We start from the raw sequence: 72,089 nt of genomic DNA on the forward strand, positions 1-72,089 counted from the left end.
TTGGTTTTTTGAATGCATCTCTAATTAAAAATTAATATTACTTTTGATTTACATTAATCATTGAAATTGATGTATGAATTGGAATAACCGAATATTATATTTAATTATTTGTTACAGCGCAAACAAATAAATTAAAGGAAAGGTTATAGTTCAAAAGACAAATAAATAATCTTTTGCAAGAATCGTATTGAATTTGTTTTGGTTATAGGTTTAAACAGTTTAAACTGCCATTAGAATTTGCTACGATCACACTATAAGATATCGGGCGCCATAAAACTAATGTCAAAAGATAGGGGTACCAGAAAAACTATCTACAAAAACTGTTAGGCAAAATCAGATGAAAGGTCGGTACAAAAAATATTTATGACTTTAAGCCGAAAATCGTTTGAGATCCTGGTTCGAATCGCTTAGGTTTTATTAGAAAAAAGGAATAAAGTGCCTCGCAATTTTGAGTTCAACGTGTAAAGATCCCACCTATTGTGAATTCCGTAGCTCTGATATTTATTTGACAGCACTAGTGTCTATGGATGAAAATGGCGGAGAATAAATGGTTATAACTCATGGTTTGTTTTTGGCGGGGATCCGACAAACATTATTGGTATTTAGGGGCAGTTACCTATTAAGGGCAATGGCTTTCTTTTTTATAATGATTTAGTAGACAGTAATTGTAATAAGAATGACTTGCCGACAGTGTGAATGTTAGTTACGGTGAGATTTTAATATTTTTTTATAGTAAATTTTATTAGAAATGAATTAAGTATCTTTGAAAACAGGTAAGTACAGCCTCGAAAACACTATATTCAATTATATGGATTGTAAAAAATTTTTTAGATAGTTATATTAAGTAGGTAGTATATATGATAGTAAAATTCGACTTAGAGACCTTCAAGAAAATATTGCACCAATTAGTAAAAGGCCGACAACGCCCTGCAAACCAGCGGAACTATTTGAAATACTAGGATTAGTATGCATTTTCTATGTTATTATACACCAATAACTAACACAGACACAGCGTACGCTTATAACAACTCTCAGCTACACTCTCAAATACATACGCACACACATCTATTTACATACTCATACATTCACGCATACTTAATGTCTTATACGATTTGCGTTTGATTAGTTGTAACACTAAGATTATAATACATAGGTACCACGGAATTAACGGAATAATAGTGTAGACACTAGCGATGCATAAATTTTGTCACAACCATAATATATTTCTGTCAAAAAGTTTTTATTTGTTTATGTAACACTGTTTTTTTCGGTATCTGCTCCTTATTTGACAAACCACTCTAACTAGGGACATTTCTCGATGCATTGTGCTACTTGTTTTATAGAATCAGTTACTTAAAGTGTATTACATAAAATAGTGCTCATGTTTTACACGTGGTTTATTGTGTCTCAGGCACATTTCTATGTAAATATTGCAGGAGATAATTTTTACAACCATAAAAAGTAATAATCAAAAATAAAGTTGTTTTATCAATTTTATTTTTGAATCAAGTGACAACACTTATAATTAATATACCAATAGATATCTATACAAATATTATAAAGAGGAAAGATTTGTATTTGAATAAGTTTTTAAAGAAATGGCTCAAAAAGCACAGGACAGATTTTAAAAATTCTTTCAACATTTGAATGCTACATAATTTATATAATTTATTTTTTAATATAGGATATTTTCATTGCAAGAAAAAGATAAGGATATACATATATAGAATACTAAATATATATATATATATATATATATATATATATATATAGTATAATATATATATATATATATATAGGAATACTAAAACCACAATTATGTGTTACCCAAGGTGTAAAAACATGTCTATAAAATATCTTTTATCGCTTGCGCTGTGAAAACTATTGATAGAACAAAAAAAACACAAAAAAAATCCGCAATATTGAAGAACATATCAATATCTACAAAAAAATAGTAAAAAATAAATGTCCACTCGGGCGGGCTGCTGGTTACTATTAAAGTAAAAACAAAATCAATAAATAAATATGACTTTTGGGTTATTTAAAAGGAAATTATATTAGAATTACAATTTAAACTTCAAACTTTCCTGACATACACTATAAACGCGTTGTAATCCAATTGTTAGATACAAACAGTAAATAATGGACAAATAAATTATAATTTTAAGATTTATATACTTTGTTGAACTCATTCGTTGACACCATTAAAGTATCCTATTTTCTCCTTAATTTAGCAAGGGATGTGCACTGATGATGCAAATAAATTATTTATGACCATCGTAAAGTATATAAACAATCTATTATGAAGTCAATCAATGTGATTTATTATAGATGTAGGATGAAATTATTTTCAACTGTATTGAGATATAAATATCGCCTATAAACTATTTTCTGTACTTCCTTTTCTTTCAACATGACGCATGGAAATACCATGTTAATTAAGTTAATTCTTAATATATGTTATGTACGCCGACAAGTACATATTCTATAATTTCTGTATGCCAGTAATAAATTCAGTTATTACTCCACTTGAGTAATTTTGGTTATTAATTAAATGATCAACATTAATGAGAAAGTATCGTTAAAGCTTAATACTAATTATGATTTTATTTGTAGTATGAGGAGATAAATAAAACTTTTAAACGTCTACACGAGAGACTTGCAGATTTCTAAAAAGCACTCAAAACTTCGAGTTATGTAGAAAATTGGGTTTTATGAATTTTAATAAAACATTAAAATTTATTTTTGTGTAGATATGGATAATAGACAACGTATAAATATAACCATTGTCAAGTAGGTTATTTTTCTAATATTTAACTAATTATGTCTAACATATTTAAAAAATCTTATTCTACTGGGAAAAGGATTATAGGGACAGATAGTAAATTTATTCAATTAAAAAAATCATTTCTTTTATTAACTCTTTATTCTCTTGAACCTTCGGAAGTAATATTATAAGATTGAATGCGGGTTTCATATACAATTACCCATCTATTTTGCTTATATTAACACGACACAGTCACGTCCTGTGTGTTTGTTCATTCGCACGGCCATCATTCGATCAAGTTTGTACGATGAACAACGCACAGTACATACATAAAATACATAACATAAACAAAATATAATGCGCCACAAAACGTTCACAATTATTTACAATTAATTACTCAAAATAGGTACATACTAAAAAACTTAAACGGAAGTCGACAACTAACAAAAATATTGAAAATAAATAATTCATTAAATATTTTTAAATTTTGAAAGAAAGAAACTGAAGGTATTACAAATACCCTAGGTACTAGCTATGGTATGGCAAGATGGATGGAGGTCGTACATAATCTATTTAGCAAATTGCTCATTGTTTCACGTGAATTATCTACAGTTCTTTACGAGGCAGAAACAATAAGGAGAACCTAACATAAATCATCGGACGTACAAACGCAAATTTCATTACTCATACTCTTACCATTTAAAGGCTTTTGTTGAAAATGAAACCTTGGATACTAACGTTAGAAGTTTTCGTTTAGCTCCATTTGCACTTTCCCATAAAACAACATGAACAAGAAATTTTAATAATCGATCAAGGGCCTTTATGTATACCAAACTAGCTATATGGAACTAAAAGTTATGCTGTTCTTGAGTTAACACATAAGTATTTAGTGAAGGAAGAAGAAAAAGGTTTTTTCGTATTACTTCATCGCTAGTGTAAACAAATGATAGATTATATGAGGTTTTTAAATCCATACAGTCTGTTTATTAGACAAAAGAAACGCAAATAATGACGATTAATTGATAACAATTTGAACAAGTTCGTATACAAACATTGCATTATGGTTTGTAACTGCACGTCCAAGTCGTAAGCAATTATCCAATAATCATACTAATTAGGCGATTAAGCGTTTTCAAAATACTTCCAATGGTTTTTTTCGCTTAAAAATATCTTCAGTATCTACTATAGTTATATCTATGCAGTATAATTTATAAAGCCTACATATCGAAATTATTTAAGTACATTTTGTTCGATTTTCAAAAGATGGAAATTTTATACCTAAAGACAACCTTACGCCAAATTTGAAACATCATTATTGCACATATCAATCCTCCGCTGATATATTCAATATGACCAATATAAACTATTCCTTTGGAAAACTTAAAATAATGAACTTTCGATATATTGCGGTCTACATGTAGGTATTAAATCTAAGATGGCTTGGAATTGTAATCGTAGTTAGGAAAACTTATAACTACATTACTAATGATATCACGATACTTAAAAATGTATGTGGACAGTAAGAGATGATTATAAAAATTAAGCGATGTTCTTCGATCGATACTTATTTAATTTTTTAATTCTACCCTGACAATAATTTACGTATAATGGTGACTATCAACACTAATTTTTACTAGTTTACTACTTTTGTTCTGATTACGTTTTATAGTTTTGTGTAAGCGTTTAAGTTTATTTCATGCTGCAAGTGATTAGATAGACCGGAAAATGTGTAAACTTAAAAAAACATTTAAAAGTAAGTTGATGTATTTTGGCACAATATGCATAATGCAAATGAAGTATACTTGATGATTAATGAATTGCATCATAAAACTCGATTAAGATCAAAGCAAGCGTCTAAGATAAAGCCAGATTTTGTAAGAACATACTACCTAACCTGAAAAACAAACCAGGAGATCGTATGGTACTTAAATTATTCATAAAAGGTAGAACTTACGTCTAAGATATTTTACACTTATTCTACTCAACGTTAAAGATACACTTGTAAAATTTATTCTTAGTACACATTATTTGTTAATATGTATCAATGTTACGTATATAATTTTGAACTGCTGACTTATTTGGACAACATGTTTAATCGAAGTTATTAATTTTATGAATCCGATTTTATCTATAAATTATCGTTTCGAAAAATATTGCATTTCCAAGAACAAGATAAATAAAAACCTACACGTGGAATTGTACTTTAATACGTATTTTGCTTTAATATACGTTAGACGTTCTTATGGAATTAGTAATAAAAATATGACGAACATGTTGTAAAAAATAATATATAATCGCTCAAATAAACAATATATTTCAAAATAAAGTAAACCACAACTTGATCTCTAACCACAAAAGTACTTTTAACCAATAATTGACAAAATACAACAAAGATTACAATATAAAGGGATTATGAATAAATTTTAAACATAACCGAACCACTAATAGCGGTAAAATAAAATATACATCAAAATGTACATAATATAATAACTATAATATAAAAGAAATAACATAAAGAGTAGCTGCAGTAATAAATACTTTGAGATTCACAGATTCAAAATCTTAACTAACAATACCGAAATTCACATGAACTTGCAAACCATCCAGCGACGCTAACAGTTTTGTAAAATTTAGTAAAATATTATTGCAATACATGGTGTGGTTATGGCAACAAAATAAATGCTTAAAGCACATCACCAGCGTCCACGCGAACGACACCGAGGCAAGTCTTTCGCACTAAAGGAACATCAATACAATAAAAGTCACGAACCTCCACAACGAGAACACTCCTAAATTAGCCGCAATCATAAAACTAGTGGATACGAGACGACTAACGTAATTCGCGGGTCCTCATGGACGCAACACTTCCATTCATGTATTCACACTATGATACAGTATCAGTCAGGATTTGCTACGTGCCAAAGAGGCTTACGTCGGTACCTTATTCACTTTGAGGATATCTCCGCCCTTGTCGATGGGCATTTTCATGGGATCGTGATGGTGTGTCACGTGGTGACCGTGGTGCTGGCTTTCCAACTTCGCTTGTTTCTCTTGCTGTTGTTGTTTCATCCTATCCTGCTCCTCTCGTTCTCTACGAGCCTGCTCGTTTATTTCTTTTACCGCTCTCAATTCTTTCTTTAGTTTCATTCGTCGATTCTGAAACCATATTTTTATTTGCCTCTCTGTGAGGCAGAGGGCGTGTGCGATCTCTATCCTGCGTCTGCGCGTCAAATAATGGTTGAAATGGAATTCCTTTTCAAGTTCTAGCGTTTGGAATCTTGTGTAAGTCTGTCGACCCCTCCGCCGTGGGCATCCATTCGGTCCTGAAAATAAAGAAAGATACTTAAAGTCGGTACTAATAAATTATGAGAAAGCAAAATTATATGTAAATGTATTCATAAGTTTTTGATTGTTAAATCGATTTATTACTGTCATATATTATTGTGGAGCTTTGGCTTCGATTCGCAAAGGCTTTAAGTAAATTTAATAGAGCATTAGCATTTTATAGCCGCATGAAGATAATTTAAGAGTTATACGCTTCTTGATTTAAGCTCTTTATTCTTAGTAGATTCAATTTCAATTTTAGTCATTACATTTCAACAGAAAATCTACGCCTCAATGATTACCACTAATTTTATAAAGACATTATTATGGCCAGTTATTGTATATTATTTCTGAAACCATAGTTTTTAATAGAATCAGTACTTTATGGCATTAAAAAGGAGTCTTAAATGACGAAAAGGGTTACTGACTGTCCGTGAAGGACAAAGACGATTTCTAAACACCTATTCAATAATTGTCAAAGCGAGGAAGGGTTGCGCAACTTTCTAATGCTTTGTTTAAATAAAAAGTGTTTCTTGGAAACCGTGAAAGTTAACCCTTTACCGCTTTCTTATTTTTGTCTAATTGTGTGGTCAAAGTTTGTAGTTGTAAATTCTAAACCCGTCTCTAGCTGGCTACATTTTAAAGGTAGAGGCCGGCCCCAGACAGGTTTCGGTCAATAAATAAGGCAAGATACATAGTTTTCCCTACACGAAACGTGTATCTATAATTGAGAGCCAGCTTTGGAATGTCCGGTCATGTAGGATACCTTTTACCTGACTCGCTTAGGTATTAAGGTAAGAGAATAATGGATGATCTTCTAATATCTTGAAAATGTGATCCGCCATTTTATGTAAGGAAATATGCACTTCTAGATATATCAATCTATAGATAGAATCTATTATAATAAAATCTACGACAGTTTTTGAATAATAAAGATTAAATATATAATTAAAAAAATATATTTTAGTAGTAGTTTAAAGAATTTGTTAAATTTGTTAATATTCTTATAGAATTAAACGTATCAATGATTTCTAAAATAATGTTTTGTTGTACATTTAAAAAACAAGATATAAATTTTATTAACTGCTGGTTTTATCAGAAACAATTTGAGAACAAAGGATGTCTTTGGCAGAAACAACATCCTGGAAACAATTAAAATTACCATTTACTGGGTTACGCTAATTTAAAGTACAATTGAGTCAGCAATACTGCTTTTATGTCAAATAAATTCGCATCGAATAAATCACGTTCTTCGGAATCCCGAAAACCGCATATATATTATGAGCAATAAATTAACATAACAACGTCTTTACTGCTGCTATTTAACATTTACAGACGATTCTTTTTACAATAAAAACTTAAAAAGCCGTTTCAAATATTAAAAATAGATAATGTTAAAATCACAAGTGTGCAAGATTCCAAGTGAGATACAAGATAAATACCGACGTGTGGAAGCGAGACAGATTTATCTATTCTAATTTTAAAAAGCAAAGATGGAACCCGAAAATACAATACACCCGTCTCGATTAAACAATCGAAGTGAAAGGTCATAAATGATGCGCATTGTTATCCAAAATAGGATCTTCCTGGCCACAACATAAAGTCCACGTTTATGTGTGCGCGGTTTAGGTTTGTTTGCTTTTTCTTGGCGTTTGTAATGTGTTAGCGAGTCAGGTTGGCTACCCTTCGTATGGTTTCCATGACAACGAATCAGGCACCTCCCGTTTCGTCAGCTGAGCTCCATTATTCTCAAAAGCTTTGTTAGAGTTCACCTCGTATGACTTTTGCATCGATTATTACAGTTTAAGTTGAAAGCCTGCTAAGCATTTATCGACTACCAGCGTATCCTTGATTGTGTCTGATAACAACAATGTATTGTTCTTATCCCGCCGAGATAACACAAGCGATATCAGTTATTTATTTGAATCTTAGAATTTTAAACAAGAGAGTTCAAAGTCGCCGCACAATATATTGTGGAATGCATCGTAGCATTAATTAGAGTGTATCTTGCGCCGACACAGGACTATAAACAAACTGAGACAAGACACGGCTCTTACCTCCCTTTTTTCTTGGAAATAAATCTCACATAATGTTCTTGCTTATTTATTATTTTATTTAACTTTGTATAAACCTGCCCACCTTTTGTATGAAACCCGTTCTAGCTTTGATTAATGTAGGCCTGTCGGATCGTAATATTAAGGGTCAGATGTGAATTATACCAACGCTTGTCCAGTAAGAACGTTATTTATGGGGCGAGTAAAGCTGACCAGCTCCTGCAATAGCTAGAATGAGAAATTACGAGGCATGGTTGTTTCGACCAAACCTGAACTATATATATAAACTTTTATAATATATATAATCCTATTTTTATAAAAAAATAGGATAATCTTATTAAATGGAGGCTATGCACATTATCAACTATTCATTTTGGACCCGGATGTTTGATGTTCAATTCTCAGAAAAGTTTTTAAACCCTTGAAAAATTCATCAGTTTCTAAGACAGGATAAAATTTGAAAAAAGATTTTCCCTTGTCTAACTGAGTATCTCAGATTCATTCACGCGCTATAATATAAAAATGGAGTGCAATAAAAAATTACACTTACAAAATATCTTATACTTTAGCATTAATTTTGATTTAAAATCATATAAAGCTAATTTTAGCAGGTACTTAATTACATTAATAATTAAGTCAATTATCAAGAGCCATTGTAATTTTTGAAATGAGCAATTTAAATGATATAGAACACAGTAAAATTGTAATTTATTTAGTTCTAAATCTAGTCAATGGAATAAAAATTTAAATTGTTACATGGGTAAAATTAATGGGTTCATTTTATTTATGTTACTACCTCAAATCACGTAGCCTCATATAGCAATTATTATAACGATTCTGTTTCTGCCTAATAACATGGTGAAACGGAAATTAATTCGCAACGAACTTTTTTTACATCTATATAAGCATTTATAAATAGGGGCAGGAAAGTAAGTGGATATATGAAAATTTATTTGACTACAAAGCTGATATTTCAAGCTTGTTCCAGTCGGAAAGGACTATTTTTGCTCGTTGTGAGCGCCTGTTAAATCATCACAATGTTGTACTGTGCTCCGCTTTGAAAGGGACATTGCCATGAAGTCAGGGTTGGCAGCGTTTAGCGTTAGCTTTGTTATATTATTATATTTTGGTTGATTAGATTTCAGTTACAATCTTTGGCAAACCATTTTTTTAATCAGAATATATTGGTGATCGATCTTGCGATGTTTTAGATCATCATAGGTTAACAACAAGTATTAGTTTCACTTTTAGTATATAGTAAAATTAATCATTTTCCGTGCGTATACTTGTAAGATTGTCAGTATTAGTTTAATGTTGGAGTAAACACAGAGGGAAAGCTGTGTAATGCCTTAATATGACAATACAAAAGCAAATTGTCTTATATAGCAATGTTTTTATAATATTATGCTGTCTTAAAAAAAATATTAATGTGTTTTCAGGGTCGAATGTCAGGTCTCACAACCCTATTTCATATACTTGTATATGTACAGTAGCAGCGATCTTTGATCTGCGCCTCAATGACGTCACGTTTTCATCTCGTTGCTAATAATACTAATAGAGAATTGTGAACAAATATCCTCTTATGTGTAACGGAATGATATTCTGACGCGAATTGAGACTAAAATTGGTAATAAATTGATACAATCTTATAACTCTTGGCTAATATAAATTGGGTTACAGTAATACAATGTAATAGGGTGTCAAATAATCGAAAACGTAGTTTATTAAATTATAGTGCTGTGGTAGCATTGAGTTTGGATAGCGCGGAAATGAAATAAATAATAATTTAAATGCCTGTAAACTCAGTTGGAACATATGTTCCATTTATATTTTTAGATAAGTAGGTGATCATCTTTTTTCCTTTAATATGAGAAAATATATAATATATTTTAGCTGTATTAACATTAAACCGGTAGGTAAGGTTGAGGATTGTACATTTAAGTAATAAATATCACGTCAAAGAACAAATTGCGTTTATGTTTTATACAACATTTTTTGTAATAAAGAATTTAAATGTTAAATAGTGTTATAACATTTCTTAGAATTTTAACTTACAGTAAACAATAAGGTATAATTAATTTAAACAAACAAAATTATTTTTATTTGTTTTCATAAACGGACAAGGCGACCTTTATTCGTTGAACGAATTATACTTTATTCTCGTAGTTTCATATTACAGTGTGAACAAGGCACCGGACAAACTAACCAGTGTTGACAACCTGATTTAATGCTCACAGGGTCAATGGCTCACATATGCATATTTCTTGCATGAGAAGAATTCTTAAGACGTTATACTATATGACAAGTGCGATTCGCTACTTTGTTTTGGTGTGAGCTGAGGTCGTACTTTACTGCTTACAATGCCTTGTTTAAATTTTCCACAAAAGTTGTCGGCTTTGATTAAATTTATCTAAGCAATCTTAATTGACCAATGCGATTTTAGGGGATATATGTAACACGGGGATTCCCACAAACATTTATTACCTGGACACGTCATTAACGCGTATAGCAAATGAACTTTTATTATAATCTATGATTTTAAACAAATTGACTACATTGACTGTAACATATATTTCCAATTATATGATTTACTTGATATATTATAACATCCTAACAATTGACAGCTACTTTATAAGCGTATGAAATGATAAATCACTTAGAAAACCGTTGAAATACTTTAAAATGTCGTTCATACTAACAGTATTTGTTTGAAAATTCCACATTAGGTGTAGATTTTTCAAGTATATAAATGAAAAGTGAACTTTCATTAATTGCTTGTAATTTAAACTGTCAAAAAAATTTAATCACTATGATATGCATTGTGAAAACAAACAAAGTTTTATACAGATATAGTGACATATTGATAAGAGATTTCATAACTGAAGCCTATGTGAGAACAGTGAACAGTGAATTGCAGATTGCATATTTATGTTAAACGATATTAATTAAAATAAATACATTGTGCTGTTAAGAGGACTATTATTGAAATTGATGACATATTCGAGATAAACAGGTCATATGATATCAGAAATGACACATTATACATACTATTCGATTTAATGAGCCTCAATGTTTTCATTAGTCAACGAATCACATTTATTGCAGTTTATTTTATTTTATTGTTATAATTACGCTGTATCAACTAAAAAACTTAATTGGCTTCTTTATCGTGGCCATAGGTGTTTAATAGATACTTTGTTTGGGGTTTAGAACAAATGCCGTGTGCCATTTGAAGATTCAGTATTAATTAAGTTTTATGTATAAGTACAATTGACTAACCAATTCCTACCTTATAAGGTATATAAACACTAGGTTAACTTAAGTAGGACTATAATAATTATAAGATTAAAATTGTAACAGTTTTAATTACAGATATATAAATGTTAAGCAATTGACAGTGCTGTATATTGCTCTACATAGAAACGTTATTTTTTAATGTCATAGAATAAAAGTTTTAATTTCTTAATAATATAAAACTAGTACCATTATATACTTAGGGATACTATTTATATGTAACGCTTGAATAAATTCTTTGTCGTGGACCGGAAACCATTGTAAAAATCAATATTTATACGCTTTGTATTTCTTTAACGTATTTATAATAAACATTTGATAATTAAGTAATCAGTAAAAGGATAATTAACAGTATTTTACATATTTAACAACTGTTTCATATGCGCTGATGCAAGGTGCATTTGTGTATTTAATTAATGTTCAAGTGTCATACTGTCTTAATTGGAAATTATTTGCATCTGTCTAAACTGCCGAGTTGTTTAGCTAAGAGTAGGCTAAGTGACCGAATATTGACATAAATACATTTAATTATCTCCAAAAAAAGAACATTTGAAATTTTATCTTAATTCAAATTAAAACAAGGTTCAATTTACCATTAATCTGTCTTAGTTTACAGATCATAGGTACGTAATTAAGTCTATTTCAGTGTGCAATTATAAATACATAGTTACATTCCATTTTAATGAACGGAGTTGGCGCAGGATATGCAACACGGCGATTTACTAGAAGAGCTTAAGTCAGCTCTATAACAATTTCAACTCTATCACTATAGAAATAGGGAACAACTGAAAAATCAATAGTGCTAGCGGGATTTCTCCACCAAGCCCTATTCAGAAAGCGGTTGAAGTTATTTTCACAAATAAAACAGCACTGCTGGCTGCAGTCAGACGCCCACTGCGACGGTATAATTAATACATAGCGCTTTTCTTATTTCAAAGTTATTTTTGATTACATTTTGAGACGGACTTTTGTTTGTTTGAATATTGCGTTAAAGAGTCATATTACATACAGTAGTAGTTGTATAAGAGACATGCAATTAGTTTCAGTATGTTAATTATAATTCATTCCTTAAACATAACAGTGTCTTAGGCTTAGAGTCTGGTATCTAATTCCTTATTTTGGCTACGGAAATGAATGCTTATTGCTTACCCTCTACTTTTAAATCTTCATTGTTTACATTAACCACGTGTAAATGTTATAACAGGATGTTTAAAGCATAGAAATGCCCCTTTGATTTCCTATTACGCGTTCCATTTTTAAGATAAGCCTCTAGTCTCTAAATTTATTTCGTTAATTTATTAATGCGAGTCGGTCATATATTCTTAAGAACGGGGCCGTTTTATTTTTGAAAATGGCTCCATCATTCAGAGATAACGCGTTTCGAGAGTCACAAAAACATTTACACTCAGTGTAATGTGTCACATTCCATTTTCGAATAACTAAATATTATTTCTGAGGGTTATATTTATGTAGGTTTAATATACGTTGATTATAGATAAGTTTATAAATTATAAATACTTTTGATTATCTAGATTATTATATTTTAATGGGTGAAATATTTTTATTGTATATAATGAGTTTTATCGTAACCTGAACGTATTATTTTTATATTGAAAATTTAAATGATTATATTTGCGAACTAAATGTATGTATCTATAGTAAATAAAGTTATTTATCGTCAAGAAACCTTGAGGTAAAAACCAGTATCACAAGGATAAGTCACCTTGTGATATCCTTCAAATGACTGAACAACAACTACAACTAATTTTACCATTAGGCGTCATTAAATGGTTCCTTTATTATGAATATTATCATAGATACTACTATCATATCAGTACAATTACCGGTACCTACCTCAACATGACATATAATCTGTTATTATTTACGTTTTTTTTATATTTAGCGCTACGAGTTATCGTGCATATTTATCAAATTGCATGTAAAGTCTACTTTTTCCAAAATTTAGAAATATTTATGACAGTTATTATACCTTCTATTCGACACCATAATATAATTAAAAATTGCCGTGTTATTAATTTAATATCTATTTATTTTGTTATCACTGATCTAATCTCCCTTTCTTTTTCATCGGTTTTGTCACCATGTGTGTAAGTAAAGTTACAATCATTCTGCTTATCATAGTCTGTTTGAAAATACTTTTTAGGATTGCCTAATTATTTGAATCAAACTTTTGTCGTATAAGTACTTACAACTACGTATGGAAACGAAACAAAGTCATGGTCACTTTATTTAATTAAGAGAATATCTTTTAATCAACCTTAACACCCACATACTACACAACATATATGTTTAATTACAAAAACGACAAAGCCAATCACGAAAGTCCGTATCTTCATGAAATAATAAAACAAAAAACTAACATTGAATTCGATAAACTCTACTATGTTTCACACGTTCAAAGTTTTCGTATACAGATTGGCGAAAGTGAAAATATGCTCATCTAATCTGTATACATACAAATAAGCACTCGGATACGACACACATTCGCATACATATCGTTCGCATAATGGAGCTTCGAAAACATCGCTATCTTAGCGGCCGTTGCGGCTCGTGTTACTTCGATGTTTTGAAAGCACATAGAGCTATTACGATTACGTTTCAACGAAGTGTCGACTTCGGGTTACGTTTTATACCGTCATATGAATCTTGTGCTCGGATGTTTGGTCCGAAGTGCTCGTTCATTAGCATTTTATGACTGATACGAGCGATAAAACTGGAGTACGTTCGTGTGGCGTTAGACGTACCGACACACAGGAAGTTAGCTCTTATTGGCCCTACCGACCATTTTGGTGAAGATACTTTTCTATTGTTTGAATTTCGAATTGGTAACTCATTCAATAGCTTATATTAAGCTTGCGTAATTCGTTTAGAATTCGCATTATGATAAATCTTATTTCTCGAAGTAAAAAGCTTTTTTGCTTACGGGAATGTAAATTTTCTTGTAAATGAATACATGACGTGTTCTTCCATGAATCATACCTTGTTCGAGGTATTATAAAGCTTTGATATCACGGTCAGCGTTTCAAATATACCGACGCAAAAAAACGATAAACTTAAGAATACTCTTTGATGTAATTTAGATACCTACCAACTACATATGTATATGTATGTATTTATCGGAAACGTCAAATTTTCTATTTTGATAGTGTGGATTAATATCAGAAATTGAATTGGTTTATAGAATGCTAGGCATGCATGATATTTTAAAACTCTAGTACATTTTACTATCGGCTTCAATAGCAATAGGAGCTTATAGCCAAATCGTGTGCCATCTGCCGTTGAGTCTGATTGTCCATCGATCCAATAGATACTTCACACCCCGGTAAGTCAGAGGCCGGGGGGCGCAGATCGTAAAGTTTTTGTAGATCCTCTACCAACAAAACGCGAATCGTAAAAGTAATTGGAGCCCATTCATATTAATAGACGTTTACGAGGCCTCCTTCATAAAACAGAGATTGTCATCGCTTACGCAATACTAGAAATCGAATTAATACGTTTTGTGTTCTATCAATAGTTTTATTGCTAATAAATCATTGAGTGCTCCGGATACTTCAGCGGACGTGAAACTTATAACTCTTAAAACATACATTAATTTGGCAATACTACCGCTTGTCATGCTTGCAACACTGTTCATATTATGTTTTAATATTCCACGTTACAATCTCCCCAACTCTTGTTACAACCAAAACTCAATTTGGGCAACTAAATATTAAAAAGACAACCAAAAAATCTGAAATTGAATTTTCTACACGAAATTGTGATGGCGCTGTATAAAGCTAAAGACTTCTATTGAACAAGGAAGCAAACCTAGGTATGGACTAGAAATATCTAGAAATCTATACGATTATATTGTAAACGTGAAAACGAATGAAAATGATTTGATATATTTGTTATTACTATGAGTAATTGATGTCATCATAGGTACTTTAATGTTTTCATCAAGTGAATCCTCGCATCTGTTACAGTATAGGGAATGATATAAAATTGCCAATACATAATATACGTAATTTCATACTCCCCGATCGGAGATAAATAGAAAGGGCATTAGGCTCCACAGCTGTCGCATCGTGCCTCCTGAGGGACTCACACAATTTTCCATCCCTTAAAAGATTCTCGCAAGGTTTCCCTTATTTATTATTATATCTTTATTAACGAGTATTCTGCTACAACCTGCATATAGTACTGTGTATATTGATTATTTTTTAAGGACAGAGATAGCATCGCGGATCCTGTTAAAATATACATAGTGTGTTTAGTCACACGTCCTTTTTTATATTTCAAATATGTTTTAATCAAATATATTAGGAATTACTTGAAACACAAAATATATTAATTCATTCGATGTAACTCGTTTCTGTATTTTCCGGCAAAAAAATATATTCATTTTCATTATGAACACATTTACACCTGCTCTGTAAATTAAAAAAACATTCTGAAATAAAGTCACTGATTAGGTAACCTTATACAGGTGGTAAACTTTTTGTAAATTCGTACATAATATAAACTTAATTTTGAATTTTGCGCAAGTGGGCCCGATCAACTAAATATTACGTAAGTAGATTTACTGCAATATTCCCCCTGTCAGTACAAGTAAGCAAAGCTCTTAAAATTAGTAGGTACATTAATACAAACGTATTAATTTTTTGTACGAATCGTCAAAAATGCATTAATTCGTCTTCAAGCATAGACAATGTAATATGTGTAGAAAATTTAAAGAAAAACACTTTTTTAACGGATTATAGATATGTATTATTATATTTAAACTTATAATTATTTGTACATAATTTTAAATTTAAACCGACGTTTCGCGTGCTTTACAGCGTGCGTGGTCACGGTGACTGAAGACAAAGGTGTTAAATGTCAAAAAGTATTACAGCTGCAGAAAATGTTGTGTTATCTGTATTTATTTCCCCGGAGTTGGTATCGACTAAAAGATGTAGGGTTTTTGCAGAAATTGCTCACGGTGTCCTCCATTTTTGCAAATTGAGCAATTTCTGCAAAAACCCTACAAATAATTATAAGTTTAAATATAATAATACATATCTATAATCCGTTAAAAAAGTGTTTTTCTTTAAATGTGTAAAAGTTATGTAAATAAAAGACATTACTATGTGTAGAAAAGTAAACTACAAGTAAATTACTGTAACGTAATCACCAAATAAGAAAATCATAGACCTTTACAGGCTACGTAATAATTAAATGGCCCCGAGATACACCAATATTATACCAAGAAAAGAAGAGTACCTATATACAATATACAGTTATGGTAATTGAACAAAGAAATTTATCATTTCGTTTAAAGTATTATGATTCCAGCTAATAATAGAACAATTTATTTCACGCTTAAAGAGGCTTTGTATCACATTTGCTTAATTGGCTCATACCTTTACATAATTCCGAGGGATGAACTAATATTTTCTCCCTCTTACTATATTTCAACTCAAAATGCAATATCGTAACGTAATTTTAAACGAATTAGACTCCCCTTCAAGCTCACAAATTTGAATATTCCTCGCGCCCCATTCTCTAAGGTTTTAAAAACAAAAGGGAGAACGCCTTGTTGTTATAATAAACTATATTTATCTCCACCTCTTTAATATTCTCGAAAATACAACAAAAGTTAGCGCAAAATTTTTTGAGAAAATTCCTAATAGCTTATGTTAACATTAATGCTTCAAGTTTAAGCAAGGCACTTTTCCAAGTATAAATAACGTGAATATAAAAAATAAACCACGAATTTTCTGAGCAAGTGTCTTATTAGTAGGAAAGTGTTCCAGGATTACAGTACATAGAGCTAACAAATTGATCTATGTACAGTACATAGGAATGTTATGCACCCCATAGTAATTGCGATGCAAAATGGCAACTGGACAAGGCGTAGCAAGGGGGCATTAGGGTTGCTAACATGCAAATTTAATTTGCTTCCATACAGGCGGTCACCGCCAACCGTGCTCATTACTAACCCTATTGTGCGTTTATTAATTCAACTGCATAATATATGGTATCGGATCAGACACATAAATTCCCTTAATTGAAGCTTAATGCGGGCACAAACGGATTCGATGGGAATGAACAATTCGATTATTGGTCAGATGTAATTAAAAATTACTGCCCTTATTCAATCGCAAAAATCAATTAAGATAATTATTGTTGAATAGGTCGATATGGCAGCTGTTATGTAAAATACACTAATTTAAAGGAATGTTAATTTTATAAGCGTTTATTTTTGCAATAAAAGTTCAGTTAATTTTACCGATTTCTGTTGTACAATTTGAATCATTGAAATGATTATTTATTTGTCATATTAAATTCTTTCAAGTAATACAAAAATTGTGGATAGATAAACATAAAATATATTTATTATATAGTATGAGATATCGCAGCAATTTAAAAATATTTCAAACCTTTATATAAAGGTTTACCTTATTATTTAAACCGCCAACAGAGTTTAAAATATTCATACACTTGTAGATTCGAAGGCACCTCTCGAGTGTCGTATTCATACATAATCGTCCGTTAGAGCGTTTAATTACGAAGGCTATATTCTAAGGTTATGTGCCCTTAAGCGACGAACGACGGCGTAACGTCCCTAACGCGCTTGTAAACTACTATACAACGCATTATATTTTAACTGAGAATTCCTATTTCACTTTATAGACCCTAACTATTAAGCTAATAGATACGCTGGATGTAACACAGAGTTAGGTATTTTCAACAACAGCTAGCGATTCTAAGAAATATAAGAAAGTGTGATTTTAAATTAAGAACATCATTTCAATATCCTTTGGACGTTTCTGACTAAGCAAATGCCTTTTAAACTGTATTGGTGATTTTAAATATAGATTAAATACCAAAAAGGTGTTAATCACATAGTAAAGTAGCATGTCTTAGGAATTGGAATGTTAATAACGAATATCAATGCAATTATAGAGCTCTTATAACTCAAGAATGCGTATAAAGGCCCCCATTGAAGCCAGCGATTAAGGCTTTTACGCATTCAGACTGCGATTTAGCGGTTGCCATTTGCGACAGAGCGATTGTAATTAAAAATTAATCCACCCACGGGAATAAGACCCTCTCAATTGTTCAGTGCTAGAGTTTAAATCATTATGTAAATTTGTAATGCAAATTTGTTTTCTCCAATTTTTTGCGAGCAGTATCGGGTATCGGCCTAGTGGCTTCAGCGTGAGACTCTAATCCATAAGATCGTAGGTTCAGCCCCAGCTTTCTATGTGCACATATAACAGTCGCTCGAACGATGAAACCAGCCAGTTTAGACCCCAAAAGTCGAAGGCGTGCGTCTGGTAGGATGTTGACAAATGATTATGAAACAGAAATCTGAGACTGGAAAAGTTTCACTACTGATTAATTTCATTAATTTTTTTTTTAGTTCATATATATGAGTCTCATTTAATTATGTGTCTAACAGTACATTGGTACACGGAATATAAAAAGGAACGTCTGTGAAATGTATGCATACCGTACAAACGAAGGTTACCGTTATATTAATGCTGGGCCCCTCACCGGGATGGGATTGCAAATTTGTGGCTAAAAATTTATGATAGCCGCGTAGCCATTTAGTTCCCTAAGGGGCGTGGGGTGGAATAGGGCTATCGGCATTTCGGAGAGCTGCTTTCGCTCGTTGTCGGCCGGAATGACCCTAAACATTTTATTTGGTAGAATCGTTATTCTCGTTACACGAAAAATTGCCTCGACTAATCCTGAGTTGCCATTTAAAGGGTGTTTTGTTTAACACAATTTGTTCTGATCAATGTTATTTCATTGTGGCTAGCAATAAAAGGTAATTCTAGTTACTAACATAATTTGAATAGTGGTAAAGAAACCACCTCTTAAAAATTATCAGTTTGGATCTGCGTGCAGCGGCAGAGTATCTTATGTAAAACGTCTTATGTAAATCATCTGTATGTTTTTATACAATGAAGAATATGTAGTGTAGCCACAACCTCACGTTTTAAACTTTTAGAGTTTTATTACTATTTTATTCATTAAATATCCATTTAAATTCACAAGCGTAGTTAAAATTTATCATAAGTCATAAGTATTTGTCATATTTTTTAACATAAAAGAAGCCTTCTTTAATTTATTTAAATAAACCAGTTTTTGGTGAGATATGAAAGCGGTATTTAGAGAGTATCAATATAACATGTATTACACGCTGAGTTTCAGACAGTTGTCATCAATTTTTCTTGTACATTTATAGTGTGTTGATTCTTCTATAGCTCTGAATTAAGTGCAGAAAGATAAAATTAATATTTTTTTCCTTTACAATAAGCGTGTTATTAGGAATAAAAAAGCAAAGTTTAAGATATTTTTTTAAATATTACATTAGAAAATGTATTAAAATTAATACATCTTGGTTATGTAATATGTTCTTTAAATATGATTACTGTATTTGTAACTTAAAATTTCTATAAATATCCTAAAAATTGTGTTTAGTAAATTCTGAAATAGAAATTTGTTACGTGACACTGAAACAAAACTTTCCAGACACATTTCTGATATAAATCTTGATCTTTTACAGACCAGAAAACAAATGCTGTTTGACAATTTATCTTTCAACCAATACATGTAAGTCATATAGGTTTAATACATCACATTAATGTACATAAACCTAAAGCTTAGGCTTTGTTGTACACCTAGGGTGAATAAATTCAAACGCAATAAGGCAGATCCGTATTTATCGGCTATCGATTAGCACCCTCACACATAAACAGGCTTCGTGTAATTGAAGTGCTCCTATAATTGGATTAGCTTCTTCCTGTCCTTATATATTAATTGTTATATAAAGCCTACAAACGTACATAGAGAATTTTTCCAAATTTAACCAAATTAAGAAATTTTAACCAAAGGCTCTTTTAGCTAGTCAATTACGAAATAAATTTGTTACCCTTTTTATTCCTACTTTTGATTGGACTATATATCGGCAGTATTAACAAAAGAATATTATTCTTGTGACAGTTGACTTGGCATTGACATAACGCACATTTCATTTTATGTACTTCCTATTGTTATGTACATTTTGCTTTAACTTTTTTGAATTAAATATAAAGGAAAAAATGTGTATATATAAATATATAACTCTATTATAAATCATATTAGGTACAAGTTAATATAAGCAATTATGTAAAAATTCTTAATTACTAATGTTTCCTACAACAATAATATACCTATAACTATTATTTATTTTATACACGTTTGGGAAATGATTTATTATATGAAAAACCAAATATCGTAATAATGATAAGTAAAGATACGCTTTCAGCCGAGGCTGTGGTATTTTTGGTTTTGTTTCAGTAAAGGAATACGTGTTTTCTCAAAGAGTGGTACAAACTAACACACTAGTGTTGGTCTTCAAATATTTGCGTATTTGGTACATACAATATATTTAGTTCGTTAAATTGTTATTTAATTAGATATTAGTCGAATTGAACGTTTGAAGTCGTTTTTTTAATTCCTCTTAAATAACGAATATGTTCATCACGGAAACAAAGGGTAAGCATATTGTATTATCTAATAGGTAAGCGCCTCAGTATTCCCATGTCGATGTCCCAAATGTAAATATGACACCCCATAAACTGAATGTTTTATCGGCTACCAACACTACAATACCAATTTATTCTGGTCATTTTTCTGTAGCTTCGAGGGTGTTCGATTTTTAGGGGTGAATTTATTGCTTTTTGTGACTTTTTCTTGCTAACCACTTTAACTTATAAAACTCATCGAAATCTATAATTAACTAGGAAATTCTATACGTAAAGAATTTCATCATTTCATATGAGTGTTTAGTTTCGTAATATACCTTTTGTTATAGACTTTTAACGCATCACTGATATTTTCTTAGAGAAACCGAAACATCCTTGTCTTTCAGAATGAAACAATAATTTTACCGGCTATTTGAACCTTCGATACATTTCAAATACTTACCTACAATTTATTAACCGAAGCGAACTGAGTCAAGGGGACACAAGCGCAAGACGTAAATAAAAACTTCTTACGTAGGCGGCAGATGGTTTAAGATCGCGTTAAATACCAAAATAGCCCATTGAATGAGGACATTTAATCAACGTACAATGTAAGTAATAAATTAATAATTATATAACTTATCTGAAAGTACCATAATGTGTTTGTAAATAAATATTCATTTTCAATTTACGATCCCGCATTGTAATCCGTTATTAAAAGATAGCGCGTACCAAAATATTCCGATCCCGTACGAAAGTTACGCCCTCCGCAGAGGCCCCTTAACATTATACCTATGTTATTGCCACTACTTCAATGTCAGACGCACCCTGCGTCTCCCTATCTCCGACCCTACTAAGGGCTATACAAAATTATATCAATCGCATGTATTTTATTGTCGAATTACAATTTTAGACACCTACTGTAGGGTTGAATGCACTTTTGAGTTTCTGGTAATAAAATTGCGTTAGCAATAGCGAAAATAACAAGTGGCATTTTATGTCTGTCTATAGTAATGAGAAGCTTAAGATCTTATTTAGTTGTCGGAATAAAAATGTTAAGCATATACTCTGTAGTTTTAATTATTCAATTATTCGTTTGTCGGTAAGCGTTCGTGGGACATTCTTGCTTTCAACTGAATTGATTATACATTTAAAAGCTTATTTTGCCAACTCAAACTAAAGATAAGATTTTTCATAGTATGTATTTGAATAATACGAAACAAATAATCATTTACGCCATGGCTTTATAAATCAATGAAACATTATATTCTCCATGGGTGGTTATTTCAGAAGCCAATTAAGAATTCTCAATTATAATTCCTTACGGTTAATTCCATAAAATCTACGCGATACGAGCGAAGTCTAGATTAACATTATAATTCATGTCAGAGACGGGACCGGAATGAGATCGGACTCTTTTTGATAAAGACGTAACTTACTTTAATTATTGAGAGGGTAAATGCGAATATTTGTAAGGCTACGGATACCACATCAAAGATCTTTTACAATTAAGCCGATAATTTATGAATTTAATTACGTTATAATGGATCGAAATTACGTTAACGTGCCTTAATTGGACTAAACCACACACATATTATTGAAATTTTAACAATAAATTATTTTTATATAAAATTACCGATAGGTGTGTGTGTGACAACATGAATGAATCACAAAAAACTTGACGGAAATAAATAAAATGTTAATTTACTTTAAAAGTAAATGTCTGTGTGCAATTAACGATTATTAAAGCCTTTCTTAGATCAGCGCTCACGATAATTATAACGAACTATGAAAAATAAAAATTAAATAAAAAATTAATCAAAACCCAGATAAAAACTGACTAGTGTCCCGCGAACGAAGGTGAAAACCTCCACTATATCAAGATTGTATCAGATTTACCGCGCGATTGTATCTCAGAGATTAATGCGTAAGAGTCGCATAGAGCCAGCTTGTAATGTAATTCCATGCCTTTATCTCCTTATTTATTACCACAGAGCGCGTTGTTTTATTGCTTTGTGCTTGATTGGCGCCTTTGGGCTTATTTACTTAGTTTTTTTGCTGAATAAAGGAGCCGATGAGAATCCTTATCTCTATTTATAATGGATTTTATTTGCTTCACATACCTAATGTAGGTTTTACATTAATAACTACAGTAATTAGAAGTTATGTAACGTTGTAAATATCGTTTAGTAAAATAATATAAATATAGCATTAAATGGTGAACTTAAACGTGACTATAAAATATAATTCTATTCATTTTATAGTTCGAAACGTGAAATGCCAGTAAATCACCTTTGAGAATGTCGCAAAGTTTCCTTGTACGTGTGTAAAGCTCAGCAGCGGTCAGGCAAAAGCCAATTTGTTTTTATTGAGACTACCTACCCTCGAGTTATGCAAACTGGTAGGAAACGCTGAACGCGCTGTAAACAAACTTAAACGACCAATATATATTGATCCGTCAATGTATGTAACACCCAACGAATTTGACGGCGATCGTAAGCTTTCAAAGATCAATATTAGTTGGACATTCATAGCAGGTCTACCTTTAATCTTGACGCGAATGTTTTCACAAGCCACATTACTCGCCTTACAAGCTCAATATAAACAATGCAAATGGAGATATAAATTGTATTTGTTTCATATAAGCCCTTTGAGAACTATCGACAGCTTGAGTGCTTGCTGAAATACTCTTATCGTACCGCGTCTATATTTACTTCGGCTAAGCGACTAGTTCGCAAATCCTGAACAAAGTTATTGTACAAGCAAAAAAGCTATAATATTTAGCTGTTGAATAGCTAGAATAAATTGTCTGAAACAGTACATTAGTATAACGATATCGAAAGCAGACGAATAAAATAAATTCAAACTGGCAGACATCACAGTATCAGTATTAACATAAAGTATTTGGCATGAAAGCGAGTTAAGCTCTTTAAGTTCGATGTACTGTAAAACAATGCCAGTATATCTTTTTTACTTTCTAAAGCAAATGAGAAATCCTTAAAAACAATGTTGCATGTATTTAAAATGAATGAATATTTATATTGATAACCTGTTTCATAGTTAATGCGCATACAAACTTGTACGTATATCTTAGGCATTTGAATTGACCATTTGTAATATATTATTATAATCAAGTCACGTATTAACCGTAGGTTATTTGATAAATTCTGTTTTCATAATGTACCTCTTTCCACGAATTAAGACTATTGTTTTATGTAAATACCTTCAAACAACAGATAATGTTTACTATTTGGTGTTACTAATGTTTTTTAAACAAGTTATTTTAATAAAAGTCCTTTTTTACTACGCACTAGTTTGCACTAAGCCGTTTAATTTATAAGCCTGTTATTTTAAATATACTATCGTGAATACAAAAATTTTATATAAGATATATGAAAATAAAAATTTCAGCGACTTTTATTTTATATGCAAGTTGCCGTTATATTGCCTCAAAATTACGCATTTAATTTCTTAAGCAACTTACAAATATATACATACAAATATATATGAATGATGCTGACATATTATGTACAAAATGTCTGAATTTTGTGATTAATTTAAAGCGCCCTTCAAGCTTTAATTTAATTAACTACATGACTCAAGTAAATAAAGTAATATCATAAATATACTTCAAATAATTTAAATCCGACTTCATGTGCGCAAGCAAGTTTATTATAAAGTGCTAACTGATTGAGTAATATGTTATATGCGTATAACATTATTATTTTAAATATACTGCGTGCTTTGAGTGAAAATAGGTCTGTTCAAGCGCCCTTTGGGTAATAAAATTTCTAATAACAATAGGATACGAATTAAAATTGCTAAGATGTGGACAGTGCTGCATTTCATATTGGTACGATCAGCAAACACCGCACAGTTTCTTACCGTAATTTTTCTTTTATATTGCATAAAACAAAAATAAACAGTTTTTTAAGAAAGGAAACTTACACAAATTATTTTTCTATGCATTATACACGTATGAGAGATATAATTAAATTAGAAAGAAAACGAAAAAAATTGTAGTAAATAGTAAGTCCTTGTATTTTATTTGGCTAATTGTATAATACTTATTCATTTCAAGCAGGAATTACTAACATCACTTGAATCATATGTATAGCTGAGTTGAGAGTTGCATTTTGAGCTTACTTGTTCATGTACACTATATAGTATTTTTTACAGTAGTTTATCTACATACTGTATAGAAATTAAATTTTTATACAACGGCGAAATCGGTAATGTAAATGTCATAGGTTCAGATTTAATTTTCAATTAAAAAATTTAGGGTCTGCATATGACAAATATGTATGAAAGAATTTTGATAAATCAGATACAGTAATGTCACCTATTTGCATGGTCATTTTATGTATCCATTTTAGAAAACGTTTTAGATACATCACCCTATTGCAGTGTCAAGATCTAGCAATAATAGATGAAATGTGTATGCTTCATGTAAAGTTCCGGAAGACATATTACCTAATACAAAATATTGTTCTCAGGAATTTAAAACTTGTATAGGCTGAAGAGATCACGTAAGCTCACATAGGTGTAAACAAACTTCATAGATTCCGTTATAAATGGATACACTCAAAGTGTTTTAAATAGTTTCGGAGGAACGTGGATACGAACCAATTCATAAATAAATGATCAAACAGTCCCGTTTTATGTTTATTATCCAATTATAATGGAATGGATTCTTTTAAACAAACGGTGAATTACGAAATATTGCTGCGAACTAATTATTTTACACCATATAATCTAAGGTACATGTCCTTATCTAGTAACAGCAAGGGCTACAGAGACTGTACAGTCTTAGAGTTAGCAAGAACTATGGTTCTCGAAGGTCCAATTTTATTATATGGTTTTAACATACAGGAATCATACATCTCTAACCTCGGCTTTTGGCCTTTTTATTTATTTATTTTTTAAATAGTTCTGTAGAGAGCTATATTTAAGGTAATATTATAGACATAACAACAACAGTCCAATCTTTATACTCAAATGGCAGAGAGCGTATGTTTTAAAGTAAAGTAAATATGTTTAGTACTTGCTAGGTACTAGAACATACACAAGTTATCTGGAGTATATAGTTTTATTAAGTAATTATATAATTTTATATTGAGTTTATATACATTATATTAAAATATAATCGATGTTCTAAATAAATTGGCAATGCTTATGGGCTGTCAACTATGTATTCCGATGCTACGCGAATAAAGATGTACCGCGTGTTGTATGTATTGAGGTCGACAACCCTGCTGCATTTTTATCATAGCTAAAAATAGTCCGTTGCGTAATTCGAGTAAGTAGTCAAGGCCAAGCATGATATGAAGATCTAATGAAAACCGCGAGTGTGGCGCGTAGCACGTAACACACGGGCTGACATTGACATTTTAAATGTTGTCAGTACAAAGACCTCTGTACTGAATAAAACTATGTTTCATGGCCGGCATATCGCACTTTTATCACAGCGCCCCACTTACCCGCAGAATACACGAAATCGTGAACTAAATGTGAAAGCTAAGTAAATAATAGTAAACTCGACATTAACGCTCATTTATCCGAAAATAAAACGGAAGAACAGACCATTCAGTTAATATATTGGTCTACAATAAAAACTAATAAATCACACGCCACGATTCTTTTATAAGCCTTTAAAATTTTTACGATAAAAACGCGACAGTGCAAGCCCGCGCCAGCGCAGAGCCCAAGTTGCTGGCGGTTGGCCACATGTCGTCCCAGCTGTTTCTATGACGATCACGTTCACAAATCTGGCAGTGTTTATACTATACTACGCCACAGGCTTGCCTCGTTAAATTTTTATGACCGCAAGGTCGTCACTTTATGGTCAATTCTCAGATGTTATTGTTCACAGACACACTTTTTTCACAGTTCTAGCGGGTTATATCAGTCGAGTTACGATTGACAGTGATTAGCTCTTAATTGTTATAGCGCTATAAAACGAGTTTTATAAACTTGTAGCGTAATCCATTTTGTTTCAATATTGCAATGTAAAGGAATTGAGCATCAACAAAGCGAGGCATCTCACAACAAATAAATGTTCTGTGCGAGACAGTTTTATTATGAAACTGTACGTGGAGCACACATACTGACACTGAGTGCGTTACGAATGCGTTTATGCCCTTGCACTTGAGTCCGACCACTATATGATAACAATTGTTGTTTTGTCTGCAATTTCGGTGATATCGACTTTCGCAGAACGGCCGGCGTGTAATAAAGCAATTTGCGAGCGTGCCAACAAAACAATAGGCTGTGTCCTAAGCTTGTTTTAAAAGCTTTCGACGCCGTGATTTAAAACCCTTTGACTAACTTTATTTGTAAACACTGGAAGCACAAAGCGTAGGGTTATTTTTATACAAAAAAGAGAATTTGCGCAACCCCATTACCGTGAATCTTTTGTCATTTTTTTACTGCTTTGGTGAAAGTCAGCCTCTAGGTAGTAGATATTGTAAAAAATGTGGAATTTATTAAGGTACAAATACCTTTTAATTTAACTGATAAAAATTAAAATATAATAATTTTTAATTAATCTTTTAAATTGCTTTTGCTTTATTTTCAATCCCTTCTCTGATAGTGATATATAACCTGTTATTTTAATGCCAAGGTTGTCTAGAGGTAATCGCTTCTAATGAAAATTACTGTTCAATATACTATAGACTTTGATTACAAAAAATTTCCTACTGGCCGAATAGAATTATTGTTAAATTCGCTACCTTAATGTATTTGTCGTTGTGACAATTGCACAATCGGGTCTTTTGTCTATGGTGAAAGTTTGTGTTCATTGCAATTTTTAAACCCTTTTAAAAGAAAGAAAGCATTTTTTGCAAGTTAAAAAAGTATCTTTTCTTGAATCAAAAACAAAGTACGCCGGTACTTTCCATATCAAACTTTAAATTGACTCACTTTTTTAAATAAGGTATATAAGACGAATCGAAACCAAAGAATTTAAAGTTGTTATTATAATAAAAACAGTAGTTATTATAATTCGACAAAGCATGCCAAATTAATAATTGCAAATTAATTTTACGGAAATTCGGCGTTAGTCTCAATACACGATATCATGTTCTTCCATTCTTTATTTTATTCAAGCACGGAATTCGTCAAAAACTCCTCGATTCATTTTGAAATATTCAAAGAGTTTTGTATCCATTACAAGTAGACACTCGTGTATAGAGACTGTAGTACTTAAAATTAAAAGAAAATAAATATGAAACGATAAATACCATTAAACTCACCGCAGACCACGCGGTCGAAGGGGCTCATCCAATCTGGAAATGGAAAATCTATTATCAATCGTAAAGTAAGTTCTTTGTTTTGCAAAGTTGCATGCATAACAATTGTCAAACACGTGTCAATCAAATAGGCATTCAGCAATTGTTTATATAAAAATGATATGATGCTACAATCTATACTACAACCAATATTACAGAAAATAAAGCTCATTATCATGTGATATTTACTATGCATTTAATAAGTAAACAGAAGCAAATTATTACCATTTTTTGCCGTAAACAACGAGCGTATTCAGACCGAGATATCTCAAATTAAATGAAAATTAACAATTACGATAACGCACGCTATTATAAATTTTCTATTTTTTATATTTCTTGTATACGTTATAGATTTCAGTTTATTTACACCCCATTTAACTGTTACGCTGTGTACATACTTGCGTGTTGCATTGGAGCAGAAAATGTTTAAAGTTCAAAAAGATGCTATTCATATCAACACACTAATCTCATACTTAATATGTGGCTATGTTATATCTTTGTTTCAACGTTCGAATCCAATATGAAAATGTTGAGAGGATACATTAATATTTTATTTAATTCAGTTAACTAGACGCAAAGAAGTCTTTGCGACATGACTACATTTGTTTAATTTCCTTTCCTAACACTCCTGCATTTTTTTAATGCATTTGTTCATTCTTTTTTAAAAAAGAAATCAGATGGCGTGACTTGATTGTGAAGACTTATCAAAGTCAAGCCAAACTGTCAGTCATTTCGTTTTTCAAAGTAAATTTATAGTGTCTTGTATATATTTGTGTTTATTTATAAAATCGTAATGTGTTTGATTTTAAGGCCCTCTATGACAATTAAACTTGATTTACTACCGTGAAATTAATGAAATAACTTAAATATGTAGGTCCCGAAATAATAAAATTACAATTATCTAAAATTGTTCACAATTGAGATATTATCATAATTGTTATTTGTAAATAATGCTGAAACAGTATGTTTTTTGTTCGCTTTAACGTGTTTTCTTTAAAGTTTAATTTAATATTTTTGTTTTGTTGTTTATTGTAAGTTATTTCGCCATAAATGAGCCATAAAACAGTTTTACAGGGTAACTTTAATTGCATTTTTTAATTTGCATTTAAGTACCTAGTGCTGTTTTGTAAGGCACTAAAATTAATCGAATTGTGCCAATCGGAAACGCTAATGTTATTGATTACACAATCGCTAACGATGTACTGACATAAAACTTTGATAATACAAAAATCCCGAATAAGAATTTAAAGTAGAAACTCACAAATCACGTTAAGCTGATAAAGAATTGAAGTGCCTTCAAGATTTCTCACGTCAATAACTCATTTTAAACAAAATATTTCACTGATAATGTAGAAATATCCCAGCCTCATCCTTTTAAGAGGGATTATCAATCAATAGAAAAAAGAATTAGAAATGTCACATGGGTAGCGCAACGGAGCGATATTATTGGTCAGAACGGTCGGCCATGTTTATTTGACGCATGCGCGATACACGCCAGGCGCAGATCGCGGACCGGTTGATAATGTATGGCGGGAAAGGGAATAGTTGAGAATATAAGATGCATTGATAAACTATTTATTTATAAAATTATAAAAAAAAACTATTTATTTTTTAATACATTGGTATTATTTTATATAATCAGTCGGCGCTGGAATAAGCTACTACATTATATTGTAAAATACCTACAGCATTATTATGTTGAAAATAAGACGTTTTATATCAATATATAAACAGAAATTGAAATAAAGTAGTAGTTGGGGTAATATTTTATACAAGTTTTCTTATTATTATGACTATATTTTAAGAATTACAAATGACTAATTTACAAAAGAGCTGTTGATGGAAATTTCAACGTTCAAAAATTATCAGGTGTGGAAACAGTCGTTACATATTTTTCAAAATACATGTTATATGCCTACAATATGGTTGAGGTAAATTTAATATTTTTCCTTTGATATGACCGTCATAGTAATATTTTAATAAGCCAACATCGACTACAAATCATATGAAGAGGTCGTTTCGAAATAAATACAAGTCTCTTATAGACCGTTTGGTTTAATTTTAGTGATCTATGACTAGGAAATTTGTGTGGCATTCGTTTGATTATATTTTCTTTACATTTATAATTTATTGATCCTCGGCTTTAGATGTTAAAAGATTTCACAGTAAATTAAATTCGCTGTTAAAAATTATTATATTCGTTAGGGAATGAAGCGTTATACATATTATTATATGCTATTTTTCGTCAGTTTTAGTATTTTATCTTTACTTATGAATGTACATAGGTATGTAATGTACAAACCTACATGTTAAACTCTTACTATAACAAAACTACTGCGCATTGAAGTTACAGATGATGTCTTAAACTTCAATCAACCTTTGGAATTAAGATTTTTTATTTTTGTAATACTTTGAATGGGATGCCTAGATATAAAATACTTTTATTACAAAATCCTATGTTAGTTTGGGGAATTATTTGTATTTCAACCTCAATCGACAATATATTTCTACAAGGCGAATGCAACCCAAAAAAGCAATATTCAATCAGAAACATTAAAGATCAAAAGAATTAATGTGAAACCTATTCGAAACAGTACAAATAAGAAAAAAATCAAGTTATTTAAATGTTAATTTCATTCAAAGTCATGGGTAAACGCCCTACATTAGATAAATCTTTTTAATGTTCGCTATGTATAGGCCACACCGGTATATTTTCAAAGTGACATTAATTAGTGGATCATTAAGAGGATTAATTGTATTTTACTGAATATATACCCCAAGAAAAGTATTCTAGATTCCAAGATTTAAAAGACATTTAATAAATAAATTGATTGAAATATATTTTAAGTCTACTCGTTTCAATAAATAATATGAATAAGTAAGTTTTAAAATATCTTACGTTTAGATTCGAAGAATTTTCAGTACTGAGAATAAACATATATTTAAATAAAAGTTAATTCATATTATGTTTCTAATATACATATATTTATATGATTCCTCAACTAAATTGGTAGGTTATTAAGCCTCCAAATAAAGCCTAGATGTTAACGGAGTATCGCAATAAACCGCGAATAAAAATTAAACGTATTGTATTCAATGCGTACAAGCCGTAAAACTTTAATAGATGTACATTTTTTGAGTACAAATTGGACCTCACAAGATTATGAACTAGATATCCTAGGTTAGTTTTGTTTACATACTTGTAAAATCAAGACTTAGTTATTTCGTATGTATATAATATATGTATATATGAAATTTTATTTAAGTTTGGAATTCTAAAGATACTATTCAATACATAATTACTGGATTTTTCAAAGAATCATGGCCCCTTATTAATAAAAACTAAATCAGCTTGCAATTTTATAACTAACTTTTCGTCTTTTTCTGTAAAATTAGCTTAACGCTCTCACAAAGAATACCTACTTAATGTTGGATGGAAGGATGGAAGACTACTTAAGTCAAAACGCTGCATATAGACCCATATTTTGTATGAATAAAGAAGTTTTAAAATAACTTTTAACTTGACTATAGGAAGTAAAATGTTAAGCAGTCCTGAAGCTAAAAATTCCTTGTTTAGCTTCAGGACTGCCTTTTGCTTATAAAATTTTATTTAAATTAAAAGTTAAACAAACATAATATTATCCATATAATCATCTCATGATAAATTTAATGTTTTGAAGTACTTAAGAGTCGTAACCCCAACATACCTACAAAAAATATATTCAGGGAGTTATTTTTGTTTGATATTTTAAAATAAATAATATTAATTTAAAGTTTATATTATACTCTCAATTAATACCTTCTCTTTATATAAACTTACTCTATATACCAACTTTCACTTAATTAATATCCCTTACCTACTTAATTAAACAAAATCAATATGTAATAATTAGATAAAATCTTTTTGGAAAAAAAGCGACGGCCGACGCAAATTATTAATTTGAATTGCCTTACTATTAAATTTAGGTATTAATTATTAATTAAAATTGATTACTTAAGAGTTGTTTATATAATTTAATTACAGCAATAACGATTTACGGTATCAATAAAACAAAACAATTTCACCTATACTTAGTAACAACCTAGTGAAATCAAATAAGATAATTATCATAAACATAAATCGTGATAATACGTATTTTAATGATTTAAGATATTTAATGTATTGTTTATAATTGATAAGTGAATATAATTGCAGCTTAATTGAAAATTAAATTATACCTATTTGTTATTACCTACATCATATTATTATGCGTACCTACAGGTTGAAACAAAAGACGATTATTTTTATAAACAAATTTGTATAATTAATGGAGTAATATCAGGACTATTAAGCTTTTTAGAATTTGAGATATTATAGTATATGGTATATTTATATATTTAAGTCTATCTAAATCAATGCGGTCATTAAAGCCAAAATACGACGGCAAAATAATGTAAGTAAAATAAATGTTTTCAGAAAATTTCGTGCTACGACCGTGTAACAACAAACATGCAGCATTCTTAAAGAGTTACCAGTAATGGACATCCAAGGGTAGCGTGGTATGTCAGGCAGAGGCTGCGCTGAAGGTTGGGAACAGGCGGCACCCATTGCGTCTACTGAAGCTGCTGATGCTGCAGATGCCGCTGATGCTGCTGCTTGGTGGTAGAACTGAGCCGCTGCTGCCATACTAGCTGATGCCGCCGACACAGCCGCGCCGCCGTTGTGCTGACCCAGTGCATAATTCACCATCGGGTCTCCACCCACTGCCGTAGGGTACCGACAGCTCTTGTCATCCGCAGACAGTCCAGTCCCCGTAGGAAACGGCACCGACCCTCCGAACTGCTGATGATGCGACACGTATGGATACATCCTTGCAGGTGCTCCCGGTGACGCCGATGATGAAGACGAAGACCGTTGCGGGCTTCCGGCACCCGGCGAGCCCGCTCCCAAAGCCGCTGCTCCCAGACCGCCAGATAACGATGAAGATAACGACGTCGAGAGCGATGACGATAGGGACGATGAAAGCGACGCCTCTATAGGCGATGTCCCGGCACCCGCGAATAAGTTCTGATGATGGAACTGTTGGTGGTATTTGGGGAGCATGCTATCGATGATGAACTTGGAACTCATCGCTCGGCGGCGACGCAGCGCGCGACGATCGCCTCGCGGGAGATGCGTTTATCGCCGGCGATTCGGATCGATCCTCGCGCGTGCACCTCTACTATGGCCGCGGATCGTTTATGACCCGCGTATGAGGCTCTACGACTCTGAATTCCCCGTCGTGGCGAGCGTTACCGCTGCCGCGCGGCGCGTACGAGACAGCAAAACGTGACACGTGCGAGAGAGCGAGATGGAGTAACCTTGCGGGGGAACGCTCCGAAACCCTCTCCGTCTCATTAATTCCTACCTGCGCGGCTTATATTAGAAAGAGATAAAAGCTATTCGCTAACGACCATTCCGCCGGCCATTGTTCGTAATGGCGCCGAGCCCCGCACTTCCCCGCGCATTGCTCTTCTACGCCAATAGTAATCCGTTGCAGAACATTCACCGCCAATCACAAACCATTCCGGCACTTTAAGCTGTCAAACTGAACGGGCTTATGCAATAACGCAACACTATTTTCGTAAACACAGAGTAGTGATCTATCTGGTTAGATTTTTTTGGTTAAAATCTTTATCGATTAAATGTTTTTTTTAAAGTTATATACATGAAGGATAATACATACAAAAAGTTATTTGCTTTGATAATATTATGAAAAATACAAATGAAATAAGCAATTATGTAATCTTAGAAATGCCATAGCAATATTGAAAATAAACATTAACAATCTTTAATTTTAGATACTACATCCAATGCGCGATTTCGCCTATAAAATTAATAATTTCTATTTTTATGATTAAAAGTTTATACTTATTAGATTTTTATACACTAACAAATACAATGTGAATAAGTATTACTTACTTGTGTAAATTTGAATAATTTATTTTTTGTTTTATTTAGAAATTATACAAAGGTAATAAAGTAGTTAAGTACCTCATATTCGAATCCTTGACTACTATATATATTTTGGTCTAATTTTCAATTAAAAATATAAGTTACCAAATGCAACCTATGCAAAATAGTAAAACCGTACTTTGATAGTAGGTATTTCATATAAAGGATACTTTGAGATAACTTACAACAAGAATCCATCATACTGGAAATAAATAATTACCAATTTAATCTAGTTAACCGTTATATGTAATTATTACACAGTAAAATTACGTATAAACCTAACATTAAGATTTTTTTACTAGAATTATAGAGATAAGCAATTCAGAATACAAGTTTGTTTTATCAATTAATACATTACTGTGTGATCAATTCAACAAATGTATCTTTAACGTTATAATTTCTTGAAACATCAACGATGTTATAATGCAGTAATAAAATCCGTGTATGTCTATTTTTGTCCAATTTTATATTCATCTTCACTTTAGCTTTCGTTAAGAATAATTTATTTAAATTTTATTGTTTGCAACAAATAAATATCTTAGAGCCATATCAATAAAATTAAACAATAAAATCCTAATAAGAATGGCTCTCCGCGGTGTTACGCCGGCCACGTGGTCGAACTGGCGCTTTCTGTCTCTCTCAAGCAAGCGCTTTCTCTTTCACACAATTCATTCATGCTCACCGGTCGTAACAACAGCAGCCACGTGCGCAATAACAAACTTTACGACTATTTAAATAAAACTGTTTATTGCGTGGGAATTTTATTTATTTAGCACACTTTTGATTGTTAAAATGTGTTTAGTGCATGGTTTTTATAGGCTTAAGTTGCCTTTTCAGCTTTATCAGGTCGCTGGTACACGGTGAGGCAGTAGAACATTGCATAAGTATTGAGTTTATGTTGTTATTGTGATGTTTAGCCCATAATCGTATACGACTCCGATATGGACAATTTAGGTTATTTATTTTATGATAGGAGCATTTTTTTATTGGACTATAATTGATTTTACTGACCAATTTGAACGATGTAGTCTTGTTAGAAATTATTATCAATAAGCCCTGATGCACGAGAGAAAATAATTACTAATATAAAAAAAAGATTGATAATTATATATGTATTACTTAAATAGATAATTAAACTTGAGACACACATTATTCATGGCTTTTCTAATCAAAGTATTTACTATGAAAAATATAATCTTGTAATTTTTTCTTTGAGGATTTTGTTTTAAGGTACCTTAATAATTTAGTTATATTTTATTATATACCTCTGGTCTCTGCCAATTAGGAAGCGCTGAAATATAAATATGAGCAGTAGCAGTAACATATTTCAGGAGTTGAATGTTTGATTACCTCATTTGTTTTGAAAATAAAAATGATGTTCTTAAGAAGAAATTAAAAACGAATAAATTTTGAATTTTTTTATTACAAATTTATTTGTTAATGTACAGCAATATAGAACCTATAGTCTAACATTATTATTTAAATTACATGATCTCCTCTTATAGAACATAAGTAAGTAGTTCTTAAATAATAAAAAAAACATTATTTATGAGTGAAATCCATCGTATAATAAAAACGTTAATTACAGCAAGTAACTACCCCTATTTTACTATACATAGTAGAAATGTGGATGGAGGATTAGACTTACGGAATACAATTAGAAAAAAATTTACTGAGACTTTCACCAGTATAGGTAATACCTACCCGAAACAGAACTTATCTAAGCGTACGACCAACCAGGCTCCAGAAGATAAACCACTCCTTATATGGAAATTGTATTCGTTTTTACAACAAACTCCCAAGCGAAATTAGAGAATTATCACTGATAAAATTCAAAGCTATAATTAAACGTTAATTAATCAATAAAGCTTTTTTCAATTTGACGTTTATTTAAATCATCCTACTCCTTGGAATTGATTTGCTCCAGTTCAGACAATATAAATGACTCAAAAATTTGCCATTAAAAAGAGTGGCGGAGAGTTTACCTTGCTTGGTTACCTATATGAATAAAATATATTGAATTTGAGTAGCAAATAATTGCAGTTTTAAAAGAGCTAGTGTTGTACCAAGCGGCAAGTAAGTACCCAACGGCACATCCATCTTAAATCAACTTCAACGATAAATTTAATTACCCATACGTCCATATATCGTCCAAAAGGAATGCTTGCACATCGCACATTTTATAGGGGATCGATGTATGGATCATACAGCCACAAAGTCTCAGGTGGGTGTGGCATCGTAAAAGTTCAACTCTTGAGAAAATTTACTATCGCTTTTGAGATTTAACGAGCAGTTTATAGAACCGCTTTTAAATCCTTTATATACTTGTTTTGTCACTTTAGAGCTCATCAAAGTGATATAAGTGACGTTGATGACAATTGTCTTATAAATGGTTAATTGATTAAACGCGACTTTTACGATAGCTAGAACGACCGAAATTAAAAAATCTATTTATTGTCCCTACTTAATAGAGAAAGTTGCTTTTTTTATATTTATGTAACAGGAGGCAAACGGGCAGGAAGCTCACCGGATGTTAAGAGATACCACCGCCCATGGGCACTCACATTGCCAGGGCGCAAGTGCGTTACCAGCGTTTTTTAAAATTGGTGCGCCCTTTTCTTGAAGAAACCCTAGGTCGAATTAGTTCGGAAATATTCAGTGGGCAGCTGGTTTCAATCTGTATTAAGAAATGTTGTATTAAACATCTGTATTAAGAAATTTTTTTTATACATGTTAATTCAAGAATTTCGGAATAAATTAATAAACTACATAACACTTTGTATCATATTGATTGTACGCTCTGTTCAAAAGAGACGATCTGAAGCTGATACAGTGTATAGGTTTTATGAATACAGTTTACTTCCGTTTGCTTTCTACCTTCACCTCAAATCAAGGGTTAAGAAGCGTAAATATTTTGCCTCAAGGCGGAATGTTACTTCCAATTAGTTTGAAAGCTATTAACAATTCATAAAACTATTAAGATAATCATCACTAAATCGGCTTAGAATATAAAAATTTGTCACAAATATACAAACCGCAAAGCAATTTACAATAATTTATTTTTGCATTAAAAATTATAAACTCGTAACGCAAGTTCAAAGCTCGGTTCCTGAATTAGCATAATGTGGAAAACTTCTAGGAATTTAATGTAGTTGTCGAGACGTCGATTTCTAATAAATAATATTAATTTTATGCCATAATACAATGTAGATAACTACAACGACTACTTAAAAGATATTTATCTATGGGTTATTTTGAATATTTTTTTCTTACCTTATCTTGACTGTAACCTGCAACAAAAGAAATGTATTAGTTATGAAAACCATTATTAATATTTTTTATAAAAGAAAATATAGATATTTTGTGCTCTAAAAAGTTAAAAATTAATCCTACAATTTAGAAATTCTGTTTACTTGGCGACCTAACAGGCAAATAAAGTTTTGAGTCTTAAAAACCTAGACTAGACTATTCACTATACAAATGAAATAAAATCTTAGCATGAAATTCAGCCCTAGTTTGCACTCTATTTTCTCTTTGCGATCATAGAAAATGCTTATTCAATACGTACTATTATTGCAAAGCTAAACGTATTAAATATACAACTTACACGGTAGAAACAATAACAATAATTAATTCGAATTTTACGTACATTTTTCTAACAGGGATTATAAAACTAAACTAAAGTGCGTGTTCTATCCATAATGTTCCGGCTACTAATTTAAATTAGATATAATTTTATGTAAACAATGTTAGGCTATATTTATTAAGCAATTCACGTCGTGTACACGCCGTGGGGGGTAGGAAATTTTAATTTCTAGAGGAGGCCGGGGTCGCGGAAATTTGTGTGGCATAATAAGTGAGATTGTTGCGAAATTTGCTACAAGAAAAAGAAAGAGGGCCTTCGCTTGCCTTCGTTCGCTTGCTGTGGACATTCTTAAACGAGAACTATGTTTCTAAGAAATTAATCGTAATGCAATAAAGGCGTAGTCTATGACCCTGATACTTGTATGATATACAATATTTTCTTATTAACATTATTAATATAAATATTAAATAGGTATAATATAAGATCCTTATTGAACTGGTGCAGACAATAACTAATGTAGATTTTTGTTTAGGTCCTCATGTACTAACACAGTTCATCTAGCTCAAATATACCGTTTACTAGTAACATTACTTATAAAATAATACTCTCTATAAAATATATGTGTTAAATAATTAAAAAAACCGTAAAATATTAAGCTAAATAAATAATGTTATGAGAGTTGCATAACATGTAATATTTTATTTAGATATTAATTGTATGGTATCAGTATAGACCACATCGTGACAGTTTGATGCTTAAGTAGTTTATTTACTCTAAGCAAAAACCAGATAACGCAAGAAAAAAACAAAAAAGTAAAGACACGAGTTATACAAATTGTAATCAATGTATCTTATAGGTGCGGACGGTGTCACAATAAGACTTATAATTGGAATTGAAGTTCAGGCAAAATAATTCTCATTATTAGTAATAATGTTATTTGAATTTATGAGTTTAAATATTAAGTAGCTTCTTTATATGTCTAAAACAATGATCATGAAACAAAGAAATGGGAGAAGGGACTTAAAATTAACACGTAATATAGTAAATTATGATTAAGTTTTTTATAATATGTAAGATTTTCATAATTAAATCATTGATAGCACTACAGCGCAATACTGGTTTTAGACACTGGTCTCAGGTAAACGTGAATTTAAAAAAACATATAGTATATCCACATTAAGCTACATACAACCGCTGGGCGCACGTGTAAGTGGCGGCTTCAATATTTATGTGCAATTTTTCCGGCGTCCCACCCGCGACCCTACCATGATAAAGGACGCAGCAACCACGCCACGGAGAATTCTTAATGCCTTTATTAAATTATTACAATATTTACAATATTAATAAATATGTTTAATTAATCGACGGTTTGCATTCGTACAATATGTGTTTTTAAAATGAAATTTGAAATAGCCTTGATGCTATTTAAATTAAATTAAAACCTACAAAAAAACTCCGTGTTTGTATAAAAGGTTCAAAACAAAACACGCCACTATGTGATACCTTCTTAACTAGCTAAGTAATGTATGAAAAACAAAAGTTATCATTATTTTACAATTTTTAGTCTCTTAAGAATTGTAATCTTAATTCAAAAACTATCATCAGTCATACGATCAGTCAAGTCATTTTCCGATTAAAACTAAATTTGATCAAATTATGTAAATAATAATTACCAATAAGAATAAACATTTAAAACATCCCAAGAACATCCGCCAATACAATTATTATCATCTCTGAATACAGGCGTTGTTACAGTAATATTATTCAAATAAAAACAATTTCAATTTGTTTCTAAATTGAAACAGAGAACAGGCGGTGTTATTACATTTGGGCGGAGGTTCCGTAGAGCGTGTAAAGTGCCGATATAGCCCGGCCTTTCCTCAAAAGCCTTAGTCTCAAAATTCGCCTTTTATACATGTTTTCATAGGTGTTATATGGCTTGTCGGTAATATTTTCATTGAGTTCGCTTTTGGGATACAATGGAGCGATGGGAAGTATAGATTAAGGTTTTACTTTGGAATTTATCGAGTCGTGTCTTCCTCAATTCTTTGTAGAGGTGTTTTTTTTTTAAATTAAAACTACTGTTATTTATCTATATAAAAATAAATTGGATATTTTATAAACATGACAGAAAAATACATTTCTCACATTTTATGTTTACATTACTTAATTAATTAGATTTTATATCAGAGCCATCTCTATGACTTCTGGTGAACTAAGATGAATTATCTTCTAGCATTACCACCCCAAGAACGAGTAAACTCTTATTTTTATCCTTGATACAATTTCTTATATTTAAAAAAGTACTTATAATCATCTACATCCAGTATCGACCTATTACAATTTCAAGTCTCTTTTAAATTTGAATATTTTATGTTGTTTATCCATTTATTGCTTTTAAATATTGCAGTTTATTTTTTTTCTTTATTTAACGCCATCTTTTGAGGGGTAAGAGAACTAACTTACAAATAGGGTGCAATATTTCCACAGTTTTTTCTTCCCTATTTTTTTGAGTCTCTGAACTAACAGGTGTTCATAGTAAAAACATTATTTATATCCCAAAACATAAAAAAAACGTTGTCACGTATTAATGGATATTAAAACATCGTATTTAATTAGTTAAAATAGGAAATTTGGTCGAAGGCATCCGATCTTTTGAGTTTAATTTAGAATAAATAAAGACAACAGTAGTACTTAGCTGAAAAGAGCATAGCTTTTGCGTTCATTGTCTGAAATACGTGTCGTTATTTTGAAAACTTTACATGACAATTGATAATATTTGATTAAATTATCTAGTCTTATAAAACAAAGACATGAAAGGGTACCTAAAAGTCAAAGGTAAATAAGCCAAAGTTCAGTCGCTTAAGGTCAAAGATTAAATAAAGAATACAGACACCGTACGCGCCAGTCCCACCACCCAATGCCTATAACATAATGATTCCATTCTCACGTTCTTCGCTGATTTACAACCGCCATAAGACTCAGTAATGACACCTACCGCAGCCACTTTATTTTGGACCTTTACATATTTTTTTCACACGCAGCAATTCCGAATTTTTATCACGTAAATTTTCCGCTTGAAAGGGAAACCTCTATTGTCATTCGGTACGGATACCCCATTTCCTTATAAACACGTGTTCAGATGCGCATCATATACCTACTATATATAGTAAGTAGATATTTCAGTCACGCAATTTTTGGCGTTCAACTTTTTAATATTCGTAACACTGCTTTGCGGACTGCATCATTTCTGATAATTTTATCAGCGTGTATCACGGTTAGATGTTAGTACGAACAGTTTTTGGTTTACGCGTTGTACTATATATGCAATTAAACCTTTAATAACTGATATAATCCTGAAATTAAGAGATATTATTTACATAACTTTCGAGTGCTTTTTACCAATGATGGTGAGTAGCTGTATTAAGTGGAAAAATAACGACAATTTCATAGTTTAGAAATATGTCTGTTTATCTCTGAGTTATGTTAAATAAAAATAATAAAAAGCATTTATTAAGTACTTGTTTGACATTATCAAAGAAAACTTAAACCTATTATATTTTTTGTAGATAAAGTAAATTACGCAAAATTTCGCTCGAGCCAGCCGTTTAGATAATGTCATCCGCCAATCTAGTGAGCGGACTTTCTCTGTATCGTTTACTAATAGTGCCTTCCCACCGGGTGGCCCTTATAATCCATCGGTCGACTGATAGTCTTGCTTTGCCCATCTCTTACCGATGTCCTGAACTATGCAATTGAAGGCAGAGGCTTATGTATAATAAGTAAATTAGCGTTTTATAAGTAAGCAGCGTTATTAAGTATTTTATAGTGTTATATAATATTTTGTATTTTGTTATTATTATTTTTTATAGAACAGGGGGCAAACGGGCAGGAGGCTCACTTGATGTTAAGTGGTACCGCCGCCCATGGACACTTTCAATGCCAGAGGGCCCGCGACTTCGTTACCGGTCTTTTAAAAATTGGTACGCTCTTTTCTTGAAGGATCCTAAGTCGAATTGGTTCGGAAATACCTTAGTGGGCAGCTGGTTTCACAAAATGGTGGTGCGCGGCAAAAACTGCCTTGAAAAACGCGTAGTTGTAGAACGGCAGACGTCGAGGTGATACGATGGGTGGAATTTCGTATTCTGCCTCGACGTCCAATGATATGACTCAGCTGCAGGTGCATCCAAACAAATCCTCTGAACACTGGTAAATGCGGTAGAAGATACAGAGTGATCCCACATCTCTACGCAACGCCAAAGGATCAAGGCCCTCGGAGAGAGATTGGTCGTCGACGATTCGAACCGCTCTTATCTCTTATTTTTTGTTATTATTTGTTATCAAGTTCAAGTTGAGAATATCATTGTTAATATTTAAAATTAATTATTAAGAACCTTACCTTACTTTAAATGTAAATGTATTATTTGAATAAACCATTTACATTTTAAGTTTTAATAATAACGATAAGGAATCGTGATTGTATGCTTGAATAAATACATTATAAATATATTATTATACATTTTGAAACGTACATAATAAGAATAAATGACAAGTTCTTACATTAAAAATTCGTTTAAGTGTAACAAAAACATGATAAGCACATGCTTACAAAGAATTTCATAAATCTCGCTAATGAAGCTAAAAATATGCTAAGTAATACAGTAATATACGTCAGAATGCAAAATATAGCTTTCTAGGTCAATGGAAGTCTTGAATGCGGGAAAAATAACGCAAAGCTGCGAATGAAAAAACGTTGGAAATTTAATTAAAAATAAATCGTTATATCGTGGCTCAAGTTATATAAATGATACTGTACTTGTACATTACACACGTTAAATATATAAACGGTAGGGGTATTTAAAAATTAGTGAGAAATAGTGATCGCCTAGTGGCTTCAGCATGCGACTCGTTGAGGTCGTAGGTTCGATCCGCAGCTGTGCACCAATGGACTTTCTGTCTATGTACCCATAATATTCGCTCGAACGGTGAAGGAAGAAATAATGAGCAAACCAGCTTGCCTTACCTGCAAGAAATCGACGACGTTTGTCAAGGACAGAAGGTTGATCACGTACCTGCCTATTCAATTGACAAATTATCATGAAACAGATTTAAGGAGAAGACCCTTAAAAGGTTGGTTTTCACCAGTGGCGATGGTAAATCGAGTAAGTTATATATAACCAAACTTTTGCTGATAAAGGCTGATGAATGCGTGGTGACAGCATCTTGCAAACATTTTGTAAAAGTTTTGAATGACTCTTCTGGAGTGTGACAGAGTTATTTATCAGTTTTGTTCGTCTCTACGCCTTTGATTTGTAATTTTTAGATAAGTGTTAACGGCGTAACCCAGAAGAATTTATAATATTTAATTATATTTATATTTATAATATATATATAGTTTTGATTGGATGTTCATAGATATAAAAAAACACCATCCTAATAAATTTCTTCTTGGGTACGAGAATCGAATTCTGTGCCTGACACACGTCATCAATTTTTAGAGCTTTGAGTTTTGCTCGGTTGTTTCCTTCAACGTTTAAGTATTGATTCACATATAGAAATTGGTGTTCAGTAGACATCAGGGTTTTTGCCTGATTAGCAAAAGCATTGCATACTTAACAGTACCTAAAATGCTCTGTACTTATGTTTTTTTAGTAACCCACTATTTAAAGATTTATATTTGTAATAGATCTGGGTAAGCTAATCTTGACCAACACAAACTATTGGTTCGGTATTTAAAATAGATAAGCATAGAACGTTAATGTCGTAAGAATAACTAACAATAGATTCCTTGTTTACGTAAAACCAAGCGTAATTATAAAGGTAATGTATAGTTTAAGCTGTGAAAAATCATAAATCTCTTGATAACTATCTATGTAACTTTCTAGGTAATAAACTGCTACCTGTTCTAGAATTGATACTATCATTGATTGTATCTGAGTTATAAAATCTCTACATAATTATTTGTTTATGTAAGAATGCCTATTATAATTTAAAATTAATTTTCTTTTATAAATTTATGGGTGTGTTATACAAATTTATATTAAAATTCTATCTTTCATCAATCCTAATTATTTATGTGCGAAGGTTTTAATTTCTTCTAAATATGCACAAATGTTTTTAAGCTGTAGTTTGTATCTTTATACAAATTAAAACATATTTGACAGCGCACAGACGAGACTTGATATACGAATTCTAATATGAACCTAAAATCTAAACTATAAAAGTGGGTTATAGCAAGAATTCGATCGTCAACTACTGAGTCCCTTAAAATACCTTTAGGATTTTTACGGCACATGTTGCAATACAATATGGCGCTTAATGTCTTTATGAGCGGCGGTCAAACAATGGGATAGGCGGCTTTTACATAAGGTAAAAATCTTATTCACGCCCTTTAAAAATTATTAATATTAAGTATTCCCGGCATCTCGGATTTTCTACGTTTAAATCTCAAAGATGGTATTTTTCACAATTATTTCGACCTTAAGGGAATTGGTGATATTGTGAAGGCCTGATATGCCGGAAACGAGCTCAATTGAGAATTGTGTGGGCAACGAAGCGATGTGTGTCAAGTTGCAATATATTAATAAAGAGACTGCATTGCATTATATGCGATGCATTGTATGTTTAGGAGCAGAATATGAAGATTTTAAAAGATATAGGTCTTAAAAAGTTGTATGTTTTCTTATATAAGAGTTACCATTAATGTTGCATATATTTAAAAGACCGGTAACCCACTCGTGCCTCTTTTATTAGGTATTCCGCGTGTCCATGGGCGTCGACATCATCATTAACATTAGGTGAGCGTCATGCCCGTTTGTTCCCTGTACTTAAAAAAACAAGATATTAAGTACAAATGTTTTACAGTTTCTTTATAAAAACGGCTTTTGATGGAGTTTTCATAAATATATAAAGTGATTCAAAATATGTATACATATTTAATTATGTTTATATTTTTTTTTATTATCTGCAAGAAAACATATCTAGCTTAGAATCTGCTGTAGGTTGGTACACACATATTTTTACACACACGTGCGTGTTTGTCCTGTGCAGCAACTCTTCCGCACTCGCAATACCCGTCCACTCTCTAATTTTACGACGCCATATTTTCCTCTTACCCTGGATTTTACCCATTATAATCTATTAAAGCTTTAGCGGTCATGGCCGAACACGTGGCCCAGGCCTACGTAATTTTTCTTTGTGTAATGTGTTGCATAGTTTTTATAGACATTCTTTGGTCTAAAGAATTTAGGGAGACTATCTGGGATCCAGCCCAGACGAAGCATGCGATGATAACAACAAATCGCAAATGCTTCTAAGCGCCGTTACAAATGTAAAATGTTTACTTAGTTTAATTTATCATTAAAAGCTTAGTTTCTGACTAATCGCCTTTTCCTGCATTCGACGTCATTACTATACACACAAATATATGTGAATACACTATGAATTTGCATAACAATGCAGAAAACCAGTAAACATTGTAAAATCCTTGAACACTCAGTTATGTAGAAAAATCTATCCGACATACCTAGTATTTACTCTATGTTTATCGCATATAGACATTGCCTTAAGTGAAAATCTGCAGTACAAACAGCGTTCCCTACATGTGAACTGTCACATAAAATGTTGCTTATTAATAAATCTACGTGCCTAACTCAAATGTGTAAATAATAAATGAACATTTAAACAACAGAGTTGCACCTGTATTCTCGTGCGCATAAACGTTTTATTTTACAAGCGCTAACTAGTACATAACATTTATAAAATATAGTTCATGCAAAGTTTTGCTGGAACTCATTAAATGGATTATGTTAGGGTGTGCTCACATCGCACAGTGAGATATAATCGTGGTATTATTTTTACGTGTTTTTCGTTATCAATGACAATTCTTATTAAAGAACATGTTGATATAATATACTTACTATATAGTTAATATTTTGTAATGCACCAAGTTTTTCTGTCATTCATATGTCATACGAAGCGTGGTTGAACTTTATTGAAGATTTTTAAAGTAATGCGATTCAAAAGTTCAATTCTGTATTTCGTCTTAAAACGAGTTTCTTTCAGTGGCTGCTAGTGATTAAAAATAATGTTGGTATTGCCAATTCAGTTTTTCGTCTTAAATTAGGAATTCAGATTAAATTAAATTAGCTATTAAGATATAGGTATCCCCAAAACTACTACGGAGTTATATATATGTATTTGTAGTTCAAATTAAGTTATTAAATCTACCCAGGTCGATTCAAAAGTTATGCAAAAGAAGTAAAATAAAAGAGCTCGTTTAAGACGAAAAACTGAATTGGTATTGCTAATTCAGGTTTTTCTTCGTTGGCTGCTGCAAAATCAAGGAGATATGTATATTCCTAAAACGTACAATGCAGTTATTCTAAATTTATTTGTATTTCAAGTAATTCTACACAGGCGCTTCAAATAGCACATTTTGCTAAACCGAAACTATGCGGTAACATGTGGTCGCACCCTTACTTGTATACTCCCTATTGTAGACGGGGTGACAGGGGCTGATTACAATATTGGCAGCACCCTAGAGATGGTGCTACTGGGTACTGCAAAATAGTAACTAGTTCAGCTTTTGATGAATAGATGGAGCTAAATAAAGATTATTGGAAGCTTTTTGGAATTGCTTATCAGGACACCTTTAAATACAACAATTAGAGTACGGCTTGTATGGAAAAGGTTGCATCATTTACTTATGTTGTACATTCTTACTGAGTAGTGTTAGCCTAGTGGTTTGTTTGTGCAAACCAGCTGTGCAGATATGGACTTTTCTAAGTCCACTTGTATGTCATAAAATATTTAACCCTTGCACGTACGGCGAAGAAAAACATTGAGAGAAAACCATCATTCCGTCATGCAGTCAACGGCGTGTGGTTGATCAGAGGTATACCAAGGTTTGTAGCGCGACTGGTTTATCTGATTGCTTAGGTCTTTTAAGTGTGATACTTAGATTTTTTACAGTTTATACGAGTACATGCTAAACCGGAAGTATTTGTTCTATTGAACATTTTGATTTTGTTTCATACAATAGTAAACTGCCTTAAGAAAAAGGCTTGCCTCAATGCGGTAAAGTCAGTCAATGTATGTGCCATCGAGTTACGAGACTTATTCCAAAATCATCACACTATTTGTCGCATAATGGTTTCTAACAACGGTAATTTAAGATGAATCCCAGGTACCGTACCTGGTTAACTAATCACCATTACACAAATATCTTTCTTCGTTGTTCCTTTCAGTCTTTAAAACTAAGATTCCCCGGTTGAAGAGAAAGGGTTGCGTGACAGAACAATGGCCGTATTGTCGATGTTCTGTCCATTTTGTTTATAGTCTAGTGGTTAATTGCGGACCAAACAGCGTTGTGCTGCGCTCAACAACATTAATACTTGACCAAACCAAAGGCTAGCGAGCGGCAATTGACGAACACCAGGATTGGAAGTTGAAAGATTTGCTTTTACAGGAGTTTAATTCGTTGATACAATAAACTCGGTCATGCTCTTGCTCTCGTGAAGTGATGTTCTTTGTCCCGAGTTCCACCGTAAGAGAGTTATGAAATACAAAGCTAACTTATGTCAGTGTACAGATAGAGTACAAAGCTAGCCTCAATGGAAGAAGCGGCTGTGCTAACCAAGCTTACAGAATTGTTAAACAATAATTAAACTGAAAATTATTCAATGCTTACGCTTCCATGCTAAATATAAAGTAAATGTGCCTAAAGTAATATACGTAATATTTAGTCCCTATACATACCCATCTATAGGCAAACGGCTATTTATTTATTTACAGCTTGTCCTTCGACAAAAGCCTCATCTAATTCTTGAACATTGTAATTTGTATCAAGTCTATATATATAGTTATTACGTAGGTTTATATAGACTCAGATTAGTCCAATACAGGCACGCAGTTCATAATTACCTATTAAAAACAAAACTATTAATCCAATTGACAGGTCTATCTTATCAATATTGTGTGGTAATTTTATGTGAAATTCATTACCTGCCTAGTATTAAATTAGGTTAATCTATTCGTAAGCATGATGCACTTTTGTCGCAATAAATATCTATGTAATATAAAGTTACCCACTGCTTTATAATATGCAGTAAATTAATTTTATCTTTACATTTTAATTAGGAATAAAATTGCAAACCAGTTACACAACTTCGATTTACAAATGACCAAGACTGTCTAATCTCAGTAGGACCGCGAAGGTATACAATGCAAGAAAATTGCACAACGAAAAACCATAAAGCCATCACCCTATTACTCAACCCTTTGAGGTGCAATAAATATTTCTGTCATAGCACCGCAAAACCTTAGCATTGCAAGGTAATTTGTACCGTACACCAACGTAAAAAGATTTATATTATGTATGGTAGATTTTTGTACGCACCAGAGTTTGTAAAAACTTAACTGTTAAGGTAATTACTGAACAATGAAGAGTATTGTAGGCTATAATCACAGGTATTAAGGGGTGAAAACGCGAATTCTCTCAGTGCGTTTTGAGTTGCAAATCGGTACGGTAAATGTGATTTGTGTAAAATAAATCCGAAGTGTTTGGTTGTAAATTGTAAATTGTGTTAATTGAAATCGCTAATCAGATCTGTTTTAAATTTGGTAAGAGTTATATGTTCGTTAATAAAAGTCATTTTTACTATGTTGCGACTGAGGATCACGTCCTCGTAGAAGTGTATACTTTGGGGTAAATACGAATGAAAAGTCGGAAGAACCGAGGAACTGTTCCGTTTGATATCATTTTTATATGAAACTAAATTATTTTTAATGGTTCGTTAAGATCAGCGCAATATAGTTATATGTGGAAATTTACACTATAATGATAAATAATTATATGAATAAAGGTCAAAAGCTTTGGGGTCTTCAGTTGATCATGATTCTTTGAATATGGTAGATATAACCTTAACCAAAAGTAACAGAATCTTTTCTCTCTTAATTATTGTTGATAATTTAATCTATACATAAACGGCTATAGAACGTGTCCAATACTCTCATTTACACATTATTTTATACATAAATGATTATAGCATATATATAAACATTAAGTCAGATATCACCTTTACCAAATTGGAACTGCGCGGCGCTTAGTTATCAATAGTATTTCTGATGTTCCCTCGTAAAGTGTCCCATAAAATATTTTATAACCCATGTGTACACACATTAAACACATATAACAACAATAAATCATTATACGGTAAAAACAATACATGGCACGGGATATGTAAATAATTTTATAGCATTTATGACCTTGAATTGTCTCTCGAATTTTATTAGCAATAAAATTAAATTTAGACCAAAAATGATTTAAGTTTCCTCTTGATTTTATGGACGTCATTCTTACATTGTTACTATCAAGTTATTTATAACTGTTATGTGCAAGAATGAGTGATTTGTGTTTGCATATGCTCTAAATAGCGTCATAACGCTAAGTACCATAGTAATTTACAATATTGATAATTTTATTGTAATTAAAATAAGTTACGACTGTTTCATCAGCGTACATTGAGAGTTACCTTTCTTTTTTTATTATTATAGCACGAATAATCTTTGTTAGTTTTAGAGAAAACAAATGAACGCAACGTGAGAATGGGTAACTCTGTGCTCTTATAACTACCCATGTCAAGAATGGAGTGAGTATTTATAGGCGGCGGTATCACAATAGTATCATATGAGCCCTCTGTTATTTAAAAAAAAATGTAATGATTTTTGGTCTTTAAGGCTTATGTCAATTCTAAGTGTTATAAATAGTTCTATTATCAAGATATCCAATCGTATCGATTCTAAATATAAAACCCAAAACCTAGGTCCTGAGTACATTTACTAGACGTTTAAAATACAAAACCGTAATAATACGAAGATTTTATTCGCCCTTGTGGCACGTTAAAAATTCTAATCGTAAAGAAGCAGAAATACAGGCGGGCGCCGTAGGCAAAACACGACCGAGTGCATTTCATAAGAAAATCGATACTTTTGCATGTATTAAGCAAACAAATAATGGCTGTACATTCTGTCTGAACGAATTATTGGTGATTCAACGCTGCTGGCTACGTCTACGATCTTTTTATAGATTTGCTTTATAATCGACTATGAGTAATTTATTTGCAAATAAATTATTTAATTGGTATTTTCATATACAATGGCACTGCGGTGTTTAACTTTGACTTTTTGAGATTGTGTATAATGATTTTAAATGTGCAAAAGCTGATAGGTATTATATTGATTAATGCTCAAACGAACAATTTTTAAAACTTAAAAAAAATATAACCATTGTATTAACATTTAAATTCCGATATCTTTATAATTTGTTTTAATGATTTTATTGGGATACATGTTCATTTCACAAGAGTAACCTACAGCTTATATATCTGTACATAGGTGACTGTCTAATATACAAAGTATGTAAAGTCGTAGGTAAGGTCATTACGAAAATGGCTCTACGAGAACAAAAGTCCACGTACTAGTTTTCCCATTCAGGCAAGGGTCGCAGACGGCAGAAACCAATTTAAAGTTGGCGACTGGTTAAAAAGCAAAAGTTCCTTTTGAACTTGTTCGCATCAGCCCTTTATTTTTACTTATTTTACTCCGGTCCTTTACGACGCTCATGTGAAGGGCTGGGCTGTATAATATGTATTTGGTTTTCTTTTACATTATATTACGCGTTCTTTTATTTTATGTACGTATTGGTAAGGTATGTTGATAAGTGCAAAAATGATAAATTTTGTACCAAGAGATAACAATTCATGTTTTCTGGTAGGCCAAAGGATGTTTTTTACATGATTATAAACGATAATAGTGCTTTTATACACTCAATCATCTTCAAACATCTTAGAATAAAAGCGCCCAAAATCCGATAGACAATCGAACAAAATGATTTTCGATCGGGCTTCATAATTGGTAACTATAGAATTAAACTTTTTCAATACTTAAGCTTTCATTTGTTTATTTATTCACAAAAATACAGGTTCCTATACCTTACAATCTAATATTATGCCTGAATCTCGTGAATATTTACAAAGTGATTAAACTTAAAGCGATTGTAGAAAATAGGAAAAGTTCTCAAACTGATAATGTTGTACGTGACGGCTGCCAACGGCCTTAATTACAGCCCTTTAACTTAATTACCAATTAAGAAACGTTTGACAGTTTGACCTGTATTAGTGTCGCTTTCTTCTTCTATAAAACAACATTGAGCCTATTTCAATTGCTAACTAACACCACAGAACATGCTTCTGTTTTTAGTCGTATTAGTAGGTAATCTGTGAAACATTTTCAATTAGTAGATATTTTGTTATTCTAACCTAAATTAAAAATGATTTAATGATTGACTCATTCTAAGCGTCATTGGACAGATTATGATTTTGATAGATAGATATATAAAAGAAATAACAAAGTACATATAAGCTGTAGTATGATTTTCTGGCTAGATTTAATTTATCTGTCGAAAGGAGAAATAATATAGTTTGTCTGTCACATGGTTTTAAATTGCCTATGGTTAGAGTAGGTACTTACTGCACGTTTAAGATAATAGCTTGCTTAGATGTCAGCCAATAACAGTTACAATGAAATAGGCCGGAAATATACCCGCAGATCTACTAATAATGTTATATACCAAGAAATTTATAATATATTAGGGATTTATTTCATACTTAAAGAATACAGATTGTTTTAAGGAATTGCTGCAGTAATCAATTTTTTTGTCTATGTAAGTATGTCTTTTGTTCCAGGAGTACAGTATGTAACGATGATCCATCGATGACGATATTTTCACAGTCAAAATTAAACGGTCCATCTTTATATCTATAGTTATTCTATGACTTGAGCTCGTAGCATAACCTAATATATGTATAGGTATAGCTAGTGTATCAGACTGTACTACGTCCTTGGCAAAATATTTCAATTAAGCAAATGTAATTAAGCGTCCGTGTCGGCAAGACGGCAAACTTCACTCCTATTAAACCTTACCTTCTTTAGAGAATCGATTTAATTTTTGTAATCTGGAGACTTGTAAGTTTTCAATTCCAAGTGGAATTTTAATGGCAGTCTGGGACTGCGAAATATTTAATGTATCGTGAAAAACAATTCTCTAAGAGTTGAAATTCTGGAAGCATTCCTTAACACTGGGCGTTTAAAAGTATTTTTAATGATTTGATTACGTTAATTATGTAGCGCTTGGTTGAAACCGTTATGATCGAACACACGACAATGGCCTGCATTCTTTGAATTCTTTCATGTAGACAAGGCTTAGAGGTTTTGAATACATAGATAAAATATTAACCTTCGCATAAATACTACGTTTAAGGCATTTACAAGAAACGATCGCGAGCATATTTTAATTGAGAATAATTGCTTTATTAATTTTCATGAGCCATTTATACAATCATTATACAAATTGTTCTTTGTTCCAAAACAGCACAGTAAAAAACGTTCAAATTAACCATATGCTATTTTAATTCGCCAAACTATTGTTACCAATTATTAACGTTTTCATATAATGTATTTATTATGAATAGTCGTGAACGAAGTTTCGTTACAACCATTTCGAATTTTTATGCCTCTATACATGCAGAATATCGTTTTTCACACATAAATGATTAAGTTATTAAATCGATGGTTATTACGAACAATTGTCGATTCGTTCGGCGCCGGTTTCGGTATAAAACATTCGTTTTTAATTAGTAGTGTGGTATGGAATAGTTTGGAAGTAATTTTGACTGGTTATAGCATAAGTTTCCCCCAATTTGCCGCCTAACTTTGGAATTATAAAGTGAGTTTGTGCCTGGCGTCACGTTGCACTGACAGCCTTTAAAATATGCTCACGATATTCCTGTTTGGCGGCAATTAGTTTAGACAGAATAGATAGCTTTAATTTATCATTTGTTTTAGAAGGACGGCATAATTGGAAATAGAATATGATGAAGTAAACAAATTATAAATAAGAATAATACGTTAAAAAATTTAAGACGTAAAAAACTAAAATATAAATAAATAATTTAGGTGAATCTAAGTACACTTATAAACATCAGGCAGAAATTCTTATAAATTTACAATCTTGACCAATTCTCAAGTCTCAAGAAGAATCTCTGTGTCTCTTTTTTTAATTGGCAAAATGTTTTACACTAAGTACTTTGGAACCATTTAATCATGCTCATCACATGTGTGTGTGTGTATTTTAAACAGACACGCTTGTAGTTGATATGAAAGCAAAGATTACAGATATGGAAAAACCTTATTACATAATAACATACGGACAATGCTACTTACTTTTAGCTTAAATGACTAGGAAAGCTTTAAAAAATAGTTTTAAGTAAAACGTACTTACAGCTGAATCGACTAAAATATCACAAATTTATTGTCAATGAAGCACTTAAGTATTGGACGACATTCAAAGCATGTCTAAGAGTATCATGGAGTTTACCATGTCTACTGTCAGTTATTTTTATGACAGCAAAACAATTTAAATGGCGCTAGGATTTATGACGCAATAAGGAAGTGGACATATTTTAAGGAAAGGATTGAATAGCTATTGTGTAAACATCTTTGTTAGTTTTTTAAAACATTTCTTTTAATGTCATTGTTAGTTTGTTGTGGGTGTTTCATTGTTTTAACAATTTGAAGTGCTTTTTATGAGACATTGTCCTGTTTATTTAATTGTTACGTTTTTGTTTGATGTTATGTATATTATAATTCAATAAGAGTATAGAAAAATTTAATCGAGTTAAAATTTTCAAAAATATATATTTAGTAGTAAATTATATTACTCTACTAAAATGTAGTAGTAGATACTAAGTTTAGTTTAAATAAGAGAATTATGATCTTATATTTTTTAACTGTTTAATGATTAATTTAGATATGTAGGTAAGCCTGTATATGTACAAGTCTTTGTTCGCGCTTGTAGTTACGTGTAGCGAGTCCTACAAAACGACTGCGCAATTACGACTCGCCAACACACAACTACATGTAATAGATCATATTTAAATAAATCATTTCATCAGTTAAAATACCTATATTAAATACCATATAAATATATACGTTGTAGATGCCCACGTTCATTTGCAGGGGACAATTGCATCCGCGTCTGCATTTATATATCAGACCATTACGTTCATTGCAAATACTCGCTCGTTGCATTCAATAATGCATTCTTGATGCTTCGACGCTGTTCTGAATTCAAATTTGACGCGTGTGAATCTTCCGTGACAATTGACAATCGAATTTTGTAATTAATACTAATTTTATTTGCTTTTTTACGCAATTAAACGAAATATCCATGTTAAACATTTAAAAATTACCTTGCGCGTTTTAATATTCATTAAAGATTTTGTTCATATTTCAAAAACTATCCTTTAATATTTTGTATCTTGTAACTTTTTATATTTATCTACTGCTTATTTTACCGTTGTAAAGAAAAAAACGATTAAGGCCCTATCTATAAATGACAAACATTACAAGAGACGATTAGTATATACTGGGAAATGAAATAATTTCCAAGCTTTCCAGACAAAGCATTGCATATATCTATTACATTCTATTATGTATGCAGCTTATCCACAGCGGAAGCCCTCGCATCGAGATCCTCTCATTGTGATGCAAATTCGTTCGCTGTCTGCCTCTAAATTGTCCCTTCGGTCAAGCGGGAGCGATGACCAAACATTAAAACCATCCCTTTCAAATTCGACCCCTTCCCACCTTTATGTCTAGGAATATTTCATACATAATATGATAAAGCGTTATGAAGAGAAATGGTACAATCGTGCGGACAATTATGAAGCAACCCATTAAAGTACTGGTCCGGGATAATGTCTTGTGATTCTGTTAATGGTTGTACATACTTTAGGGATTACTCGGCATTAAGGGGTGCGAGATGAATTTGAAACCCATATCGCATATCTTTTGTTTGTAACTTGTTTTACCAGTTGCAATTGCGATTATTGCCGCAAAGGCTTAATAATCGTAAAGCTCCCATTCATAGTAGGTACGTCCGGTTTAAAGCTGTCTTGTTCTTTTATAAGCTATCTAATATATATTATAGTTTAACATACTACCTTTGTATCTATAAACTCCAATGTATATATAATAATACTTAAAGATTAATTCTAACTTTAGTTTAAACAATCAATCTTAAAGACTAATAATTAACAAAAAAACAAATATTTCTGAAATGTATATTAAATCAATTATAAAAACAACATATAATGTTTGTTTTGGAAAAATTAAATAGACAAGACTTTTCCTTTTCCAAACGTCACTTTTTACACATGACAATTAATAATCTAAACGATAAATAGCTATTTCTTTACATATTACATATACCTACTTAATCATTGATTGTTTTAACTTTTAATAGTTTTTAACATTTGTCATGAAAAAATAAATATAAAAATAATTATAAATGTAATGTAATTTGTACTCATGTGTGCAGGTAGAACAGAGTTCTAGAATAAAAACATATACATAGGAGTAGAGGTGAAAGAGGAACAATAAAAACGAGGTGTTTAGTCCAGACGCTCTCCCCTGGGCCCTGCTTCCTCGCAATTTTACAAAACACCATCTACCTAACTACGCGTACATATATGTGAGGGAACTGGGGATAAATGGATGAGTAAATTTAATACACTTTTAGAACAGTTTGCATTGCTACAAGATATTTATATGTTACCAGTCAACTAATCGACTGAATTTTAGTGACTATATATAATTACTATTAAGTATACTTATTGATTATTACTGTTATTTATTAATTTGTGATACAAACGTTTGAAGAAGGATTTTAAAGACCCTCATTTAGTTAGTTGACTTAATGTTTATTTATAATTTGTCTCGTTTTATTTGTTGGTATTTCTAATCATTTGTAGCTATTTCATTAGCGTTATATTTTTCAATCTTTAAATAAACTAAAATTTCAAGCAAACCCTACCGCCTCTAGTTATTGTGTATACATACGAAACATATTATATGACTTCAATGAGAGTGTCCAGTTTAAAAAGATCCCTAACTAAACAATTTCGTTTGAATTGCATCGTTGTATATAACAGACTCAGAGTTCTTCTTAAATTGGTCTGGCAACGCTCGCTAAGCTATCCGTAGAGTCTAGAAATTAAATAAAGTCTGTCTGTTTAAAATGTTCGCTCCAAGTGTTTTAAAACATAATCAAACGTAGATAAATCGGGAAAGTTTGAGGAATATATTATCATATCAATAGCAACATTAACACCTACTTAATAGAAAAACAAGCTATGAAATAAAATAAATAGGTAACTAGAAAGTTTCTATGCAAAATATATATAATATCTTACCAGCGAACACACTAAAACTATTAGGTAATTATATAATATAAAAAAAATATTATCATGAATCAAAAACTACAAAAAAATCAGATTTAATTTTACGAAAATTTACAATTGGGCTCTAAAAATTCACATTCTCCATTTAAATATACGTTGTATTGCGCGTTGCTAAGCGTACACAGCTCAAGTTATATTATTCAATAGATTTTCAATGCAACCTGCGGGCGGTATTATTCGACTCAAGAATCGATTTATTTTATCCAAAACTGCCGCAATTATGACATTAATTTAGATCGTAAAAGCCATAGAACATTCATATAAGATATTAGAATAACTTTATTGGATGTCGGGTGAACGAAAGAGGCCTTTTTTGTAAGATGTGGGAAGACTGGTGAACAACGTTGGGTCATAAATTGTAGGAATACTGACCATACTGGTAGCTTTGAACACGTTATGTAGATAAAGCTGTATAATATGTATCGAAGTAAATATACAATTATCGTATCAACTAGTAACAAATCGAGATTACTACTATACAGTGACATTCTCTATTGTGAAATTAATTATTTTTATCAATACTTACTGTTTTGTATACCGTATAATATGGTAGGATAATTATTTCGACAGATTTTTAGCTATTTCATGTAAGTGTGTCTTGGCGCGAATTGACGTGGGTATTTTAATAATAATTATAATTAAAGTTTGAATTATTGAAAATATAGAAGCGTCCACAGAACATTTAACATTTATTGTTATTAACGATACTACATTTTCTTTATCCGTTTTTTTTAATTCAAATTATAATTACTTTTCGTTAGTAAGTAATTTCTCAATAAAATGGTTACAATTGTTTTAAGTGTGTTTTGGAATATATTATCAACATAAATATTTTTTAATTAAATATGGGATTACCCAAATAAATAAACATGTAGGAAAGATACCGATATCTACACGAATATAAATATAGCAGTTAATGGCGTAGTTTCCGTATAGCAATATTTTGGCGTACGCCGCCCCAGAAAAACGATTCTCGGGTCATGTTTAGATAAACATATTTCACCGCTAATATACAGTTGAGATAACTTGATTATATAGGCATTGTATTCGGTTTATTGTGAAGCGTTCTTTCATACGTTATATCTAACAGACATTTTTCTAATTTTGCACATAACTGATAATAATTTCATAATAGAATTAGACAGCTCATAAATATATAGAAAATCTGTCATTTAAAGTCGGAAGAATTCAAGAATTAACATAGTATATTGAGAAAATTAATTTCTTTATCTATGCAAATAATTTGCTTCATAATTTTCACAAGTTAAGAGCTTAATTAGGATTGGCACAATTTATATTCCAATATCGCTCGGCTGGCTAAGGTGAAGATAAAGAGCCCATTAGCTTAGAAGGTGCCGAGAAAGGGCTAAATTTGTGGCCGTTGTGGGATCATTAACTGACAATCTCTTTAAATCACTTGCGTAGCCTCCCTAAGGAAGAATTTGTGTCATGGCGGGGCGAGACGCCATTAAGATACCCTATAGCGTATTATATTATTTATAAAGTTATATGTTGGCTAATCATAGAAGAATTGTTTATTCAGCAATTTTTTTAAGTCCGTCCATTAAAGTGCTATTACCCAAGTTTTTGATACCAACACATGCGATCTTCGGCAAAAATAATAATGCACAAAAATAGTCGTACAGTTTTTTAATAACATTTTAAACTCGACGATACCACTTCTATGCCACTGAAGTTTATCCAAAATGCTTGAATTAATGCTACAATAAGTACATTTTTACTAATTATTATTTAATTAAAACTAATGTTAATAAGAAAGAGAGTTCCAAATCGAAATACAATGTAATTGTTTTCTCAAAAATTTTGCTTTGACTTTTAGGTAGCAGGTAATGAACTAAACAAGTCTCTAATCTGCGGAGGGAGTAGGTATATTATTTTATAAAGTATTGTATAGTAGTAAAATATACGTTGTATACATTTTTAATAAAATATTTTATATAAGTCAAGTATAAATATATTATGTCTCATTTTAAAAACAAGCAGCTCACATAAATGAGCTTTCTTGGAAAAGCAATATAACTTTCAGGGAATCGTGCTAAGTGGTTTTAAAATTGTTTTTGTTCGAATTCTAAAAAACAAATTATCAAAATTAAAATACATACTTTATTATGTTAGTTGTCGTGATCAAACGTAAATAAATACCATAAATAAATGTATAGTTTTTGGCAAATATACTAACATGTTACTCATGTACAGTAGAATTTTCATCGCCATTTAGATAGGGTAATCGTTTTTCCACCCCATGCGCAATATTTATCTCTGCCGCGCAGTCTCACTAATTTCCACGTTATGCAAAATATACAGACCTTTTTTCAAAACACACGAATAATGCTCCAATATAAAATATTCGTGAATAATTTCCCCAAAGTTATAACTGTTGTTTTTAATGTAAATTTCTGATATAGAAAAAAAAATATATCTGATTAATGTTGTAAGTAGTGTTTGCTTAGAGGTTTCTATGTGCGGCTCTCAAGCCTAGGTTCGTTGGTTCGATTCCCACCTGTGTACCAATAGACTTTCTGTTTGAGCTCTCGTACGGTGAAGGATAATATCGCGAGGAAACCGGATTGCCTTTCAACCAAAGCACGGTGTGTGTCAGGCACAGAAGGTTGATCTTGCCTATTAAAAATGATCAGGAAACAGTTACACAAATTTTAGGCACTGACCTGAAAGGCAGGCAAATGCACTATCTGTATATTATATATTTTTTGAAAGTCTTTTTTTTTTTTTTTTATAGAACAGGGGGCAAACTACTCCAAAATGTTTTATTACAGATTTATTACTAAGTCGCTGTATTATTAATATACATTACTAAGTATGTATTTGTATTCGAACTCAGTTAACCAAGATGTAAGATTTTAAATAAGTTCTTAGGTTTTTCAACAATAAACGATGTTTGGACTTTTTTATAATAGTAGTTTAGTTAATAAACAATTGTTTTCTATGTATTACATTATTGTAGGCCATATAGAAAATTAAGTTTTCAAGAATATAAAACCACACCGACTTAAGTCGCACTGATTTTAATGTAAAATACTTACTATTAACAGGCTTCTTTAGAATTATCTACAGTTTGAGCTTTACACAAACCCGGGCATGCTAACAGCATTTTCTTATCAGCCAACGAGCTTGAATACTAAATATCTAATTTAATATTTGAACAAAGAAGATTCCCGATCGTCTCGGCCCCAAGTTCCGGTTCTATCAAATTTCCTATTCCTTTTAAAATCCCCAACCAACTACACACGACCCGCACATTCGAAGTTGTATTAAAGTTTATATTGGAAAAGTGCTGGGATCATGAAATCGGGGGTCTATTTATATTGGTATTTGCAGGTAGGAAAACTAATTGTGTATTCTTTCCTCGTTCGAGGCGTCCTTAATCCGCCCTTCTTCGCCCCACGACACAACCAACCGAAAAGTTTAAACACAATGCAAATCTTTAAGCTCGTAGATTACAACCTTAATGTTATTTACGCTGTTTAATATCGTCGAATGCCTGATTAAGTTTCGTAGCGCGTTTAAAAACAATTTCTTGTGAACATTATGTTCGTTTAAATTGCAGAAGACAGTGGAAAAAAATCTGTTTGTGATAAACACGTACAAATACAATTTATTTCTAGTACCATTAATTACATATGTATTACAATTACTTTTCTGATATGTAGTGTGTATAAGTTAATAATGGCCAGTGTACATTATGTCTGAAAACATGAAGCTATTTATTTTGGGTCATGAGAGACGGGCCCCAAGCCTAGTGCCCAATGTGCAATTTTGTGACGTCACATTAAATATTTATTAATGTCACTGTTATACTATCATATGCCTGCAGAAATTGTAATCGTAAGAAAACCTTGTCTTCCCAATCTTTGGTGTCCTTTTAAAATCGATTTATTTGAAGAAGATTAGGATTTTCATATCAATAAATTATTTCATTTTGTTGAATATTACAAATAGAGAACTTAAAAAAAATAGAATATAAACGATGCTTAGGTACAATCGATCCTTTCCATGCAACCTACATATTAACCTTTGCAATAAGAACACGAAGAACCTTCTGGATTCAGCTAAAACGGAGCTCATTACTATTCATGATCACGCTTGATTACACTTTACCAAATAAGTACCAAAATAACGCAGACAATTTCTTAACAAATACAAAGATAATCCAATTTCATAACGAAGCCTAAACATAATGCAATGGAACTCAATAACGTGGCGGTAGTGAGAGAAAATTGTTCTGGGAAAATTTGCATTTTTATTGAAAATTCCACTCTTGGTCGCGGATAAAACTTACGTATACTTCATATAAAATACATGTTCATTCAAATTGTAATTATTCATATTATCTCACATCTGTTGATTTCATCAATACTATACAATAAGAGGATAGTCATAAATTAAAATAATATCGGTCAGTTAATATTGATTTACTATTTTTTGGTTGGTTATTTTTTAGTTATTTATTTTTTGCTGCATGAAGCAAATTATCTTTATTTAAATTTGTAGTAAATCACAAAAATAAATTATATCTGATAGTTCTAACCTAAGGTATTAAAAAAATATTAATTGAAAATAATAGTTAATGTAAAAGTAAACCCAAAAATCTAAATTATTTGCCTCTTCGTATAGTTTATACGTATAATGGTTGCGTCTTCTAATACCTACTGTGTTCGGGTCGGGATCATAATGCGAAATAGTATGTGAGTTTTATTCGAAACCCTTTTGTATTGTTTTTACTTTCCGAAACTAATGAAAGTGCCTTCACTTTGTTTATACGTGTCTCGTACTTGGTTTACGGATAAACAAAAGAAACATTTTACAATAAAAAAAAGAGAATTTAGTAAATACTTTTAATTGAGGAGGTTTTTATGAGAATCAAAATAACGATTTTTCTTTACCAAATAATGAAAAAGGCATGCTTACAATAACGAATACTAAATTTATGATGTTGCCATAATTGCCCAATACTGCAAAATATAGGTACCTATCTAAGGATCGTGTTTTTCTCATACTTGTTTTTCTACAAAACGCCAGTCCAAAGTTCGGTCACTTTCAATAATTGATCTCCGAATAGTTTTGATTTAGGGAACGGCTCGCAAGGACTCATTTTGAGAAATATTACCTATCACAAAAATTAACCGGAAAATTCTGCTGTAAAAGTCCCACGAATTACTCATAAATCTACCACATTAAAATTAAGTTAACCTCTTTTGCGTCGTAAAATTGCGAATGTAGAACAAAATCCATTTCTTTCAATTTCACTGTCGTATACGTATAATGTTTCTTTTCATGAGTGATGATCAGTTTAACACAGAGTTGGTAATTTCCTCTGAAATAACATACCGAAGGTGTGATTCTTTACTAATATATAGGAATAGAACGTCGCCTCGCTTATTAGGCAAAGCACTTAGACAACAACAACAACATTATACGCCTAAAGCTTACAGAACTTCACGTTTATATTTGTAAAAATAATGTTGACAATAAAATACTTTTATCCATGATAAAGCATACATACTGCACAGATAAAGAGAGATCGCCCGCCACTACATAAAGGTTTGTAGCTATAAAAATACAGTGTTTATTTGCACGTCCTACATGAATTAAGTTTTAGAGGAAAACAGGCCCACACCCTCACTGAACGATTTGCGAAAACATCTCATGCGTTAAAACATTTACGATTCATATTCAAACAAAAAAGGCATTGATAAACGATGTTTTGAATATGTTGTACTGTATCAGTACATTCAAATTCCTATCTGAGGCAATTTTTTTCTAAAAATGCCATTTAAATTGTACTTGTGAATGCAGATTGTTGGGGGAACCGACAAAGACTTTTGTCATAAGGTTAAAATTAATGAAAGAGGTTTTATATTTATAACAATTACGTAGCGACATTGAATCAATTTTAAATAATATTTTTAGTCTTTATAATTAATATGCTTACATGTCAATAAATATACCTTAGTTAATACAGATTAAATAATCGTATAGACATCTCACACTACGGGTAATATAAATACGTTATTAGCACCTTTCGCCCATCGAATCAGTTCGGAATTCTCAATATGCTAATAATGTAGCGTTAAAGATATAAAATTGAAAATTTTACTATTAGATTACGCATTAATATAGGTAGTTTAGTAGATAATAGCATTAACAATGTTTTCTTTGCACCTTCGTGTTACGGAGTACCGAGGGGCGCCATCTTGCATACATCTCACATTGTACGACAAAAGTCAAACGGATTGATATTATCTATTAATTCCCTCTTTTTATTGCTTTTCGGCCAATTTTAATGTGTTTTCGTGTCGAAAATGTCGTGAACATTATCTTTATGTGCGTGCTACTTCCTACTAACGTATTTAACAATAGGTATCATGTTGTCCGTGATTAAGGAATAACTACATTATTTTGTATGTCCTATGAAATTTTACTTATTTGATTCAAATTATATACCAAAGGTAGTCTAGAACATTACATTTGTATAAAAATATAATTATTGTTATGGCAAATAAAAAAAATCTAATTCGGTATATACCCAATTTATCAGTTTTGATAGTAGTCAAGATGATAATGTATTCGCATTGATTTTTATTACACGAATAAAACTCATTCAAACTATCATAAAGGATCATTGAATGGAATACGATATGTATGCTAATGATTACTATAATTTGCAAGACTTCCTCTATAGAGACATTTGATCATATAGATTGATGTTAAGCGCGGAATTATCGAAGCTCATAAGAAATTCCAATAAAGGACGGCATGAAAAATTCAATAGGTCGGGACGAAAGTGAAAAAACAGAGAAACAATAAGATTTAATCAGCATTCAGTGCGACGTGTTCGCAGCTGTGATTTTTGGCAAACGCGATATCCTTTTAAGAACTAGAACTTATAATGCACCGGGTGTTGGTACTTAACATTTTACAGGTGTTTTTAAAGGTCGATTGGGTTAAATTTTTGTTGGGATGTTTTTTTTTTATTAATTCATCATTAGTTTAATCGTTATTAGTTCGACGCGTGACTTGCATAATTTATACATTTACAAAAAATCGAAAATATGACTAGTAACGTGAGTATTTGTGTTTTTCTTTAATTTCATTTTCAGCGAATTCTATTTACAGAATATGTAGTTGACTACTTTATACCACAAACAACACTCCGAATTACTTAAATCATATTTGAGTATGAAATAAATTAGTCTGTATTAAATTTGCGACTCTAAAATCAACTAGCAAACGTTTAAATATAAACTGTGTGGCAACTCGGTCAATTACCTGTATTTTAATCAGACGCAATTTATTTTGGTCCGATTTATCAGTTCAAAATGGTATGTAACAAATAAATTATTGGATCGTTTTGCTCGTTTTGGTTTGGTTTATATACATACGAAAATAAAAGCGCGTAGAAAAGTCGTTTTTAATACATTTATTCACCGATAACATTTTCACTTAATTAAATAAGATAAATTAATTAGCCTAACAGTAACTAAATATATCGAAATAAGACATTTGTGAAACATGTTTAGGTATTGGAAGAGAATATCTGTAAGTCTGTTTCATAGGTATATGTGAGAGAAGAAATAAAAGTTATTTATTATATTATTATTATTATTATCATAGGTCAACTTTCTGAATCGCCAGTTACTGAGTATGTTACTTTTAAACTGAAATTGATAAGTTCCGCCTAGGTTACCAAATGTGCGTTTTTAATACCGAATACAATCTTGAGCTTTTTGCCATGTCACGAAAGAGACAGAAATATCATCCAAGCTATGCTTGAAGAACCTTCGTTTTCCTTTTTAATAAATAGAAATAAAATATATATGATAATCTCTCTAATACCTATGACATGTATGAAGCTAAAGTAAAACATAGCTGCTAATATATATTACTCGGTATCATTTAGAGAACAAATATATTACATTTGAAAGTCAATGTTTGCATTCATTCAATTCGGTAAAAGTATTTTAACATAATTTTTAAGCCAGACGTCTGACTTGCAAGAATTGTAGTGTCTTTTATCCACCTTCTTTTAATAACTTAAATTGGTAGTACTTTTATATATTTGGCAGTAAGTAAAACATATTATATTTGTTTTGTCTGACATAGACTAAAAAATTGCTATATTATGACAAAAACAACTTCTAAGATATGATTTTTGAAACGTTATTCCAATTAGAGATTTCTGTTCAATTTCGCGCTTTGGTGAAGACCGAAAGTGTGGTGTTTCCCATGTTTGGCATGTCTACTATATAACTATGAAGTACCTATTTTAAATACCCTTGCTCCTTATTTTGACAATTCTAAAGATATTTTATATATGGAAAAGACTATTTGAAATCTCTTAATTTAAACTAATTGATGCCTTTACATGCAATTATACTTATAGTAATGATACGCAGATGCTAAGCAACCTACATACCTACGAGCGAAGTCGTCGAACCCACAAGGACGGAATTCGTCATCCGTTAGGTCAAGGTCACAGCATGTCACAGTATCTGCATCAGATCGTCTACATAGATAAGCATTCCATTCTAGCTCTTATACCGTTGATTTAAGACAAACATATGACATATAAAAATAGTCGGTGCAATAACCTCGCACGAAAGTGTTTACATTAGTTTCGAAATACTTTCGTCAGTTATTTTAAGTATTAGGTGGGGTTATGGAGATATACATCAAGATAAATGGTAATTCTGATGTAAACAAAAGAACATACATAGGTTTTAACATGCCAAACAAGACACCGATTTTGGGTTCTATTCTCTGATTAAACAAAGTATTGTTAAATATTACGGATGTAAGAAAAAAACTCTATTCGACGTGTTAATAATCATAAATATGCGATTCCATATAAAAATTATAAATGTATGAGACTAATCTGTGGAGCGATCACATAAATAAGGCGGGGAACAGATGCGTGTATCCCTTGGTGCCTCCATTTTCATTACAATTTTATAATAAATTGTTAAAGAAAAGGTGCCGTCGGCTTTTCAAAGATACAGTTATTACGCTACGGTGGTCTTTAATTATTTAGGATAAAAATGTAGGACTTCATTAAGTGTTCGTGTAATTTTGTAATAAATAAGCGGTGGGGGAACGAAATTAAGGAAAAATGTTTCGACGCTATATCATTTCTTTGTTATGAACATCCACGTGGTCTATAAAATTTGCATACCCTTTGCCTTTCTTATGCATTCACACTATGCGTTGAGTATAATACTTTGAATATATTCGTAAATTACTGTTTAAATTATCATATTAAATTTAATAATAGTATTCACTGCACTACCCGGTTGAATTTAAAAAGGTCAATCTCCTGGATTTTGAAACTGTCAACACGTTTACCACGATTGTTTAAAATCACTCCCATAGTCCAATATTGAAATGTAATACATTGCGTTTACATAGGTACAGAACTCTTACTTCAATAAAGAAATGTTGTCAATTTTCCATTGCTGTCGCTTTACCGCTTTAAAGCAATAAATGTTGTTTTCGATTAAATTTGACGTCATTTAACTCCTCTCCTATTTCCAAAAATGTTTCCTTCCATGTCATGGGTAGCAAGAGTCGTTATAATCATCTTATATAAAAAAATACTTAAAAAAGAAAGGCGGAGCGTTTGTTGCCATTTCTCCTACTTCGTTTTAACACATTAACTGCTCGGATCCGTGCGACCTCTTCATTTTTTAAATCATTACCATCCCTGGCACTCGACGTGTTGTGTGCCGACTACTCGGATCCGAAATATGTGTTTTTTTTTAAATAATCATATATATTCATACATTTTTGTAAACATTATAATTATTACATAATCAAAATTCGCCATAAAAAGTTTTGGTTTCCGGCTATTACTTTGTATCTATTGTTTAAGCATTCAATGTGTTAAACCTAGATTTAGAGACAATTGTTTTTCGGTTCATAAGTGTACCAAGATGAATAAATGTTATTTGATTAAGGCACAAGGGTTTTGTATTCGAATAGAATTAGTGATATAGCAAATGTACTATGGAAAACCTTATAAAGCCCTTTAAGAAATACGTAAAATAATTTGTTCGTTTGAAGAAAATGGTCTAATGAACGTTTCGAATTTAATTTAGGTCTGTAGGAAATACAATTTCCGTTCTTAAGATTTATTTGAATCTTTTCATTTTAAGTGAATGTTTCTAGACATTTTACAACTTATGTTTAACAATTATAGTTATATATCATTTATGTATTTAGGTTAATACACTAAAGTGATAGCAATTCACATGTTTTTACCGAAATGAAAAGATTATTGCTAAGCAAGTGGGATTTCCCAATTTGAGGGATTTATTTTTATGAAATATATGTTATGTAAAACATCAATATTTCAGTAGTTGATTGATTGTTATACATATTTATTTATTATTACATATATCCTTTTCCTTAATGTTGTATATTCTATTATAAGAATTTTCAAAGTCCCAAATGCCCAATGTGTCAGACGTTTTTAATCTGATTTATTTTTAATTCAAGCCAGTTTCTAATTTTAATTAATTAGGTTTATTCAATTTTTTCACCAGGATCCGAACTCAGCGCCGTCGTATATGGGCTTTGTGCATTAACGTTAAGCCATATGCAATATAAAAAAGTATACAAAGGTACAATAAAATTCCTTTACTTATAAAGTACCTACTTTTAGTTAAGTATTTCAGATACCGGAAAAATAGCAGAATTTTCTTTTAAGGTAAAACCTTCCCAGAAAATAGCAATCTTATTAAATGCGAGGGTCTCATTTGGTACCTTGATGTAAGAAATTATCAGACCGCTGGTACAATCTCTATACTTACATAGATATTACGTAGGTTAGTTAGTGGTTTACCTATCAGCTTTGTCAGGACCCACGGATTCATATATTTATATTTATTTAACTAGAAGGTAAAGAAGACGTAATTTTTCTAGGTAATTATCATAAGTCACAACCGTAAGTCCTTACGATAAAAATTAGTACTTAAATCCTTAGTTTAAACAAAATTTCAACGCAACAGTATGTTAACAGTAACATCTAGGTATATAATTTTGTTAGATTTATTAAACCATACAGTAAAAAGACAAACAGCCAATTATTATTGGAAAAAATCTTATATTTACTAGTCATTAAAAGCGTTCATAGCCATTTCGTCCATCTAGTAAATTTCGAGTGATCCCTTTTGCCCGATTAGGGTGCATACAAAAAGGAACTAAACCGACAAGCTGGGCTTAAAACTCAAGAATGCGGGCCGAACCGCATAGATGCGTCAGGATGAAGCCAATATATATTTGCGCTTAAAATAACCTTATTACAAGGACATAAAATCTAATTTTGAATAAGCAAGTCAAATAATAATTTGTGTGTTCACAGCAATGGTGGGCCGTCATGGCGCGAGTGACGTCATTCAGCCAATGAGCTCTCACCCTCACGCGACGGTACACAAAATGGCGGCCGACGGCCGCTTGCCGCCGCCTTATTAGGCCTAAACGCAAGCAAGTTTTTATTCAATATTTTGTGATGTTAAATCATTTAAAACGAATAAAATTAATTTAACTGTGTTATACCTATGTCGTGAAATTTAGTGCTAGCGGTAAGTGCCTATAAACATTTTATTGATTTGAAAGTAATAAAAGTATTTTAATGGCCGCTTAAAAGCCTTAAAATTAATAATAATGATGTTATAAATTATATACTAATTAGGTGAAAACAAAGAAATATTTTACGATTTTTAAAAAATATTTAATATAATCTTATTTAGATTTTAAATGTATAAAAACTAATAAGTCCTCCCTTCTTCCAGTACGTTTTAAAATTTAGTTTTCACACTAATTACGTTATGATCAAAGGCATTAAAATCAAATAAGATCTTATTCTAATAAGCTATTTGTTTATACTGAGTCATGATTAAATTGTCTTTTAAATTAGGTTTTCGTTATTTTTGCATTGATATTTTTTTACCATGGATAAATCTGGTAAAGGACTTATTATAGGTTTTAGTACCTCCACCAAATTTACTCCTAAGTGCGGATACTGAATCCACATTCTACTACTACCTACATCAATCTAAGATTAATATGTTTCTTTTGACGCTATATGTATTTATTAGAAAGGATCCTTGCAATTTGTTTACAGTTAAATGATATACAAACTTTAAAAAGTTAGGTAGGTTTATTGTTATCGTTATTATTTATTTATTTAAATAAATGAAAAACCACATCTTAAACTAACCTTATTATATTAGTTCGCAAACTCGGCGCGAAGGTTCTCTTTCTGCAAACACTTTAATAGATAATGAAGAACATCAAATCATCTGCTTACAGTTCAACCATCAGGCAATGCAATTACTTTTTCTATATTTATGTCAAAAGAAGAGTTTTTTTCCATAAACAGAATTATTAAATGTCAGACTGAACCTAATCCGCAATGTTAAAAAAAATACAATAAAAATCCCATTATAATGTGTGTGGAAGTGTTAAAATATATTTTTTGTTAATATAATAATTCATATTTACCATAATAACTAATACAAGATCATGTCTATAATGTGGAAATATTAATAAATAAATTTAAAAAACCTGGCCAAACATTAATTAATAATTAAAAAAAAGTTACAAGATTAATCAAAAATATAATACTATAACGATGCCAAAAGACCAATGTAAATATCACTTGACATTGAACTACTCACAGCTGAACGAGTAAGAACCTGGGTGAAGGACCTTTTAAAAGGACGTGTCGCCTACTCGATACGATTATAATTCAATCTTAAACAGATAAAAAAGATATAAATTGCCTATATCGATGTTCAGCAAGTCGGCGTTGGCAGAATTATTGTACCGTGTGCATTTAAACTGTATGAATTTATCGTCGCCCGCGCATTGCGCATAACAAAGATCAAAGTACCCTTTTCAATTTCGTTGCAGGTAATGGTAGCTAATGCGTTATTAAATAACTTGACAGTCGATTAAATGTGTTAGGTGTATAATTAAGGAAAGGAAATAATTTATTCGTATAAAGTAAATGGTAAATATTAAACAAAAGTAGCATATAATGATGATTTATTAAAATAATGATCTATTATTTATTCAGAGCCATTTTGGCATCTTGACTCTCGACTTTTTATTTTTATTGAGTAAATTGATTAAAACGATAGACACACTGATACATTGGTAAAAAAACACAATACTATATAAGAACACAACTGAATGTGACAAGTACTTATAGGCAAACATGACATACATGATACAAATACAAATATTAATCAAAAGAAACATTAAACAAAACAAATGAAATTACAAAATAAGGAGTAGAAACTGTCGTATAATAATCAAATAATTTTGCATCTCGGCTAGTAAAAAACTGTATTTTATTAAGATACCTACTCTTTTAATAATCTTTTAATAATTTTAGTAATCGTTTCCTAGCTATAAATGTATATATTCTTTTATAATACATGTAAAAGTGATTGATTAAACCCTTGTATGACCCGCATAAATTCTCATAAATATTTAGTATCACATCCTATGTAAAGCAGCTTTGGCCATAATGACAAAATGCTTTTGACCTAGGTTCTTAACCTCATCAGGGATACGGTGTGATCCATGGAACGTATTCCATCTTTTTATTATAAAATCACTGCACTAAATAAAATAAAAGTACAAAGTTCAATATATTAGCTACAATGAGAACAATATTAGGACCTATTTTAAAAATCTATTTAAATTGTCAACTGTCGTTTGTTGGCTTTGTCTTATCCTAAAACCAACCCGATAAATTCAAGTGTCCAAATGCATTGTGAATCCAACATTCCCAACACAAGTATTGGTTCGTTACAGATTTGCAAATAAATCTCTATTTTTTGTTACAGGCCAGTGGGTATAGGGTGGCGAAGGGCACCACCCCAATTTTTTACGATTTTGACTCCACCCCTAACTAACTTCCCTGCCCGTTTAATCGACGGTCGACCATCGAATAACACAGTCATTTGCTTTCAATGCTTGGATAATGTAAGGATGTTTGAATTTCTCCATAAAATTCTATGATAGAAGGTAAAAGTGAGGAAATATAGGGATAAGAATTTATATAGGTATCATTATTATTTTGTTACCTTATAAAAAAAATCAGTGAACTGGCTTCTTATATAAAACAAATACCTTATTATTAATTATGTTTATTTAAGTTCAAAAGGTAGCCTTATTATATTATTTTCATTTAATTTTATATAATAATAATTGTCACTATAGGTATGGTATTATTGTATGTATGATAACATGTTTTTTGATACAGGTAACATATTAGTTTGATAAAATTCTCATTATTACACTTTAATGGAAACTATTATACGTATTAAGCCTTAAAATTAAGAATAAATAAAATTGTTATAGGCTTTACATAAAAAAAACAATATTTAATTTAAATGTGTGATAAATTTCAAATATCTACTTATAATAATTAATGAATTAAAATTAAATATGTTTCCTTGTTATAAATTTTTCTTTAAACCGGTTTATATAAACCAAAAATATCACACAACTTTAGACATTATATTTATGATAAAAGCTTCTTGACTTCAAAACGTGTTTTAGGAATTTTATTCACACCGAAGTCTAGGACAAATGCATTTGAAGACACAAATAGAAAACTTTGCTAGATCGGAAATGTTGCACGAAGTCTGAAATTACCAAGCGTCCGGTATTGTTTTAAAATATTTCAGATAAATGTTTCAAGTAACTTATTGTAACTTATTAAAAAAAAAAAATCTTATTGAAAATTTTAATTAAAAATGTTTATACAGTGGAATTATGTTATATTTATGAATAATATGCATTAAGAAGATATAGGAAGTACTCCATAACATTGTATTGGTTGTGCAATGAATATCAATTCAACATACATATAAATAATATAACCAAAAGTAGGCAACCAATACTTATATTTCTTGATAGTTTATCAGCTTATCGAGCCAAATTATGCATGTAAGAGAGTTCTACAACGAAAATTTAGCTAAAACAAACAGGAGCCCTGTGTAAACTATCAAAAAACATTACGGGGTGCAAATAACAACGATCATGGCGTATATAATGAAATTTTGCATCGGGATTATTCGGGCGGCGCGCGCAGGGCGGCAATCGATGTTGAGACGGGACGCGAGCCCCGAGGCCAGACCGACAGACGCCCTGAGACGCCGTGCCTGGCCACACGTCCTCGCGCGGCCGCCTCCCAACCTCAATGTTTACTTCGCGAACAGCTGACAGACCGGTAAGTCACGTGCACGCTAACCTCACTAAACAATTGCAGGCCCGGTGTACCATAAATTACCCTTTAATTTCTATCCCTCAGTCAGGCTTGACAGGCATTCAACTTTTTTGTACGAAGCTTTTGTGTCCAACATTTTTTAAATACAATAGACGACGTCCAATTGTCGTCGCTCGGAGACAGTAAAACTTATATTGCTACCGGCTCCAGGGTTTGCGAATATTTGCAAACCAATCCTGTAATTTTGCACAAGTTGGACACTCATTGGTTGTTAGCAAACAAAAGGTATTGTTAGGTAAAGCTCCACAATTTGTTGGAATTCGCAAAGTCGTTATTTATTTACGATTGCACACAAGTTCTCTCATTTAGCAATACTAAGAAATTTGCAATATCCATTCTATCTTAAAGTAAATTAGAAGTTATATCGTTTGTTTTCTTTTACAGGTAGTGGAACGAGACGTTAAGTTTTTATTGGTAAGAAGTAGTGCAGTGTTAGATATTAAATTGGAACTAATTCTTAACTTAGTAACTAGACTTAAAATTATACATCTTAATGTTCCTTACCAACTTCAAGGTGGAGAACGAAGATAGAAGAGAAGAGTACGCGTCGCCTTCTGTACGTATACTGAATGTATCCTGAGTGCCTCATTCTT

General features: G+C 31.4%; 1 protein-coding gene across 4 annotated transcripts; it reads right to left on the reverse strand.

The window, feature by feature from the left end:
• Positions 1 to 2,907: 2,907 nt before the first annotated feature.
• On the reverse strand, positions 2,908 to 33,856 carry LOC110992201 (homeobox protein abdominal-A homolog). 4 transcript variants are annotated; one of them, XM_022257922.2, is made up of 3 exons: positions 32,744 to 33,856; positions 28,196 to 28,228; positions 2,908 to 6,090 (listed from the first exon to the last, which is right to left on the reverse strand). In XM_022257922.2, exons 1-3 carry the CDS (start codon positions 33,339 to 33,341, stop codon positions 5,696 to 5,698), a joined length of 1,026 nt encoding a protein of 341 aa, XP_022113614.1. In that variant the 5' UTR covers positions 33,342 to 33,856; the 3' UTR covers positions 2,908 to 5,695. The 4 variants fall into 4 exon arrangements, with proteins under 4 accessions (XP_022113614.1, XP_022113612.1, XP_022113613.1 ...); XM_022257920.2 differs by having other exon boundaries at positions 28,196 to 28,243; XM_022257921.2 differs by having other exon boundaries at positions 28,184 to 28,228; positions 32,744 to 33,855.
• Between the last annotated feature and the right edge of the window lie 38,233 nt (positions 33,857 to 72,089).

This window comes from Pieris rapae, chromosome 8 (assembly GCF_905147795.1).
Source record: "Pieris rapae chromosome 8, ilPieRapa1.1, whole genome shotgun sequence".
NCBI classification, from domain to species: domain Eukaryota; kingdom Metazoa; phylum Arthropoda; class Insecta; order Lepidoptera; family Pieridae; genus Pieris; species Pieris rapae.

Bases quoted from the DNA above. Each gene is read 5' to 3' on its own strand.
- LOC110992201 (XM_022257919.2), bottom strand. From the start codon at position 33,341: ATGAGTTCCAAGTTCATCATCGATAGCATGCTCCCCAAATACCACCAA. The intron at 28,244-32,743 runs GTAACTCTTTAA...GATTGATAATAG, and splicing joins CCCTTGGATGTCCATTACTG to ATTTTCCATTTCCAGATTGG. The intron at 6,091-28,183 runs GTATTTATCGTT...CTTTATTTTCAG, and splicing joins GGTCTGCGGTGAGTTTAATG to GACCGAATGGATGCCCACGG.